At 39.4% G+C, this 72,089-nt stretch overlaps 3 protein-coding genes and 1 pseudogene across 5 annotated transcripts; 2 read left to right on the top strand and 2 right to left on the bottom strand.

Annotated features, from left to right (window-relative positions):
• The first annotated feature begins 38,239 nt into the window (after positions 1-38,239).
• On the top strand, positions 38,240-41,664 carry LOC113298448 (protein MICROTUBULE BINDING PROTEIN 2C-like). Its single transcript, XM_026547197.1, has 6 exons — positions 38,240-38,257; positions 38,576-38,790; positions 38,892-38,975; positions 39,487-39,843; positions 40,616-40,831; positions 41,180-41,664. Exons 2-6 carry the CDS (start codon positions 38,587-38,589, stop codon positions 41,399-41,401), a joined length of 1,083 nt encoding a protein of 360 aa, XP_026402982.1. The 5' UTR covers positions 38,240-38,257; positions 38,576-38,586; the 3' UTR covers positions 41,402-41,664.
• Positions 41,665-42,966: 1,302 nt separating this feature from the next.
• LOC113293829 (protein MICROTUBULE BINDING PROTEIN 2C-like) lies at positions 42,967-43,500 on the top strand. The gene is made up of 2 exons (XM_026542319.1): positions 42,967-43,123; positions 43,259-43,500. The coding sequence occupies exons 1-2, from the start codon at positions 43,007-43,009 to the stop codon at positions 43,478-43,480; spliced, it is 339 nt and encodes a 112-aa protein (XP_026398104.1). The 5' UTR covers positions 42,967-43,006; the 3' UTR covers positions 43,481-43,500.
• Positions 43,501-44,806: 1,306 nt separating this feature from the next.
• LOC113292990 (protein BREAKING OF ASYMMETRY IN THE STOMATAL LINEAGE-like) lies at positions 44,807-46,902 on the bottom strand. Of its 3 annotated transcripts, none has more exons than XM_026541780.1 (5): positions 46,785-46,902; positions 46,052-46,596; positions 45,725-45,949; positions 45,188-45,360; positions 44,807-45,071 (listed from the first exon to the last, which is right to left on the bottom strand). In XM_026541780.1, the coding sequence occupies exons 1-5, from the start codon at positions 46,873-46,875 to the stop codon at positions 44,951-44,953; spliced, it is 1,155 nt and encodes a 384-aa protein (XP_026397565.1). In that variant the 5' UTR covers positions 46,876-46,902; the 3' UTR covers positions 44,807-44,950. The 3 variants fall into 3 exon arrangements, with proteins under 3 accessions (XP_026397565.1, XP_026397566.1, XP_026397567.1); XM_026541781.1 differs by having other exon boundaries at positions 46,055-46,596; XM_026541782.1 differs by having other exon boundaries at positions 45,725-45,943; positions 46,055-46,596.
• A 405-nt stretch (positions 46,903-47,307) lies between these two features.
• LOC113292980 lies at positions 47,308-49,624 on the bottom strand (annotated as a pseudogene).
• Between the last annotated feature and the right edge of the window lie 22,465 nt (positions 49,625-72,089).

The following is a 72,089-nucleotide window of genomic DNA, read 5'->3' as shown; positions in this document are numbered from 1 at the left end:
AAACCAAGAAATGGTCGTTCCAGGCTTGCTTCGGTCACAAAGTGAAGGAGAAGGGTTGGTCTTATGGAGGGAAGTGAAGAGAGTGTTGAGACCAGAATGGTTAATTCTGAAGGTGTGGTTGTTTTATGACTTGTATCAGAAAGTGAATCTGGCTTGCCGAGTGAAAAAGCTTATCAGTTTTTAGTGATTTCTGGATACTATGTTGTTTCCGACCAAAACTTGTTGTTTGGTGGAAATAGGTGAAGCCTATTTATACAAGTCATATTGAAACGTACCCTGGTCTCGTAGGAAGTGGGAACGATTGGGTGATGGAAGAGTGGAGTAACGCATAACTGTCAGAAACCCATGCTTCCATGATGAAGGAATGGGATCCGTTTACATTCATTACTTCTTGCCGCCACTAATTGTCCCGCTTCATGATACTTTCTTATAACGGGTGTATTGCACGCCGCACGCTGTAAACCGCCATACCAATACCCTGATGAGTATCCCCCAGTTTGTGACATGTTTGATGTCTCGAGTGTTTTCGTGGGAAACGTGTAGCAGGTTGCTATGTGCGGAAAGTCAATAGTCTTGCCACAGGAAAGTAGCATGTGATGTTATTAGGCACGTCTTGGTTGGTCGCCTAAAACTTGCCACAGGTTTGTCAGTTTGGTGGCGAACTTGGATGGCTGAGATTGCATCTCGTGAGGAAGGGTAGCCGTTGATCATGGCTACCTTCTGTTGGCGCCTGGTAATGGCACAGTGGCGTTTTTGGTGTATGCCAGTGGCACTGCGGCATGACAGGTATAGCTCGTGCATGCCAGCGGCACAATGGTATAAGTGGCGCCTGGCGTAGCCATGGCCACGAGATTTAAGCGGCTTGTCGCCTGAAACTTGCCACAAGTCTGCCAGTTCGGTGGCGAACTTGGATGGTTGAGATTGCATCTCATGAGGAAGGATGGCCATTGATTATGGCCCTATCTTGTTGTATAGCAAAGTGGCGCCATTGGCATAGTGGCGCCTGGCGTAGCCATGGCATAGCAGCATGCCAGTGGCGTAGCCGTGGCAACTGTTTTGGCATATTGGTGTTAGACTCAAATATGTCTCCGGCAACATTGGCCATGTTGCCACATCAATCCCAATTCTTTGGGAAACGTTACTTGGCTTGTTTGGCGTAGCAACTTTGCATCAATTAGGGTTTGGCGTGCCAAAGCCCTAATTAGTGCATGCGGCATGTGGCCGCGGCGTATCGGCGTTTTGTGCAAATGGTGCCATAGCCATGCCAAAGGAACCATAGCCAGGTCATCATGTGGAAACGTCAACAGGAGTAAGGATTACCATGGGCGGCTATAATATGACGTCTTTTTTAGGGTTTCATGGGTCTCACACGGCTCGTGGCATGTTGTGGGCCCGAAGTGGCATAATTTGCACCACGACTGGAAATTAGGGTTTCGACCATGCGGGGTTGTGTTTCTGGTTAGGATAATCACATTGAAGTCTGTTATGGCGTTGTCCACGGACAGAAGATGGGTTGGCACGTAAGCGCACTATTTATGGTATGTTGCCACGTTCGGCATGCTTTTGTGGCAAAGTGGCACGTCTGGCATGTTGGGCAGGAAAGTTTGGCATGTTAGTTAGCGCATTTGCGCAACTTTTGGGAAGCCAATTTTTACATCTTTTTTTTAATATTGTGGCAGGTTTTGAGCAACCTGATTGGTCGAAAGAGAGGGTCGACCAAAACACGGGCGTAGCCACACTTCTGGTGTAAGTGTGGCAAGTTTAAAGCGACCTGATTGGTCGATGGGAAATAGGGCCGGCAAGTATGTGCCCAAACACAACTTATGTGCGTGTGACTAGTTTAAGGCGACATGATTGGTCAGAAAAGAGGGTCGTCCAAGAATGGGAGTGCCTACACTTCTAGTGTGAGTGTGGCGGCTTTAGAGCGACCTTATTGGTCGATGGGAAATGGTGCCGGAAAGTATGGGCCCAGCCACAACTTATGTGCGTGTGGCGAGTTTAAGGCGACCTGATTGGTCGAGGGAAACATGGCCGGTTTAGGATGGGGCGTGGCCAATGGAAAATGGCACTGGCTAGCTTAAGGCATGGCCACGTCTCCCTTTGCTGCTGTTCCTATCCTGCGGCTCCTTGTTTTCTGATTCTGGACAAGATTTTGCACCTACTAATCCATGGCGGATTAATTACCTAGTTTGCCTAGGTTTATTTTCGACAAGCGAGGTCTGATATACTGCGCAAGGCGCAAAACCCTAACTTTTGCAAATTTGTCAGGATAATTGATTGAATTCTATGTGTTGACACAGAGTTTTTTTAAGTTCATTGTCAGAGAGCAGCATGCTTTTTTGATTGAATACCTTATGCAAATACCTTATCCTTGATACTTGGAAATTCGTGCTACTTTGCTGAAAGTGAACACAAATTGTCATGCCATATCAACATTAAGGGTTCAGACGGGGAACATAGCACAGAAAGCATTCAAAAAAACTCATATTAATTGAGTGTAGGCAAGGCGCCGAAATTTACAGAGCATCTGGGATCGTTGCTACATGCGCCAGTCCGGATAAATGTCATATAAATATATTGAACGGCTCAATAAATGTGCCAGTGGAGAGATTCACACTCATGGATTCGTTTCCTCGCAGAGTGACGTCACATCAGATGCAAGGTTTTACAGATTTAACCCTGAGCTAAAAACCACCATCAACACTCGTGTATCACGATGTTTCTTACAAGCTCACAGCATAGTGGATAATTTTGATGAACTAAGATTAAACTTTTTCAAGTTTTCTTCCAGCATAATTACTTTGTTTCGAGCAGCAGAAAGCTCATCCTCCAACTGTTTTTCTCGGCAGAGAAAAACGTTCTCTCTGTCTTTAAAACAACTTTGTTGAGAGTTACATCTAGCTTCAAATTCAACAAGTTCTTCTTTTAACATAAAAATATTTCGACGAAGATTTTCACATTCAGAATTTTTCGAACTCACATCTTCTTCTCGATCTTTAAGAAGAGATTGTAGGATATTATTACCATAATCGTAGCCTTTAAAGAGCTTTCTCATTTTCCTGTTTTCTAGATAAAGAGGAGTCAGAAACTCAGCCAAGCAAGATGTTGACTTCTTTTTCTTCATGAGATGGTCAAAAGCTTGATGTATTGAGATACTTCCTCATCAACATCCTATCCATCGTATGAATCACTTTCATCTGAAAGATCATCCAACTGTTCATCTAGGCGTGTTTCCCAGTTATACACAGTTTCCGACCATGGAGAGGATGAGGAAGATTTCTTATGATAATAAGAGCTTTGAACCAAGTCAAAAAATTTCTAAACTGGTGATGGCGTTGTTTGAGATAACACTATTGTCCATAGAGTCAGATTGCTACAAACACTGACTTAAGAGGTCTTAAACGTGTTTGCTTGCTCTGATACCAATTGAAAAAGCGGGGGTCTAACAAACACACCCAATATTTCGTTTAGGCAACTTGTATGCACTAACTCCAATATATTTCCAAGAGAATCAACTAGACAGTCAGACTCAATCAAGGAAAATACATCCAAGAGTTATATCTCAATTTCTCAAATCAATCTGCAATCGAACAGATAGAAATCTGTGAGACGGATTAATATAAGAAATAACTTGGATGGTACCAAAGACCAATATCCAAGCGTCAGTCAATTTCAATCATCAACCAAAGGTTGAATTCACCAATTGATTGAACTACGCACAACCTGTGATATTTCAATTATATAGAAAATATAATGCGAAAAAGAAATAACACAGACACCAGAAATTTTGTTAACGAGGAAACCACAAATGCAAAAAAAAAAACCCGGGACCTAGTCCAGATTTGAGCACCACACTGTATTAAGCCGCTACAGACTCTAGCCTACTACAAGTTAACTTCAGATTGGAATGTAATTGAGCCCTAAACAATATCACACTGATTAAGGTACGGTCACGTTCCTTACACCTCTGAATCCCAGCAGGACTCTACGCACTTGATTCCCTTAGCTGATCTCACCCACAACTAAGAGTTGCTACGACCCAAAGTCGAAGACTTGATAAACAAAGTTGTCTCATACAGAAAAGTCTATTGAATAGATAAATCTGTCTCCCACAAAAATACCTACGAGTTTTTGTTCCGTCTTTTGATAAATCAAGGTGTACAGGAACCAATTGATACACATGACTTATATTCTAGAAGAACATCCTAGTAATATCAATCACCTCACAATGATCTTAACCATATGGTATCGGAACAAGATATTGTGGAATCACAAACGATGAGATGAAGATGTTTGTGACTACTTTTTATCTTACCTATCGGAGATTGAATCTTGAGCAAATCTTATAGAAGATAGTACTCAATACGATAGAAGAAAGTAAGATCAGAATACGCAACTACAGAAAAAATAGTTGGGTTTGGCTTCAGAATCCCAGTGAAGTCTTTAAGTCGTTAACCTATAATGGTTTTAGAAAACCTAGGTTAAAGGAGAATCGACTCTTGTCGAAACTAGTATCACACATGAGGTGTGGGGATTAAGTTTCCCAGTTGCTAGAGTTCTCCCTTATATAGTCTTCAAATCAGGGTTTGCAATCAATTCTACCTTGGTAACAAAGCATTCAATATTCACCGTTAGATGAAAACATGATTAGATTCAAGCTAATATCTTGCAACCGTTATATTGAATTTATCTTGTTACACACAAATGAAATGTGCCTTCATTTAGATATGGGTAACCGTACCTAAACGTGTACACTTGGTTGGCTCAACAATAGTTAAATGAAGTCAGCCATATGAACATTTTCATATCAACCTTATTCATCTTTATCACAACTAGTTCAAATGACTCAAATCAAACTAGTTATAGAGTTTTTCAATTTTTTATACTCTCATAGAAGTATACAAGACACAATTGAAGTAAAATTGATTTTGATTCACTCGAATCAATTCATGAACATTATAGCCACGGTTTGCAAAAGATTGCATTCCTTATTATATAAATCTATTTATTTATTAAAAAACCGACTTTAGAACTTAACCCACTCAAGGATGAAAACGGGTACGCATACTTAGAGTTCCAGACTTGGTTTGTCCGCCAGTATGCGAAAGGGTATGCATACTGTCGTTCACGGCCAAACTCAGTTGAATTAGTATGCAATACTGAGTTCCCGAACTTGAACTGTTAAGCCAGTACGCATACGGGGATGCATATTAAGTTCTCGGACTTCAATTGTTAAACCAGTACACATACGGGTATGCATACTATAGTTCCCGGACTTGGAATAACTTGCAACAGTACGCTTAATGTATTATATCCAATCAATGGTTAATTTTTCTAAACTCTATTTTAGTCATTGAAACATTCTTAGAAGACGGGAATAGCTGTCTCACACAAACTATTAACTTCAAAGCAATTTTCAAGTGATCAATAGATCAATACGAAATATTCCGAGTCTACATCAAATGACTGTCTCACACAAATCATGTAAGATGTTACCACGCGATTTTCACATGATAATCTTTTGAATTTCGTCAAGAATAAAAGATGAACTTGGCTAAAGTGAAAGCTTACCAACATATATTTCGATAAATATGTAAGCGAGTTAAAATCAGCTCGAAATATCAAATGTGTATAAAGTAAAGTCTACATAGCTATACGACTTTTGTCTCAATAAGATATAAAATAGAAACATACTTCTGAGTGATATATGAGTTCAAGTCTCCATATACCTTTTGTTGATGAAGTTCCACAAGCTCCCCTTAGTACTTCTTCATCTTCAGTCGATGAACACCGTGAAGTCTAAAGCTCAACTATACATTCTCTCCTAATTCGATCCATAGCTATAAGCAGGCTAGAAATCAAGACATATAGTTTTGGCAACTAAACTTGACAAACAAGCTTGAGATAGCAATGCTTGCGAGTTCGATCAAGTAGTTCTCTAATAAATTCCTTACATTTTTCCAACCCTAGCGAGTTTTGTTTCAATTGTGGATAAACTGGACATGTCAAAAAAATTGGATATTTCCTAAAAGGAAGACTGCAAAGATGGTGACACCTTCTACTCTTCAAGAAACCAAACTAGTTGATCAATTCAGTAAACGGGGAACTGAACTGAAAAACAATTGTGTGATCAATCCTAAGCCTTTTGATTATATGCCTCGGGTACAAGAGAAGACAACTATCGTTCTGAGATGATTCGTGAGCATCTTCTTGCTCACCCAACTTCTTTTTAACATGAAGTAGGATGACCCCATCATGTACAATATATAGCCTGAGGTAGGGCAAGCATCAAATAATTAATTTCTTGGGTTTGTGTTTTTGATGGATTTACTTGTGATCCTCTCTAATTTATGTCTCTTCAAATGCTCTATGTAACCCATTGATATCCTATATATAATTTTAAAAGGATTTTTATTATTATGTTGAGCTTAGCTCCATAATGATGAAATTGTCTATACGTGAGTAAAGCCGTTAGGGTTATCATGATTTGTCTCAATAAGATATTTTTTGGTAATACATCTTTTATTTGATGAGACATTGGAGTATGTATCAGTTAACCAATCTATCACAAATTTTTGGAATATTACTTGTCAATAAATCTCAATTATAGTATCTAATTACTAGATAACTATTCATAGTGGTTCGGGAAGGGTCCAAGCCCATCTAAACTTTTATAAGGTCTGGATTTACGAACTTCCTTATCTTCTCCAACTGTTCACAAACTGTAAGAGATAAAAATCTAGGGTTACAGAACCAACTTCCTTTCGTGTGCTCTTGGGTGTAGTTTTTCTCCTCTATATATTTTAGATTCAAGGGCATTCCGTGAATAAGAGCTTCAATCGAGGAAAGGGTTATGACACAAGGGCGTTTTCAAGTAAGTTCTATCCCCCGTCTTCTTCAATTTTACTATTTTTAGTAATACATGGGTGGAGTAAGTGGTAATGGATTATCTAAGAAAAACTTTAATGAATCAAGTAGAACATCATCATAAGGAGAATGATAAATCTAGTAATCAATCTTCTTGTAGAATAGTATTTGTGAATGTGATTGTTCTAACGCTTATGACAAAATTCTTTCAAGAGGATTTCTTATTGAAAAGAAGTTGGTCAAGGATCAATTGCATGCTAGTGAACTATGTTGTTTTGGAAAGTATAATCTTGGTCACATCTTTCATGGTCATGGTGAAGAAATTGACATTCTAACAAGGAATGATAAGCTGATAGACGCATTTATGTGTCTAATTGGAAAAGAAACATTTTTGGAGAAATCGGCGTGAAAATTGCTAAAGGCACTCAGAAAAGTGTTAAGGGCACCCCCATAAATGCGTTAAAGGCACCCGGAGGAGTCTCTACTGGCACCTAAGAGTTTTTCACTATTTACAGCCCAAACTTATTTCTTATACCCCACAAATTGCTTTTCACACCCCCATAATTGCTAAATACACCCCATATGCTAAAGACACCCACAGACTGGATAAGGGGCGGTCATCTTCAACAATTTGAAAACTGAAATTTGGCGGGAAAATGAGTTTTTCAAAGAACAAAATTAGGGTTCGATATTTGGTAAAGTTCTACTGAGACTAAAGGGCTAAAATTGATTGGGGTTGTTAAACCGGGATAAAAAGGGTTGGTAATGGCTTTTTATTTGTCTAGAATTGGCTAGATGCTCGGGAAAAATTGTTGCAGCCACTGGCAGAGTTGAGTTCGAATTGTGGGAAGGATTGGAAGGGATTCAATCACGGGTTTGGACTGACTTGGGCTTATTTGGACCAAACAGGGTTGTTAATGTCCTTGGATTCGATTATATTTGGCTGGATAAAGAGATTCGATGAAACAGAGAAGGGTAGTTACATGGAAATCTATATTCGGGATATTTGGTATTTGTGGAAGGATTGCGTGTGTTCTGAGAGTAATTGAAATTAGCTGGAATATGCAGAGACGTGTATAGATGGAGTTGAAATGCTATTGACGCGTGAAGGAGATTAAGATAGAAATTATCACCTAAAATAGGCAGAGAATAATCCTCGAGTAAAAGAAAATAGTTATGTGTTAATACATAGGTTTCATGCGCATGTTGAGTATAAGGGCATGTTGGGAGGTGAAGAAGAGGACGGAGATTCTGGGATAGAAAATAGTGCTTAAAATCGAGAGAAATAAAAGTTCCTAAAAGTTCTTCTGCTGCTGCAAACTCAAGAACACGAAAAACATCTACCCTCATAAACAGTCGCAGAAAGGAGTCTTATTCAACAACAATAAATAGTTATCGTATACAGTTCCACTTGCAAAAACTTTTGGTAACTATACTGCTTTGTCACCGGAGGTCTTTAGCACTGAAAATCGTTGTACGCAAATTCTATTATTCTTAATACAATGGTTAATGAGATTTCTTCCAATTTTCTTCTCATGAGCAACTAATTAAATTTCTAGGGTTGAGGAGGAAACTACTTCTAGCATGTAATTTTTAGTATTTATTTTTTTTAATTATTACTCTCTAATAAGTTTAAATTGATTAGAATTTTTCTCTTCTTTATATGCTTCGGAATAACTGTTATGGGTAGTTTTAATCTACCGATATTTAATAAGCGAAGGAAAAATAGGCTTTAGAATATCGACGAAAGTCATAAAAAAAGATTTTCAACCATTTATCCTATGAGTCATGATATTGGGTTCGAAATTTCCTTGAGTAGCTTTGAGAGTAAATTAGAGAAATTAATTATTGAATTTACAAACATCAAAAGTAGTGGAATCCGACACCCTAGTTCTCCCTCTCTGTAAATGGTGGATTTTCGACAAAGGCTAAAATCGTAAACCCATAATTATACGAACTCCTGATCCAGCAATCAGATGTGAGTATTGAGACACGTGTCTCTCATCGAATCCTCTGACTGAGAATACTTTCTCTCGGAGTACATGGAGATATGTAGTCTCTCGGCTGGACAACGACATATATCATGAACACTGAACATTTCAGTAATTATTTCTATATAGAATCACGAGATTGACGGCTCCTAGACAACTTGCTCTGCTAGTATAGAGCGATAACGTCTTCAGGATACAAACAACAAGTTTTCCCTGACTATATAAAGGATATGAAGCTCCAGCAAGATCATGTCAGAATAATTAATGCTCCTAGACAGCTTGCTCTGCTAGTATAGAGCCATAAGTTAATTATTCCTAAATTCTTGGATTCATCCACTGAATTTCCGAAAATATTCAAATATTTTCGCATTATTTCGTTACTTCAATCTATGGTTCTTCCCAGTAGAATTCCATGGGTTAGTAATAAATATTCAACGCACGGGCGTCTGAGTTACCTCTGAGTAAGCCCCATCTCAAAAGGTGCAAGTGTACTCAATGATGATGCACTAACAATCACCGCACGAACGAGTATTTCAAAATACGACGAAACGATGAACCTATACAAAATAGGAAGAAAAATAATAAATAATTAAAATATTGACCAAGGCGCTGGGACTATGGGCCCACTGACTTGTCGGCCGTGCCGTGGTCAATCCCACGCCAGTTTTATATTTTTGTCATATTTTTTATTATTTTCCTTGATCTTATAAAAATCCTTTAATTTGAACAAATATCCTTCGTTTTGAGGAAACTCCTCAGTTTCATGGTGTTTCCTTCACACCAAGAAAATAATATAAAATTGGGAAAAATGTTGTGGGGCCGTGATCATTGGCCAACCAGCCATGCCATGATTTCGGTCGTCCTCACACCTCATGGTTCCTCATTATTTTATTATTATTTCCCTAAACTCATGAAAAACTCCTTAATCTCATGGTATTTTCACAAAACCGTGAAAAATATAATATAAAATTAGGGAAACTCGTGGGACCGGGCCCCAGCCGTCCGACCATGCCTCAGACGGTCCCACACGCCCCATTATTTTATTATTATTATTTTAAGGTTTCCTTGATCCCATGAAACTCCTTGATTTCATGGTATTTCTCCCAAATTATGAAAATTCCTTCAAATCATGGAAAAATACACATAAAATACATAAAATTAAGGAAATTCGTGGACCGGGCCCAAGCCGGACGGCCATGCCCTAGCCGGCCCCACACACTCTTATTTTTATTATTTTAATATTATTTGCTTCCTTGATCCCATGGAAACTCTTTCACTTCAAGGAAACTCCTTAATTTCAACAAATTCCTTTATTTCATGATATTTTCATAAATTCATGAAAAATAATATAAAATTAGGAAAAGCACCAAGGGACCGTGGTCACTGGCCGGCCAGCCATGCCTTGGCCTCAGCGGGTCCCACGCTTCAACATTCCTTCATTTTATAATTATTTTCCTTCATCTCATGAAGTTTCCTCAGTTTCAGCAAAACCCTGATTTTGTCATATTTTCTCGAATGGTTGCTCAAACGCACGCCAGAAAATATCAAAATTCTCAGGACTGAGACACGGACGTGTTGGCGACGTGAGCATGTTACCTTGACCGACCAAGGTTGTCTCTTTGTCTTGTAAGAATCCGGTCCCACGTATTTTCACGATTTTACCTAATTTGCGCCATTGCACGTATTAGGTCTAAAACTCTTCCAAATAATTTTGGAATTTCATGGAGTGATTGTCAGTCGATCCCGTGACCACCCAAGGCCGGTTTCATGACCCCTTGGTCGGTCCCTCACCTCTTCATAATTAATTAGGTTTTATCACCTAAGGCTCAAGTCTCAGACGAGCATTTTTCGAATAAATGATTAAACCAGCATTTAATCATTCTTTCATCAACAAATCACCAACTCTTCAAGAGACCTTGGTATTTTGCTCACATGAGCATATGGGAGCTACATGGTCGATCCATGATCCCATGTAGCCGATCCCTTCTTCATTCCATGGTTGATTTTGAAATAAACCATCAATTGGTCATCAATTGATAAAATTAGGGTTTCTGAGTCCAAGGATCATAATTCCATATTCGAACACTAATAACTTTACGATGATCTCATGATCAGTATTCTTATTAATTATGCTCGGTTCAACTACCAGTATTCTAATTAATATTTTATTTTGGTCACGCTATCAATAATTCATCAGACGAGCGACACTTGCTCAGATAAGCAATATTTGCTCAAATCAAGGAATATTGGTTCAACTATCAATATTCAACAATTCAGAGCAGTACTTGCTCGCCTCAACTATCAACGTGAGAATTATACTTATGTCTCAACAGACACGTTCAATTCATGAGTTTCATAACATTTTGCAAAATCATGTTCAACTCAGCAAATACATGGACTCATCTTCCCATAAAGTCATGAAGTCAACAACTGACTAATTAACCACGAGACGTCAATCGTATCACATTGGGGATATTAACTAGGGTTTTGGTCTGGCGGTCTATGGCACGTGTGTTCATACACACGATGGAATGTGAGCAAGTCGTGCAATCAGTTGAAGGAGTTAACAAAGTAGTAGATGGAAAATCGACCAAGTCTCTGCACGATGAGAAACTGGTTTCAAACACGATTTTCATTTCACCACTCTTTGATTCCATCAACTGTCACACTTCATGGGATCATGGTGTCTACAATTACAGCAATATAAATAAGTCTCTGAAATCATGATTGGATATACAAGAATCTCACGTCTCACAGACAACACGAGATCAACACCTCGTCAATTGAGCAATTACTCTCAACTGAGCAACTTCAATCATTCAGAACTTATCTTATTCAGAATTCACAACACACCCACAGTCTTTGATTACCATTGATTCCACACATTTCTCAGCTTCCCTCCTACAGATCAACCCATCCTCTCTTGTGACCGAATTTACTCTGGAATGACCATTGTCTTGGTTTAGGCCGGAGTACTACAGATTGATCTCTCGAATTCAAAGCACTCCCTTCTTGCAGTGCATCTGTGTGAGGTTAAACGTTTCGCTCGGTTCAAGGAGTCTCCTCCGTACAATCGTCTCCTCAATCCCGTGAAAACCAGTAAATCGTTTTTCCCCATCTACAGATTAGAGACCACGGTGGGAGATCATTCTCTCGGTTGCAATCTCAAGCTTTCACAAGATGGTTGATCTTAGGTCAAGTACGATCGCAGATCCTAACACAAACGATGGTAGCACCAGCAACAACAATAATGAGGATATCCCAGAAACCATTCCGACCTCTAATACTGGCGGTGATGATATCACTCCTCCTCATGCTAACACGGAAGGTCATCCTCTATTCGGCCGATACCTTGAGGAAGTCAGAGGAAACCCACCACCTACCATTGCTGATCTCATCAAAGTGCAAGAGACCCTAGCACAAAATCAAACCGATATGACTGCTACACAGAAAGAGCTGTTTAATTATTTGAAGACTCTCGCTGACAAGATGTCAGAGAAAACTCAAGAAAAGGGTAAAGAGAAGGAAAAATCCTCAGATGCTGATCTTGAGGTAATCCCAATTCATAAAGTGGATGATGAAGAAGTCCGCAAAGCTGCAGATGATCCGTCAGCGAAGTAGTCGTCAAACTTCATCACTCGGGAGGATTTGGAACGCCTTATGGAGAATCGTGGAAAAGACAAGACCCCTCATGTCCATCGTCACCAACCTCCATACCCTGCCGCTACTCAAAGGATTCCTCTTCCCAAAGGTTACATCTCTCCAACTTTTACTTTGTACGATGGACCGGCAATGCTCGAGAACATTTTTCTCGGTTCCTGGAAGCTTTGGGTGAACATGAGCATAACCATGTTGTTCGCCTCAAAGAATTTTCAAAATCCTTGAAAGGCAGAGCATACACCTGGTACAACAACATCGCACCAAGAACTATCAACAGTTGGGGAGAAATGGTTAATGCTTTCTATAGGAAGTACTTCTTCGTCTCAGAGCAAGTCACTCTCTCTGATCTCGGAAGGATGTTTCAAAAGAGCACTGAACATCCTAACGACTACGTGAAGAAGTTCAGAGTTTAAGCGTAGGATTGCCATGATCCGAATGTCACAGAATAGCAACTTGTGGACCTATGCATCAATGGAATGATTCCAGTCTACAGAGCCTTATTGTAGAATCTCAGGTTCCAGACTTTCTCAGAACTCCATGAAGCAGCCAAGAGGTCGGCAGCTACTGCACCTGCTCTACTAGAAAGGACTAAGACTGCAAAATCTGAAGAACCACGAGAGGCCAGGGGCAGCAGTAGACGTTTGATCAACAAACAATACAACCTTCAAACTTCCACCAATGTTGTTGCGGAAGGGAGCAAACGGAAAGCTGAACCACAACGTAAGCATACTTACCCAACCCCTTCAAAGGCGCAAAAGAAGGATAATGTGCAAGTTCCTCCTCAACACATGGAAGATACGGAAGCACCTGATTTCCCCTGCTCCATTGAAGAAATTATCGAATTGCTGGACGCCTGGATTCAAGACGGTGCAATCAAGTTTCCATATGTGAAGAAAGAACCAACTGAAGAGGCCATGAAAAATCCTCGATATTCTCGCTTTCATAGATTTGCCAGCCATCCCACAAGTGATTGCAAAACTTTGAAGCGTATATTTAAGGAAAAGGTCGAATCAGGAGAACTCAACTTGGGGACTGAAGGAGTACACAGAGATCCCCTTCCCGTCAGAACCTTCACTCTTTCTGAACCTCCTGTCAAGGAGGCAGTTATATCCTTAATTGAGCACATCTGTGAAGTGCTATACTTATCAAAAGCTTAAAGGAAAGACATGTTTGCTGCATTAAACCACATCATGTCAGGCAAGCGTCTACTAATTCAAGAGACATTCACGGAGCCTCCAACAACGGACAAAGAAATGTATGACTGGGGACTTCTCACCACAGTGCACATCAAAGAAAACGAGTTCAAGAGAGCATTTGTTGATGTCGACACTGCCGTCAACATCATCCCTATGAAAACTCTCAGAGCCGCCGGCATTACTCGACAAGAAGCTACTCATGCCCCCATGGAAATCAGAGATCACGAAGGAATTTCCAGAGACGCGTACGTCTACCTCGTACTCAAAGTCAAAGAAAATTTGGTCTGCACTGAGACCAAGTTTTACATAATCCGAGAAGATCCAGGATATGACATGATTCTTGGACGCACATGGATTCATGATGGGAAGGTGACACTGACACCTTCAATCACACATCTCTCCGCTGAAGGAACCTCTGACTCAGAGGAAGAAAAAGAAGATATCTCACCGTTCGAGTATCTGGAGGAGGTCAAAGCCTTGACAGAACTTACACAAAGGCTTGAGGAACATCCAAACACCTTCGTCAAGAGATTTCACACTCAGGAAAGTCTTATTCCTTCTCATGTGCCCATATCGTCAGTTTTCAAATATGCTTATTTGGTTCAAGGGCTTCACTCCGCAAACAATTTAATAATTGCAAGATGCTATGAGTGGATAATTTCGCCTCAGCAATATTACACCCAATGGTTGGATTCTGAATTCTTCAGATTGATCATCCAATCAAGAGATTCATTGTGGAGGATGTGGCTAAGCATAACAGACATTATGAAGGATACTCCTTTCTGCACGAATGTCCATATGTGCCACAACCATGGAATTTCGTCACACAACGAGTTCTGAATCAACAGAAGATATTCAAAGCGCGGTCGACCAAACCTAACAAATTTCATGAAGGGAACCTGGTTCTCAAAGCATCTCAACGTGGTCTTCATTCTACAAGGAACTCTAATTGAGAAGGACCATTTATGGTTGCTAAGTCCATAACCGGAGGATACTACAAACTGATAAACACAGATATCAGAACCCTACCAGTAATTCATGAGAATTGGCTTAAGGCGTTTGTCTGAAATCATCAAACATTTGAGGTACTGGGCGTTTGAAGCATTCATGAAATCTGGATTTGGCATTTAGGATTTTCTTTCATTGTATTTCAATTCCTCCAAAACGTTTGCAATACTTGCAATCAGTATTTGAATTCAGCAATTTATCAAAATTCCGTTCATATTTCTCAAAAGAAAATCTCTAACATATCCAAAAGAAAATCCTTAACCATCTATCAATCCAAAACCAGCTAATATCAAAACCCAAACAAAAACCTCACATCTCTCAGAAGTTCAGAAGTTCAAGAGATCATGAAAAGGGAAATCAAAGAAAATCAGCAAAAAAAGATTTTCGCTCCTCTACATCCTTCAAGGCCTGCAAAGCCGCCTTCTCCTTTTTCAACTCTTCGGTCAGCCTAGCAATCTTGTCTTCTTTCTCCATCACAGCATCATTGGGAAAGGGTATGTTGTTCTTACATGAGTCCTTGATAGTGTTCATTTGCTTACGAAGCCACTTTACATTGAAGCCAAGTATTTCTGAATTCTCCAAATTAAACTCCCAATCAAAGAGTATATCTGGAGTCACAGTATATCACTCACGACACGCAAGATAATACCTACTTGCATTGTTAAGGCATAAGAACGTCCAGGGTTCTTATCAACAATCATGTGACCAAACTTCTTCCATATTTTCTCATACAAACCTGCATATCCAATGGGAACGCTGAATCCACCAACTAGTTCATGATACGGGAGTGAAGTATCAAATGGAGGATCAAAATAAACTCCTGCACTTGGATATTCATGCACCACTTACAGTTCTTAATTACTGGGGCAGCTTCTACAATCAGGGCAACAATATTCTCTACCGGTGTTTCAGTTTCTTCTATCACTGAAGCAACAACAATCTGAATTTCCACAACTTTAGTGACAACTTTATCATGGACTTGAAGTTCAGGGATGGTTTTTTTTTCATCAATAACTCCAGGACAGTTCGAGTTATCCTCGTTGGATTCAATATCCTCAACTTCGGTATTTGACACCTAATACGAAGATTACATGAGGTTAGAGTCATTTAAGCATGAAACCAAGTGAGATTATAAAATATAGTATACAAGAAATGCAGCATCATAAAAGTTCATCATTATGCACCCAAGACACGGGCAAATAGCATGAAAGTCATGAAGATATGTTTCACGGTAACATCGTCTGAAGAAACTGTACTCTGCCCTGCACTAGAAGACAAACTGGGAGCAATCTTCACGGAATCTGAAGATGGGTTATATACCATTCTCTTTGTATGGCTGTCCTACACAACATGTAAAAATTTCATAACAATCCTATGAACGAGCAAGGATATGTGGCCAAAACATTGAGCAACATACCATCTGAAAAAGTTCTGAAAGTCTCATGAAAGTTTACTATTTCGCCTTTCTCAGGCCCTGAACGTGCTCAGCTACAACCTGTAAATTTTCCGGTCTTGAATATGCATATGCAGATCATGAAAATCCGACTCCAGATAAGGGTTTTACGGCGTTTTTGCTAAAACACTGAGTTCTGAATTTTCTGACGACGAATTTCGACTAAGTTTTTCGTGTATACACATGGATTCTCATTCATTCATTCACAAATCAGCACTTTCATACTTCTATGAAGAGGATTCAAGACATGTACTTACTTAGGGAGTCTCCGAAGTGTTCGAGGAATTGGGATTATCCGTGTTAACGACAAGGGGCTCACTACTTCTATTCGGCTCCGATTCTTTGGAAGTGCCTTCGTCTCTATTCTCAGAGGATGGTCGAGCATCAACACTCTCCATCTCCATGACAACATCCTCCTGGACACATCCTCAACAATCAACATTTTATCTAAAAAGCATCATAATTGAATATGCGAAGGGATACTTACGGCTTCTTCTTCATCGCTCAGATCAGGAATTGTTGCAGGAAATCGAAGACCATCGATACTTAACGGAGTAAAATTCTGCAACAGAATAACAACATTGGTTTCATGATCCTAATAATGTGGGCGAGAAAAAAGTCACAACAAGGAGAATACCGAGAACTCACCAAAGAACCAACTGGGGACTTTATGGTATTAGGTAACAGCTTATAACTTTTGTTCCTTCCTTCTCCACCGTGAACAATCGCTTCAGTTTATGAGAAATCTACACGGATTCGAGGTCTTACATTACGACCGTCCTGTGGTAAAATTCAGTAACATAATGAGAATACGGTTCTCATAAATTCATGAAGATTATACGAAGAAACATACCTGAGAAGACCCTGGAGACGATTTTCGTTTATCACCAGAGAGATACTTCAATCTTGGTCGTCCAGAAATCATCTCAGTAGAAGGAGGATCCTTCACTAGAGGCTGACCAGCCATCACGTAATCACGCAATCGCTGAAGTTGTTGATCCCAAAGTCTATATAACCTGGAGTTACATATGCAAATCTCTCGGAGCAAGGGAACCAGTAATTACTTCCTTCCACATGAGTATGGTCTAAATGGGTTCTAAGCTGTTCAACTGATGGCTTCCTCCTTCGAAAAGTTGGAATACACTGATCCATACCCATTTGTCGAGCTGCTCTGTCAATATTATATTCCTCCACTGAGAGTCCTCCGTATATAGCCGATATCAAATGACCAGGGGTGCAACTCAACATGAAAGATCTTTCGCCATCACTCAGATTTGCACCAGACATCAGCATCACACTCTCTCCAGTATTGAAAGTTGTTGGCTGGGAAACATAAGCAGGAACTGACACCCACGGGCGGAAGTTGAACTCAGATTCATCATCAACACATCAATGAGCGTGCTTTAGACCGAGGCTGCTTTGTAGACCAACGCATGATCCTGGCATTATCTTTTTCAGAAAATGTGACGAGCATCAGCATTCGGTCCTTGCAAAATATTACGTGGAATAGGCGCATAATTCTTGAAGCTCCCACATCAAAGCTTGAAGAAACATCGTATTGGCATAGCACTCAATCTTCATAAAGCCATTCGATACACTGGAGTCTATAACCAAGGAGTCTAAGTTAGAATACAAAGAACCCAGGAACAGGCTGCCTATTGGGAGTTGCTCACCTTGAGCCATCTTGATAGCAAAGGGGATCACGAAGGGCTTCAACAAGTTTCCACTGTCTTCAAATATGTCTCTCGACAGCCATAAACATAAAAAGCAGCAATGGGTAACATACCGTCGATGGGTTTATCAGAAATCTCGTCCTTTGGCCACCAGCGTGTCAACCAATGAGCATAGCACCCTTTACTGCCAGATGCCTTATTCACTTCCTCCATTGCAGCTGCCAAAATGTTAGAAACGCCTCCTCATCTGAAAGATCCCCAGGGAGATTGCCCGTGATTGGGAGATGCATCAAAGCAGCCACGTCCTCTAAGGTAACGGTAAACTCTCCCATCTGCATATAAAGGTGTGAGTGGGAATACACCAACGAGCAAGTAGAGCCACAATACCTCTCGCATCATGGAAAATGAATAAGTCTCCAGAAGCCTGGATAGCTCTCGTCACTTGCGCCTAATCGAGCATGGCCCTGACATGAGGGAAACCCAGCATATGTCTCGCCCATCCAGAGAACTTTTCCAAAGGTCGTCGAGAAAGCTTAAACTATATGATTGATGCAAGGAAGATCCCTCGTTCAAGACAAAACCGCATCATTGTCTTAGGAGTCACCAATTTCTTCTGAGTAACATTTTTGGGATTTATCAAAAGACGATACACTGGAGATTTGAGATGATTCTCAGTTTCCTGCTCAACCTCCGCAAAAAATGCATCATCTATATTCGGAACATTCTTAATTCCAGAGGCTTCATCCTCTTCTTCGCCAACGGAAGTCTCATCCATGCATGTCTCATCTCTGGAGGTATCATCATCAATACACATTTCGTTCCTTGGAATGTCGTTAGCTTGGGAGTTGGACATCTTTGCTGAGTAGCTGTAAAGTTCACACTACATTCTACTTCAGTTTGTCTCCCAGATATAAATCAAGGAAGTACAAGCATCTAATGGTAATTCTTAACTCTTACCTCTTTACGATTCCACTAACGACAGTGATAGTAGTAATCCAAGAGTTAAACACCTCAAAACTCGTTTGTTTCTTCCTGCAAAAGACGAACGAAACTTAGATTTTCATAAAATCATGAACATTTATACTGCGTGAACATTCACCATGGAATTTTGAAAAACTAAAATAATATCTCATCATAAATAATTGTTTACTTTGAACATTATCCAAAAATCAGTTTTGAAAATATATGTTTGCAAAACATGAAATAAAAACTCATGTGTTTATTTTTAGTGAGTAACAACTCACGCAAAAAAAAGGACACTCTTTTCCGTGAAAGCATGTCACGGTTTTTTATGCAAATATATTTTTCATGGACAGAACATGATTTTATAAAAAAAAAACTTTTTCCTTCGTACTATCGTCATTCTTTAAAACGAGGGTTTATTTCGATTTTTTGTGAAAATTCACTCCTTTTATGATAAAACCTTGGTTCAAATGAAAGCTCATAAACTAAGTTTATCACTGGACCTAGGTCTATACATAAAAAATCTCTCCTAAATCAGGGATTATTATTAGTTTTCAAAACTAACGATCAAACGAACATACGTTTTCAAAAAACAAGGGTTTTTCGACAAAAAATCCTACTCACATACATGCACATGTGTATATAACTCAAACATGATCAATTTATGAAACTCATAACATCAGCAAAAAAAATAATTACCTGGTCGGCGCCGGGCGGAAACTGGCCGGACGATGGCGGCGGCGGTCGGTGCTCCGGCGACCGGCGTGAAAATTTTCTCCTCCTGTTGCTGGCGTGAAGGTGGTGGAGAGGTGATGAGGGTGCTGGTCGTGGAAAATATAAAAAGAAAGAAAGGGATTAATTCCCTTTTATATCAAATTTTATTTCCCAAAACCTAATTCCACAAGGATTTCCTTATTGGGCCCGGCCCGCGAATCCTAAACGACCAAGGTCCCGTCGTCCAAATCAGCGGTTCGACACCAATTTATGCTCATCAAACAATGTTCTATCATGCCAATGGGATCTTCATTCAAGTCATGGTTTGCTCGTACTATCAAAATCCTTCCTAACTTACGATTAAGTTCAATTACTTGTACTGTTTATGACCGGAAAATCACCATTCAATGCTGACTGAGGAACACGGCTTTCCTCACTAAGCAGGGGACTTAATGTAGATGGTGGATTTTCGACAAAGGCTAAAATCGTAAACCCATAATTATACGAACTCCTGATCCAGCAATCAGATGTGAGTATTGAGACACGGGTCTCTCATCGAATCCTCTGACTGAGAATACTTTCTCTCGGAGTACATGCAGATATGTAGTCTCTCGGATGGACAACGACATATCTCATGAATACTGAACATTTCAGTAATTATTTCTATATAGAATCACGAGATTGACGGCTCCTAGACAGCTTGCTCTGCTAGTATAGAGCGATAACGTCTTCAGGATACAAACAACAAGTTTTCCCTGACTATATAAAGGATCTGAAGCTCCAGCAAGCTCATGTCAGAATAATTAATGCTCCTAGACAGCTTGCTCTGCTAGTATAGAACCATAAGTTAATTATTCCTAAATTCTTCGATTCATCCACTGAATTTCCGAAAATATTCAAATATTTTTGCATCATTTTGTTACTTCAATCTATGGTTTTTCCCAGCAGAATTCCATGGGTTAGTAATAAATATTCAATACACGGGCGTCTGAGTTACCTCTGAGTAAGCCCCGGCTCAAAAGGTGCAAGTGTACTCAATGATGATGCACTAACAATCACCGCGCGAACGAGTATTTCAAAATACGACGAAACGATGAACCTATACAAAATAGGAAGGAAAATAATAAATAATGAAAATATTGACCAAGGCGCTGGGAGCATGGCCCACTGACTAGCCGTCCGTGCCGTGGTCCATCCCACGCCAGTTTTATATTTTTGTCATATTTTTTATTATTTTCCTTGATCTTATGAAAATCCTTTCATTTGAACAAATATCCTTCGTTTTGAGGAAACTCCTCAGTTTCATGGTGTTTCCTTCACACCAAGGAAATAATATAAAATTGGAAAAAATGTTGTGGGGCCGTGATCATTGGCCAACCGGCCATGCCTTGATCCCGGCCGGCCCCACACCTCATGGTTCCTCATTATTTTATTATTACTTCCCTAAACTCATGAAAAACTCCTTAATCTCATGGTATTTTCACAAAACCGTGAAAAATATAATATAAAATTAGGGAAACTCGTGGGACCGGGCCCCAGCCATCCGGCCATGCCTCAGCCGGTCCCACACCCCCCATTATTTTATTATTATTATTTTAAGGTTTCCTTGATCCCATGAAACTCCTTGATTTCATGGTATTTCTCTCAAATTATGAAAATTCCTTCAAATCATGGAAAAATACACATAAAATACATAAAATTAAGGAAATTCGTGGGACCGGGCCCAAGCCGGCCGACCATGCCCTAGCCGGCCCCACACGCCCTTATTTTTATGATTTTAAGATTATTTGTTTCCTTGATTCCATGGAAACTCTTTCACTTCAAGGAAACTCCTTAATTTCAACAAATTCCTTTATTTCATGATATTTTTCATAAATTCATGAAAAATAATATAAAATTAGGAAAAGCACCACGGGACCGTGGTCACTGGACGACCGATCATGCCTTGGCCTCATCGGTCCCACGCTTCAATATTCCTTCATTTTATAATTATTTTCCTTCATCTCATGAAGTTTCCTCAGTTTCAGCAAAACCCTGATTTTGTCATATTTTCTCGAATGGTTGCTCAAACGCACGCCAGAAAATATCAAAATTCTCAGGACTGAGACACGGACGTGTTGGCAACGTGAGCATGTTACCTTGACCGACCAAGGTTGGCTCTTTGGCTTGTAAGAATCCGGTCCCACGTATTTTCACGATTTGACCTAATTTGCGCAATTGCACGTATTAGGTCTAAAACTCTTCCAAATAATTTTGGAATTTCATGGAGTGATCGTTAGTCGATCCCGTGACCACCCAGGCACGGTTTCATGACCCCTTAGTCGGTCCCTCACCTCTTCATAATTAATTAGGTTTTATCACCTAAGGCTCAAGGCTCAGACGAGCATTTTTCGAATAAATGATTAAACCAGCATTTAATCATTCTTTCATCAACAAATCACCAACTCTTCAAGAGACCTTGGTATTTTTCTCACATGAGCATATGGGCGCTACATGGTCGATCCATGATCCCATGTAGCCGATCCCTCCTTCATTCCATGGTTGATTTTGAAATAAACCATCAATTGGTCATCAATTGATAATATTAGGGTTTCCGAGTCCAAGGATCATAATTCCAGATTCGAACACTAATAACTTTACGATGATCTCATGATCAGTATTCTTATTAATTATGCTCGGTTCAACTACCAGTATTCTAATTAATTTTTTATTTTGGTCACGCTACCAATAATTCATCAGACGAGCGACACTTGCTCAGATAAGCAATATTTGCTCAAATCAAGGAATATTGGTTCAACTATCAATATTCAACAGTTCAGAGCAATACTTGCTCGCATCAACTATCAACGTGAGAATTATACTTCTGTCTCAACAGACACGTTCAATTCATGAGTTTCATAACATTTTGCAAAATCATGTTCAACTCAGCAAATACATGGACTCTTCGTCCCATAAAGTCATGAAGTCAACAACTGACTAATTAACCATGAGACGTCAATCGTGTCACATGGGGGATATTAACTAGGGTTTTGGTCCGGCGGTCTACGACACGTATGTTCATACACACGATGGAATGTGAGCAAGTCGTGAAATCAGTTGAAGGAGTTAACAAAGTAGTGGATGGAAAATCGACCAAGTCTCCGCACGATGAGCAACTGGTTTCAAACACGATTTTCATTCCACCACTCTTTGATTTCATCAACTGTCACACTTCATGGGATCATGGTGTCTACAATTCAAGCAATATAAATAAGTCTCTTAAATCATGATTGGATATACAAGAGTCTCATGTATCACAGACAACACGAGATCAACACCTCATCAATTGAGCAATTACTCTCAACTGAGCAACTTCAATCATTCATAACTTATCTTATTCAGAATTCACTACACACCCACAATCTTTGATTACCATTGATTCCACACATTTCTCAGCTTCCCTCCTACAGATCAACCCATCTTTTCTTGTGACCGAATTTACTCTGGAACGGCCATTGTCTTGGTTTAGGCCGGAGTACTACAGATTAATCTCTCGAATTCAAAGCACTCCCTTCTTGCAGTGCATCTGTGTGAGGTTGAACATTTCGCTCGGTTCAAGGAGTCTCCTCCGTACGGTCGTCTCCTCAATCTCGTGAAAACCAGCACATCGTTTTGCCCCATCTACACTCTCTTTGGCCAATACAACTAGTATTTCTCTAGTATTTCCTTAATTAATCTAGAACCAAATCTTTTCAAAAGTCCGAGTAACGAATCTTTTCTTACCACTTGTAAAAACTACATCAGTTTTTGGCTCCGCCGAAGCGGACTTGCCTTTTGGTTAGGTTTTAGATTTTTAGTTTTTTTTTTAAAAATTTATAGTTTAATTAAAATTTATTTTCTTTCATTTTTTTTATTTTACTTGGGTATATTCTTGTTTTTTGTTGTGCACGTATTTTTCTACATTTATTGTGGAATTGCCTACCAAAAGAGGTAAGTAATAAAACCCAAATCTTTGTATTAATTACTTAATTATTTTTTTTAGATTTTAGAATCAATTTGTTTAGATTATATTTCCTTTTGTATACATTTCTCTCTTTATTTTTTTAAAAAAATAAAAAATTCACGTGCACACACCAATTGTATTATTCGTCTGGCACCGATTATAGGAAAACACGTGGTTTAGTACGGTGAACCCTCCGGGCGTTATAATCCAAAACACCACAAACCTCAGCTCAGTACCTGTGACCAGTCTTTGACTGTAGGTATAATTTGATGTGGGTAACCCAAGCATACCTAAATTAGTGAGCCCCAACATTTGCATGTGCACGATTTTCTTGCTTCACTAGTATTCTTGCTTGTGTATGCGACATTGGAAACGGGTAGGAGACAGACTTGTGGAAAACGACCTTTTTAATTTGAGTCCGACTCGTTACACGGATTTCGGCAGTACTTCTATTTTTACAGAAATAGTTAATGAAAATGATGAGGGTGAAGTCCCGCCAACCAAAACCTTTAGGAACCGTTTGAACCCATCTAGAGTGATACGTGAACCCAGGGTAGTTTTAACGGTCACTACCGTTAAGTTTGATATTAAACCTGGGACATTTAGCATGCTTCGAAAATTTAGGGGAATAGAGAATGAAACCCGTATACCCACGTAAGATACTTTGAAATGATCTGTGACACAATGAGTTACCCAAATGTCCCTAAAGATGTGCTTAGGTTGCGTTTGTTTCCTTTTTCCCTATAAGAGAGAGCCAATGAGTGGTAGCATTTGATTCCCTCGAAAACAATCACCACCTGGGATGGCCTTATAGAGGCCTTTGTTAAGAAGTTTTACCCACATCACAAGACTGCTACTGTAAGACAGTCTATCCAAACCTTTAAGCAGGAAATAGGTGAGAGCCTACATGATTACATAAAAAGGTTTACTGGAATTGTTATACGAATGACCGCTCCATGGCTTTGAGAAAGCCCACTTTTCCCAAATCTTATATGAGGGCCTTGATAGTGAAACCCGAATGCAGGTAGAAACAATGAGTGGTGGAGAATTTACCCATCAAGACCCAGATGAATGTTTTGACGAGTTCATCGAGTTAGCTGAAAAAACTCGTCAATGGGCTTCAATGAGGGAGCCCGAAATAACTAGGAATCCTATCCATAGGGTCAATAGAGTCGACAATGGGTCAGATATCCATAGGCGTCTAGAGGCCTTAGAGATGAACCAAAGGTCTACCCAAACTATGAGTTATAACAGTGAGCCCAAAACCTATCCATGTACCATTTGTGGTGACTAGAGTCATATTGGACCTCAGTGTCCCCTGTTTTACCCTAGTGAAACTACCCGTGACCAGGTCAATATCCTACATGGTGGTATGAACTCCAAATACGAGGGTCGACCCAAGTTTGACCCATACTATAATACCTATAACCCGGGTTGGAGATATAACCCTAATTTCTCTTGGTCTAAAGGTACCCATCATGGTGGCCCATCTAGCAACCCACCACCAGGTTTTCATATGAACCAAACATAAGTACAATAACCGAGCCCAGTTGAGCAAAAAGTGTTGTTTCTAAAGGAAATTCTAAGAAAATCTATGGAAATTAGTACCCGTAATTCTAACCAAAGTAGCCAAAAGTTCGATGACTTTGTCCTGACGAGTCAACTTTACCAACAAAACACTAGTCAAGCTATTATCAATTTAGAGACTCAGATAAGTCAACTTTCGAACCGGTTAAATGATAAGGAGAATGAGACATTTCCTAGCCAACCGACTCCAAATCCGAGAGGAGTTAACCAGGTTAATGGATCAGGTAGTTCTAACCATAATGAACATATCAAAGCAGTTATCACCCTTAGGAGCGGTAAAACTTTAGAGAATTCGGTAGAACCACCTAAGGATAGTAATCCAGCTGAAAAGGAGACTGAAGTTGACCAAACTTTGTCTAAAGATCCTAATGGGCCTGAGAGTGCTAAGAGTCCAGGTGAGGAAGATACACTTGAGAGAGTGTACATACCACCTGCACCATTTCCTCAAAAACTCGCTAAGAAAAAGCCTAGTACATATGCTGAAATCCTAGACATCTTTAAGCAAGTTAAGGTCAACCTGCCCTTGTTAAATGCAATTAAACATGTATCGGCTATGGCCAAGTTCCTAAAAGATATGTGCACCGTCAAAAGAGACGTGAGTGTCCATAAGAAGGCATTTTTGACCCAACAAGTTAGTTCCATAATCTCACAAAAGTACCCAGTCAAATTTAAAGATCATGGTTGTCCTACTGTCACATGTGTCATAGGTAAACAAACGATAGACAATGCTCTATTAGATCTTGAGGATAGTGTGAATCTTTTACCGTTCTCTGTATATGAACAACTTGGACTAGGTGAGATGAAACCAACTAGGATAACATTATAGTTAGACGATAGGTTAGTCAAAATCCCACGTAGAATTATTGAAGACGTTTTGGTTCAGGTAGAAAACTTTATTTATCCAGTTGACTTTGTGATTTTAGACACTCAACCCGTCTCTAGTCAAGATATCAATATCCCAATCATCTTAGGTCGTCCGTTTCTAGACACTGCAAATGCAGTCATATATTGTCAAACTGGCCTAGTAGAATTTTCCTTTGGGAATCATAAAATCTCGGTGAACGTTTTTAAGGCGTTACAAGCCCCACCGGACCCTGAACACTATGAGTCTATATGCATGATTGATTTTTTAGTTGAGAATACCTTTACCACTAATAGTGTTAGGGATCCTTTAGAAGCGTGTTTGGCTCATTTTGGAGCATACTATGATGAGATAGTTATTTTGAAGAAGTTAATGCGTTGTTAGACTCTGCACCAATAATGAATTATGGAAAATGGAAGGGTAAACCAGAACCTCTTCCGCCGACCATAGATAAACCCCTCCCATCATCATTTAAGGCACACCCTTAAACTAAAGTCGCTACCAGATACACTGAAATATGTATTTCTCGGTAGTGAAAATACTCTTCCTGCCATAATTGCCTCTGACTTAGAGCTCAATTAGGAAAGTAGACTAGTTAGTGTTCTCCGAAAGAAAAGAACTTAGCCCTTAATTGAGAAAAGTGTCATTTTATGGTTAAATCTGGAATAGTGTTGGGACATATGGTGTCCTCTAAGGGAATAGAAGTTGATAAAGCCAAGGTTGACCTAATTTCAAAATTAAGACCACCTAAGAATGTAATAAATGTTAGATATTTCCTTGGCCATGCTGGATTTTATCGTCTTTTCATCAAAGACTTTAGTAAGATTTCCTTACCTCTGTCGAACCTACTTGCTAAAGATACTGCCTTTGTATTTTATGAAGTCTGTGTTGAGGCTTTTGAGAAGCTTAAATCATTGTTAACTTCTGCCCCTATTATCCAAACACCCGATTGGAACCTCCCATTTGAACTCATGTGTGATGCGTCCGACTATGCGGTTGGTGATGTCCTTGGCCAACGACGTCATAAAGCACCTAGTGTGATTTATTATGCTAGTAGGGCCCTAAATGATGCCCAGTTGAACTACACAATCACTGAGAAAGAAATGTTAGCCATCTTTTTTGCTTTGGAGAAATTTATATCATATCTCCTGGGGTCTAAGGTCATAGTTTTCTGATCATGCCACACTCAAATATCTTCTTTCCAAGAAGGACTCTAAACCTCAACTGATCAGATGGGTATTATTGTTCCAAGAATTTACTCTAGATATTCGTGATAAGAAAGGGTATGAAAATGTAGTGGTTGACCATTTATCCCGTATCCTTGATGAGACTAGAGATGATGAGAGACCGATCCTTGACACGTTCCTTGATGAAAAATTATTTTCCATCTCTTTGTTACCCTGGTTTGCAGACATTGTCAATTATTTGGTAACTGGCCAAATGCCCGACCATTGGTCTAAACAGGATAGAGTTAAATTCTTGTCTGAGATTAAATACTTTTTCTGGGATGATCCGTATTTATTCAAATATTGCCCTGATCAGATCATCCGTCGTTGTATTCCTGACAACGAAATCTCCAGTGTTCTGACTTTTTGTCATTCTGGAGCTTGTGGGGGTCACTTTAGTTCTAAGAAAACAGTTGCAAAGGTTTTGCAATCTGGTCTTTATTGGCCAACTCTGTTTAAGGACTCTCACCTATTTTGTCAAAGTTGTGAGACATGTCAAAATTTAGGAAAGATGGCCCGACGTGCTATGATGCCACTTAGTCCTTACTAATAATAGAAATGTTTGATGTGTGGGGTATAGATTTTATGGGTCCTTTTGTCAATTCTTATGGCAACTTTTACATCTTATTAGCTGTTGACTACATGTCTAAGTGGGTTGAAGCAACATCCACCAAGACAAACGATCGCCACGTTGTGATCAAGTTTGTTAGAGACAATATTTTCTCTCGATTTTGTATGCCTAGATCAATCATTAGTGATGGAGGTTCCCATTTTTGTAACCGGTCTTTTGAGACGTTCATGAAGAAATACTCCATTACCCATAAGGTTTCTACACCTTACCACCCACAAACTTGTGGCAAAGTTGAAGTGTCTAATAGGCAGATTAAACAGATTTTAGAAAAGACCGTAAACCCTACCCGAAAGGATTGGTCTTTGCGCTTAGTAGAAGCATTGTGGTCTTACCGAACCGCTTTTAAGACTCCACTTGGGATGTCTCCGTATAGACTTGTCTTCGGTAAAGCCTGCCACTTGCCTGTAGAATTAGAACACCGATCTTATTGGGCCATTAAACGGCTAAAATTTAACCTATATACTGCTGGTGATCACCGTAGACTGCGACTCAATGATTTAGAAGAAATTCGTAATGATGCTTACCAGAGTGCGAAAATTTACAAGGAGAAAACTAAGATTTTTCATGATCAATCGATTATTCAAAAGACATTTGAGCCAGGTCAAAAAGTTCTCCTTTACAATTCTCGTCTACATCTTTTCCCTGGTAAATTGAGGTCTCGGTGGTCCGGACCATACTTTGTCAAAGTTGTTTTTCCTCATGGTGCAGTTGAAGTTGAAAATCCTAAGAACGGAGAAACTTGCAAGGTTAACGGTCAACGGTTGAAACCATTCTTGGAGTTACCCAATCATGCAATAGAAAAACCGGAGCTGAAAGATCCTGTCTACCAAGATTAATTTTAACGGGTAACGAAGTCTGGGTGAAGACACTAAACTTAGCGCTCATTCGGAGGCGACCCATACATGTTGATTTTAAGGTCCCTCTGGAGGACCCTGTTGTTGTTGTACATTGGTTTTATTTTTGTTTTTATTTTTTCTTGCCCCATGGAAGGATTGCTACGCTTCATCCATGTACTATCTTTCTGATGTACCTCTTTATTCCTCTTGTTACTTATATTTTTGGTACTGCACTTTAATTTGAAACATTGAAGACAATGTCAGGTTTAAGTTTGGGGGTGAGGGAAAAACTTTTAGTTAGTTTTTAATAAAATATAAAAATTAACAAATAATAAAAATAAGAATTAAACTCTAGAGCCTAGAATTTGTGCCAATTCAAGATGACACTAGCCGGTCTAAGTGAATGGAAACATCTTGATTATAGGAGTTAAGGAACCCAATAACAGAGTCTATTCATAAAAAGACAGAGTTCAGGTGTTAGAATGGAATCATCACACTACGTTATGTTTTTATTTTATTTTTTTTGAATTATATGTTTCTCTAAGTGATTTGGTGGGGAACAAAACATCGAATTGTTACCACTGCCGGGATGAAATAGAATGATTGAGTTACTAAAATAATAAAGAGACCAGGACAATCAGACCAAACGGAATAAATAAATAATAATAAAAAATTTAACACTTGAATAGCAATATGTGTGTATTTTCCATGTCTCCGTCGCCTAAACAAGCGTGGAATACAGGATCCATGGGAACTATCATGTAATCTGCTGACAAGAAGCATGCGCTTAGATCCAAAAGATCAAATCATGCAGTTAAAAAAAAGGAAAATGAAAATGAAAAGTTTATTATTGTGCAATGAAATCGACCGCTGGTTCCCTTGTATATGCCAAGCTGTGTTGTAGTCCAGACCAGTATCTCAATCCATTAGAATCATAGGTTCATCTTGGCGGAGGCCTTCAGACATATATGGAAAACACCCTTGACCTTAGAAAACATTGTTTTGAACCATCTATCTCTACAATCCATCTTCTTAATCTATTCATTTGTGTGATTCCAATTTTTTATGTCCATAGTGTGACTATCTGAGTAGAACTCTGTCACTTATATATGAATATGATTCGCATCAGGCTACTTTCTCTTGTGATCAATGACAGTATGGCAACCAAGGAGATTCTTTAGTGTCGCTCCTTAATTCTGCACAGGTAGCTAGGGTCTGGAGTAAAAGGTTTTGTGGGTACACCTCTTGTAAACCCTCGCGAGACTATAACTCGGCCACTAGGGCCACATAGGGGTTTAAAGGCTTGTTACACACGCTAAGTGCAACCGCGATGCCTGCGACAGTGAGTTAGGATTTTATTTTGTATATTAGATTTGCTCGAGGACTAGCAAATAATAAGTTTGGGGGTATTTTATAGACGCATTTATGTATCTAATTTGTCTCAATTTTATATATTGTTAGTGCTTGTTTTTGTATTTATTATGGCTTTTTATGTCCTTGTAGGTGCTTTTGGAAAAGAAACATTTTTGGAGAAATCGGCGCGAAAAATTTCTAAAGGCACTCAGAAAAGTGTTAAGGGCACCCCCCAGAACTGCGTTAAAGGCACCCGGAGAAGTCGCTAATGGCACCTAAGAGTTTTTTACTATTTACAGGCCAAAATTATTTTGTATACCCCACAAATTACTATTCACACCCCCAAAATTGCTAAAGACACCCTCGGACTGGATAAGGGGCGGTCATCTTCAACAATTTGAAAACTGAAAATTGGCGGGAATATGAGTTTTTCAAAGAACATAATTAAGGTTTGATATTTGGTCAAGTTCTACTGAGACTAAAGGGATGAAATTGATTGGGGTTGTTAAACTGGGATAAAAAGGGTTGGTAATGGCTTTTTATTTGTCTAGAATTGGCTGGATGCTCGGGAAAAATTGTTGCAGTCACTGGTAGAGTTGAGTTCGAATTGTGGGAAGGATTGGAAGGGATTCAATCACGGGTTTGGACTGATTTGGGTCTGTTTAGATCAAACAGGGTTGTTAATGTCCTGGGATTCGATTATATTTGGCTGGATAAAGAGATTCGATGAAACAGGGAAGGGTAGTTACGTGGAAAGCTATTTTCGGGATTTTTGGTGTTTTTAGAAGGATTGCGTGTGTTCTGAGAGTAATTGACATTAGCTGGAATATGTAGAGACGTGTATAGATGGTGTTGAAATGTTATTGACGCGTGAAGGAGATTAAGATGGAAATTATCACCTAAAATAGGCAGAGAATAATATCCGAGTAAAAGAAAATAGTTTTGAGTTAATACAGAGATTTCATGCGCATGTTGAGTATATAAGGGCCTGTTGGGAGGTGAAGAAGAGGACATAGAGTCTGGGATAGAAAATATTGCTTAAAATCGAGAGAAATAAAAGTTCCAGGAAGTTCTTCTGCTGTTGCAAACTCAAGAACACGAAAAACATCTACCCTCAGAAACAGTCGCAGAAAGCAGTCTTATTCAACAACAATATTTAGTTATCGTATACAGTTCCACTTGCAAAAAATTTTGGTAACTGTACTACTTTGTCACCGGAGGTCTTTAGCACTGAAAATCGTTGTACGCAATTTCTATTATTTTTAATACAATGGTTAATGAGATTTATTCCAATTTTCTTCTCATGAGCAACTAATTAAATTTCTAGGGTTCAGAAGGAAACTATTTCTAGCATGTAATTTTTAGTATTTATTTTCTTTAATTATTACTCTCTGATAAGTTTAAATTGATTAGAATGTTTCTCTTCTTTATATACTTCGGAATAACTGTTTTGGGTAGTTTTAATCTACCGATATTTTATAAGCGAAGGAAAAATAGGCTTTAGAATATCGACGAAAGTCATAAAAAAAGAATTTCAACGATTTATCCTCCGAGGCATGAGATTGGGTTCGAAATTTCCTTGAGTAGTTTTGAGAGTAAATTAGAGAAATTAATTATTGAATTTACAAACATCAAAAGTAGTGGAATCCGACACCCTAGTTCTCCCTCTCTTTGTCCAATACAACTAGTATTTCTCTAGTATTTCCTTAATTAATCTAGAACCAAATCTTTTCAAAAGTCCGAGTAACGAATCTTTTCTTACCACTTGTAAAAACTACATCAAAAGCCATCTTGTAAAACAATCTCTCATCAGTTTAGTGGAGGAAGTCTTAGTTGGAATAATTAGAACTTTCCAACCAAGGATCTTTCCAAGGCATTGAGAGTTTTTGGAAAACTTGGTATTCCAAATCTTTGTCATTCCACTATTGAAAATGATAGATGGGGAGGGATTTCGCGGAATTGGTTTATTTTCTTGATATGGGAGCTCAAGTTGTTGATGTTTGTGGGTGGATGATATTGAGAATCCATGAAGCACTATGACAAGAAGTTAGGGTTTCCTTGTCTTGTGCATAGAATTTGTCAACACTTTGACATTGCTCCGATTGGATTCTCAATTGGATCTCCCACTCCCGTTCTCAAGACCTCGGACAATCGTATGAGAAGTAACAACCTCAAAAGAATAAGAAGTTCATCTCCTCGGCACTTTTGATCCTACTTCCTTGGAAATTTTAAACAATTTTTAAAAGGATTGAAAAGGTAGACAACAAGGTAAAATGTATACGCGAACAGATTTGTTTACTTGGCACAAAATTTCCCGAAATTAAGGATGATATGGAGAAAATTCAAGCTTCTTGGAGTGAATCGGAGAATGAAAATGAAGATGATTCTTAGCTCCTTCATATGATATTACTAGTTAACTCCTTTTAGGAATTTTATTCTTATTGTTTAAGGAGGAAAACTAGCTTTTGGAGTAGTTCTTATGTGTTACATTAGTTATTCCAAATACTATCATCTTGCATGTTTAAAGTTTATTTAATTAAATTTTATTTTGGAAGATAACTTGTAATATATATATATATATATATATATATATATATATATTGTCCATTTTGTGAGATTTGTTCTTTGTTATCATATTCTGGTGATTAGAACATATATCTCATATTTTCTCATAGTTTAAGCTCTTAACTCTTGCAAAAGAGGAGTAAACTATTCCAGTTTTGATCTCTCCACGATTACACTTTTGTGAATAAACCGCTACAGGTTCTTTAAGATGTTCTCTATGTATCGAATTACTTCCTTGATTGCGCCATCGACGGGGAATAAGTGGTGAACTTTAATCTCTATGTTCGTACATGGTTAGATAAGGTATAATTCTTATGTTGAGTCACATCACAGTAATTTTTCTCTTGGTCGTAATTGGCGTAGAGAATAGTTTTTGTCGATTATTATTTTTTTCACGAAAATCTTGTATCTTAGTGCCTCTAATATTAAGATCGCTATTTTTAACTTCTTTGTTTGTAACTGGCGAGAAGAGAGAAAAATATTGGGATACTTATTTACTTTGTTCGTAACTGGCGAGTAAATTTGTATGTACAAGGAAAATCCTTCTCTTGTGATTAGAGTTAAGTCTCTCATATTGTTATTTCGGAAATGATATTTGAACTTGTGCTTAATGGTAATATCTTTGTGGGGAGAGCGGATGTGAAATTATATGAGGTTCTTGTACCTTTATATCTCATTGACGCCAGGGACGGCCCTGACGCAAAGTAGTCCTTCATGCAACAAATTTTTCTGGGCATCAAAAATAGTCGAATTACTTGATTATAAGCATATTATTAGAAACTTTGCTTCGGAAAATACCGGAAGAGCAGTTTTTACACCTAATCAGTAAATTTTATTTTTCTTCTTAGTTTATCTCTTTATTCTACTACGCTTATAATCATAATTTAATAAAATACATAGTTGCTTAATTTTTTTATGGTGTAAAGAAAATAAGAAAAATTACGGTTATAATCATAATTTACCAACCAAAAGCTTTGTATAATCTAATAATAAAAACTATTTCGTTTTTAAAGAAAATGATCTAATAATTTATTTTTTTCGTATATAGCCTGTATAGGGGCATCATTTCGTAGTTTTACTTCGGGGCATCAATACCTTAGGGCCAGCCCTGCTTGACGCGAACTGAGTTTACTTGGTGAAATTGTCTAAACTAAATGTTGTTATGTGTTCTCTAGTCTTGAATACTCTTTTGATTAACTCATCTTGATCCGGATTTTCGCCTTTGCCAATTTTGTTGAGAAAAAGGGGGAGAAGTGGAGAACTATTAAGTAGTATCTTACAACATTACTTATGCATTTTCGGAGCATCATGTAAGCGGGAGTGGATTATTATCTATAGGTTTTACCTATTTTGCAAAAGGAGTAAGTATTGACTAAGGGGACGAACATCATCACCGTAATATTGCTTCGAAGTTGTGGTGCAGTTGAACTTCGAGGAAGGTAACAGTACTATGTCTTTGTATAACAACTGATGAGTAGAGTGTGATTATCGCATTCTAGCAAAGATCTTTTTGAGTATTCTCATAAGTTTTTATCGTTACGGATCTTCAACAACAAAGGTGATGAACGAACACATGCAGAACCATAGAAGAACTTGAAGTACGAAAAATTCAAGACGATTGTAGAAGAACCAAGGAAATCAAGCATAGTGGATTGAGCTGAAAAGTTTATTTATTTGAATCCATATGTATTGAATATTTTTGTCACTAAAATTGACAAAGGAAGAGATTGTTTGAGCAACACTCGGTTGAACCCACAAGTTTTGTTATCTTGAGCTTGTTGTCAATATTAGATGATCAAAATTATGTATTGATTTCTAGTCTACTAAGTCAAGTCTCAGACTAGGTTAGAATTTGGTAGTTGAGTATCAGACATTACACTTGAAGACTGAAGATCGACGAAGACATTTGGACAACTTCTGTGTCAAGTATGTGAAAACTAAACCATTCTATTTTAATCACTATCTTACCATTTTATCTTTATAAGACGATGTCGTATAACTTCTAGTATATTTACAAAGAAGAAATATTGAGTCGAGCTTATCTTGTTAAAAATCTCGAAATATGATTCTAAGCAAAGATGTTAGACGAGTCTTAACAATATTCATTCTAAAATAATATATTGTGTGAATTAATTTATGGATCAATTAAAAATTTCCTAAGCATCACGCATGAATGTTTCTAACATCATAAGAGAGAAATATTGAACTTTCTGGTATTTCTACTCTGGTTTGCTAACCATAGATATCTGAATTTGAGAAATACAGGAGGGTTGGTGAACTAGTTCACAAACCGCAAGTTCAGTTGGGGACTCTTCACAAATCCGGTTCACGAACCGTTGTGAACTGAAATTTGAAAGTTGGTATTAAAGGCTAGCAGTTGAAGAACCCGGTTCACGAACTATGGGCAACTGAGTTTGGTAGTCTTGTAGGGTTTGCGAACCCAGTTCACGAACCGTTGCACCCAGATTTGTGAACAAGGCCAACTGTTCACGAACCGTTGTACCAACTTTCCAAGTTTAAGATTTTAGCATATGCTTAAAACTTATGTTTTAAATATTTTTAGCATTACTAGAACTCTCCCAAACACTTCTAAGACTTCATTGATCACTCAAACACTTATGTGTGTGCATCATGATTAATTTTTAGGAGTTTAAATAAACATCAAATTGCGTTATTTCTTTTGCATACTTTCCAAACCGAACAATCATTATACAGGGTTCCAAAACAGGTTCCTAGTGTATATTACTATATTGTATTTTGAAGACCTAAAAGTGTTTGCTTGATTCTCAAGTTATCTTAGAATGAATTCTAAGCAAACCCTAGTCCTTGAAAATCTATAAATACGGATGCTCTTTCAACTGGGAAATTCTTTCCCCGATACTTTGTGTCCTAGTTGATTATAGTGTCGTCCTCTATAGACCTAGGTTTTCTCTGAGAAACATAATTATGGTCTATGACTAAAGACTCCGCTTTGGGGATTCATGAATCCAGGTCCGACTATCTTTACCTTGATAGTTTGTGTATCCTGATCTTGCTTTTGTGTTATCGAGGTTTTCATAATCTCTTTTAGGCAAGATACATAGTAATCACAAAGTTTTGTTATTCTCAGACTTTGTGATTCCTCAAGATAGATATCTGAAAACTGATCTTAATTGATCTTTTGAAGATTGTTATTGAGATGTGGTTAAGAATCTAGGATGCTCTTCGGGAGTCGTAAGTTTCGGGTTTGTGAGGTTTGCTAGCTTTGTCTATTGTAAACAAATTTCCTCACCTTGATCTTTGATCTAAACGAAAATCAAATAGGCTTATCTGTTAGAGGCAGATTGGTATCAAAAGTTTTCACTTACGTTTGAGCAACTCTTAGGATGTAAATGACGTTAGCTAAGGGAATCAATTGTGTATAGCCTTGCTAGGTTCAAGAAACGCAAGTAGCGCGACTGTAACTGAATCTCTTGGAGGGTAAACTCGGTCTCAATTAAGTCTAGTCTGAAATATTATAGTAGGCAAGTGTCTGTAGCGGCCCTGGACGAGGTTCGGAGGTTTTTCTGCTATTGTGGTTTCCTCGTTAACAAAACTTCTGGTGTCTTGTGTTTTTCCTTTTCCACATTATATTGTTTATCTTTATAATTGGATTTACACATGTATGTACGTATTCAATCTAAGTAGATACGTCCGCTTAATTATGTTCGATTACGAGACTTGTTCTTGTAGAATTCATATGTTGAAAAATATATAACAAGTTTAATTACTTTGCAGAATTCTGATTAGATTATTTGTATACGACTAGATTGATTTTGGATATTGATTTTTGAGATCGTACAATACTCTAACAAGTTATTGTTTATTGTGAACAGACTTGATTTCATATCCCCACAAATAAAGTTCAAATTAAATATCAGTTATTATTAGATGTAAACATTGCAATGAAATTTTGCTTGTGCTTTATGTTTGGAACAAACCTAATAACTAGTAGCTTTAAAACAATAGGTGAACTACCAGATGAAGTAGTCAAATAACTAGTCATTGTTAAAGAAATATGTAGTAGCTTACTACCACCAATAATATGTACCATTGAGCTCTTTAAAATAAGTTAAAATTATTGAGTCATAAGTCATATATGACCAATAGCTTCGGAATCTGGAATCCAAACAGGACCAGAACCCAATTGTACATCATGAAAAGACTCACTAGGTCCAGAAATTCAATTGACAAAATTTTCTAGCTGCAGAAGGAAGCTATGTTGTGAAAGATGTAAAAGGCACACGAGTCGTAAAGGAGGCGCCTCGCCAATTAAGCGAATAAGGTGCAAAAGGCGGAAACCACTGCGTGAAAATAATAAAACAAACAAACAAATCTGGTCGCCTTGGGAGCCTTAGGTGCGCCTAGACGCAAAAGATTGGGGCGACGAGCTTGGCGTCTTGCCTCGCGACTCAGACAATATGAGACTAAAGATTAAATTGTGGAAAAGATATTTTTCATCATGAAAAAGCCTTATGAAGAGAGTAGAACTATACTTGGAAGGTGCATATCTGAACTTGCGTATGTTAGCAAAATATACAAGTTTGTCGCAGATATGACATATAATAGCGTCTTAATCTACAACTTGTTTATGCATTGGATTAAATTCACCTTTCCAATAAGAACTAGCAGAAGAACGCGAAGGTCCCGAACTATATTAAGGAAACGTTCTTGAATCATAAGAAAGTTTTGGAGTAACAAGGTTTTTGAATTAGAAATTATAAGAAGAATGATTAGCAGGAGTATGATATTTCTTCACAAGAAAATCTGAATTATTAGGACCTATGACTAATGAAGTTTTTCCTCTTGAGTTATTATTTATTGTTCAAGATTTAGAAATAGATCTTTAATCAAAGAATGCAAGTGGTGTCTCCTTATTTTGAATTGTGATTACAAAATTAGTGCATTCTCTATGAAGACCAGTTAAGGCATACATGGCAAGGTAAATATCTTTAACACCTGGTGTAGAAAAATGATAATGTATGAGTTACGTCTCTTGTTAGAATGAAATTGAAGTCGAAGGATTGATGTAAGAGCAAAGACATGTCAATGAATATCAGGGAAAAATGATTCATATATCTCCAACTAAAGATTTTCCTAGTGACCCAGTAGTAGTTAAAGGAAGAACGGTTGCGTTAATTAATGCAAGATCCAACAAAATGATCCGTCAACCTCCATTATATGAGCAAAGGATTTATAGGTTGCACATTATTCACCATCAAAAAAGGAGATCTGGATAATTAATGTAACCAAACAAGTTAGTACTTATCAAAATTGAGGAAAGTTGATCTTTTCAAATTAAGGTAACCGAGTAAAACAAAAATTATGATAAATTTGGTTGTAGCTCTAGTTATTGTTCATTAGAAGTTGTAATGGTGGTGGTTGTTGTTGATTTGAAGGTTATATTATTATTGGTTGTTGTTGTTGTCGTTTGTAGTGAATTCATTCAATTAATTGATTATGTCGTTCTCACCATTGTCGAAGGTACGCCCTAAGTTGTATGAAGATTATAGATTATAAGTTTTCAATTTTCACAACAAAAAAGAAAAAGACAAAATTCTTAATTTGTTTTATAGGGATTTTATTAGTATCTCCGGTAAACTGGTACCGGAATGTTGCTATCACTTGCTAATCGGGAACGTATTAGGACTTTAGCAGGTGTCATTGGCCAGGTAAAAGTATGGTCAAGATTTCAAATATTTTTGGCTTTTGACTCCAAGTCAAAAGACAGGGATAAGTCCCCCATCTATGCCTAGCAATGCCCATAAACAATAGTAACTCTTCTTAGCTCTTTACCGACATTCTGCTGCGCACATCCCTGACATAACAAAAAGTTTCAAACAGGAATTTGATTTGAATTTGTCGTTTAAGAGTTTATTAATAATAATAATCTAGTCTAGGGTCATTTTTTAGGTGTACATCTTATCTGTGCTCAGTTTATCGAAACGATTATACTCTTGAAACTTGATAATCGTCTTATCAAATTGTAGGATTTTCAAAAATGTATAAGCATCAGCACTGTGATGATGTACAAGATAATGGCAAATCAAAAGCATGGCTTTCGGTTTCATCAGGAGGTAAAGGAGAAGATGAATCATCACAAACTTCTCTCTCTAGTGAAATTGGAAGAACCAGCGGTAGTAATGTTGACGGAGTACTTCTTCAGAATCTTGTTGAGATTGTTCCACTCGTCGAGTCTCTCATGGTCATTTCTTTATCTACTTTCTTCTTCGAAATCTTGATTTTTAATCTAGTGATTTCATGATCTAATATTATTATCATTATCATTTTTTGAAAATTGATCAGGATCAAAGACCCAAATCTTCGTTTAATCGTCGAGCCTCTGTGATCTATACAAAGACACCGTCAAAGGAGGTCGATTCCAAGAAGGTGATAAATCATCCAACATTGCGTATACTCTTTCCAAATTTTGTATTTATTAGCTGTTTTAGAATGAGATCTGCTCTGTTTGGGACTCTTTAATGTGATTCTCAGGACCTACTTCCTTTATTTTTTCAATGATTGATTGTTTTGCTTTTAGATTCACATAGCTATTGTTTCTCCCCAAAACTTTGAAACTTTTGAAATGGTGAGCAAATATTCTCAAAAGTGACTTCTTTTTTGCTGTATAAAAATGAAAAATGGATAACCTTCTAATAGGATGCAGCAGACTCAAATGAAGCAGATTGGTGCATTTAAGGATATTTTGACAGTCTCTAATCTATAATCCTGTTTATATTATCATCACCGAAGACGTAAAACAGTTTGGACCGGCACTATACAAAGGAACAGCCGTGTTATTAAAAAACATACTGGCATGTTTTTATCTTTTCATTTTAACCAAGGTATATTGCATGGATCATCTCAGTAGATTTTGATACTGGTTATTTGGTTGGCGTAGACTACTGACCCAAAAGGTACCAAAAAAGCTGCACAGTCCGTTCCATCTAAAAAGCATAGAGATTGTCTTTGTGACCATGATAAGAACAAAGGTAAAAATGCTAAAAGCTATGAACTCCCAACCTGCAACTCAAGGGCTTCGTCAAAGGTGAGGGATAGCGAAGAGTTCATAAAATTACAAGAAAGAGTAGAGAAACTACAAAGAAAACTGTCGGAGAAAGATGAGCTCTTAAAATCAGCGCAGGTTTCAATGAAGCAGATGGCTGCACTTAACGCTGATGTTTCTAAAATGAAAAAACAGGTCACGGGGAAGGATTCATTGATTGAGGCCGCTCATTTGAAACTCTCTGATACACAGGTATGAATTTAATGCTTCGATTGTATTTCTATTAATATATAGTCTAAATGGTGGAAGTGTATCAAATTTATTCTTACCATCAGCTCAAATTTAACTTTACATTATGTAGAAGAGAAATGAGACTTTACAATACTAACCAGTTGAGAAAACGAAGGACTTCCACCCATCATGATTACATGTTCATACCAAGAACATCTCTTACCACCTTGGTTAAACAAATTTTACCATTAGCACAAGAGGGATGAATTTTATGGTTCATGATGACTATTGATCTGTAGCTTAATCTTAGGTCTAATCATGTTATGCTTGCTGGCCACTACCATAGAATTAATATATGTTCTAATTACATTGTCTTTTACTTAAAAATTTGAGGTTGCGGCCTTGGCTACAAGAGGCAGGTTTCCACAAGTAACAGTCTATAACCCTTCTCTGAGTTTGTGTTCATTACGACATACGTGCTTGCGGAGGGGCTAGTGCGGAAAGCAAAATTCACATGTTTCTCCCTCAACAAACAACATACTTTGATCTATCCTTGTTTACAAAATCTTTTTTGTTTGGCAGTCATTTGTACTAGAATAATTGATCAAGTTTGACGAGAGGCACATTACATATAGACCTAAGAACAGATATTTATTGCATTGGAATTTCATAGTGTCTTCTTATTGTGTGCCTAGTCCTTGTGTTGCTTCCATGAACATTCTTTTTTATGCATCCTTTAAAAACAAAGAACTATCGGTGGCAGCATTGATGAGAATCCCTATTTGCTCCACAGGTTAAGCTTGGAAACAAGCAAGCAACCCTGAAATCCTTAGAGTTGGAAGCAAAAACATCAAACAGAAAAGTTGAGATTTTACAAGAAGATCTTGAGTCCATGCAAAGGGAGATTTCAGCATTTACCCTGTTATTCGAAGTATTGAAAGAGAATAACTGTACTTCCAATGTTGTTGTTTCAGACACCCTTCCTGACTTGGATCAGCTACCATACATAGTAAGTTCGTCTCCCTGACTTTTTTAATTCTGCATAAGCTTGGAAAATGGCTCGATTGTTATGTTTTTGAATTTCGGATTTCATAAGTTTATTTCTAGTGTTAGTTTGCCTGTAATTACTTTTACTTGATGAGATGCATAAGGCTGTTCAGTTTTAGAAAAGTCTCTTTCATCGTATTGTTGTGAATTCTGTATAAATTGTTGGGAATAAACTATAAAAGTGTAAAAGAATGTTTAGAAAAGTGCCTTTCATCAGTATTCTTGTCAATTCTGTGTACGTTTTAATATCAGAGATTTAGGACTGCATAGATGCTTTGTTTTTATATGAACATTTAAGTATTGTGAGCAGGACGGCATTGATGAGAACAAGATGCTACAAATGGAAGAAGTAAGGAAGGCTTATGTTGCAGCTGTTTCGACTGCAAAAGAGAACCAAGATGAAGAATCAGTTGTTCTTGCTGCCAAGATGAGATTACGTCTTCAATCTCTTGTCCTTGGACCACAACATGCAAGTTCAAACGAAAAAGTTCACGGCTTTTCTGCTTTACCTGTGGATATGATTGTATCATAGACTCAACTCGTCAATCATCTTAAAGATCCGTTTTCATTATAAAGGGGGTAAACTTATGTCTTGTCATTATATTGTATTAACAGACATAGAGAGTCTCTAGTTGAACTGATGGGCACCTTTTGAGCTGAAAGAATCATTTGTGCTGTGCAATTGAAGCCTTATAGTGATCCATATTACTTGAGCACACCTGAAAAACATGTATAGCTGCGCTCGTTTGAGCCCCAATTTTATATTTTATGAATCGAGATTCATGTTGTCTTTAATCTTCTTTGGCATCTCACAAAAGTGAAACTAGCCATTGTTGTTTACAAGAACTTTACTCTGCCTTTCACCTTTTCTTTTCTGTTGCAGTATCCCAGGAGTGCCGTTAGACTTTATGAACTTATCTATATTATCAGCACTTTCTGATTCTGATTTTTAAATCGCAAATACGATTTATGGTCTTCAGCATTGGTCTTGCAGACTGGGTTCCTTCTAGTGGAGTTTGTTCTTTTGATCCTACTTACCTGTTTGTTTTTCAATCTTTGGTTGAATTGTCATTTAAACTTTTACCTGTAAGTGAAAACTGAAGTCTGACTTAACTTCAAACTCGAATTTCAGAATGAGCTTTTGTTTGAATTGTCATTTATGTCCTTTTGTGACAGTAAGAGACGGTTGTCCTCAAGAAATAAAGGAACCCTGGTAAAACCAGAAAGCAAGGTCTATCGACCCTAACTGAATCATCATCTGTAAAACAACTATGAAGGGTAACCCATCATACTTTCAAGACTTAGTCTTATGCGCTAGATTGGAGGCGCTAGATTAGCACTTAAGTGTTGCAATTCAAAAAAAAAAGTGTGGCAAAAAAGTTAACACTTGTTTTCTCTCCTACCAGTTGCTAGCATGTGAACTAGCATGCTAGATAGTTTCGCTGAATGATTCAGCGCCAAGAAAAACACTTTTTCGCTGAATGGTTCAGCGCTGGGCGATATATCTTTTAATCTGACGGCTGAGATTTAATGCGCTGAACCATTCATCGCTGGACGCTGAATGGTTCATCGTTGGGCTGACGTGGACTGCTAATCTAGCTGCTAGATTAGCACTCCCATAAGACTTAGGAGGTAGTCCCATCTGACGTGGACTGCTAATCTACCTTCAGGAAAGCAAAATCCACATGTTTCGCCCTCAACAAACAACTTACTTTGATCTACCCTTGTTCACAAAATCTTTTTTGTTTGGCAGTCATTTGTATTAGAATTTTTGATCAGAATGCTTCTGCCTTTGTCCGGAGGGAGTCAGGGGAATGCAACTAATGACTGACTTGTTGAGATCCTATCAAGTTTAACAAGATGCACATTACATATAGACCTGAGTACAGATACTTATTGCATCGGAATTTCATAGTGAAGTCTTCTTATCGTGTGCCTAGTCCTTGTTTTGCTTCCATGAACATTCTTTTTCATGCATTCTTTAAAAACAAAGAACTATGTGTAGCAGCATTGATGAGAATCCGTATTTGCTCCACAGATTAAGCTTGGAAACAAGTAAGCAACCCTGGGATCCTTAGAGTTGGAAGCAAGGACATCAAATAGAAAAGTTGAGATTTTACAAGAAGATCTTGACTCCATGCAAAGGGAGATTTCAGCGTTTACACTGTTATTCGAAGTATTGAAAGAGAATAACCGTACTTCCAATGTTGTTGTTTCAGACACCCTTCCTGACTTGGATCAGCTACCATACATAGTAAGTTCGTCTCCCTGACTTTTTTTAATTCTGCATAAGCTTGAAAAATGGCTCGATTGTTATGTTTTTGAATTTTGGATTTAGGACTGCATAGATGCTTTGTTTTTTATATGAACATTTAAGTATTGTGAGCAGGACGGCATTGATGAGAACAAGATGCTACAAATGGAAGAAGTAAGAAAGGCTTATGTTACAGCTGTTTCGACTGCAAAAGAGAACCAAGATGAAGAATCAGTTGTTCTTGCTGCCAAGATGAGATTACGTCTTCAATCTCTTGTCCTTGGACCACAACATGCAAGTTCAAACGAAAGAGTTCACGGCTTTTCTGCTTTACCTGTGGATATGATTGTATCATAGACTCAACTCGTCAATGATCTTAAAGATCTGTTTTCATTATAAAGGGGGTAAACTTATTTCTTGTCATTATATCGTATTAACAGACATAGAGAGTCTCCTAGGTGAACTGATGGGGACCTTTTGAGCTGAAAGAATCATTTGTGATGTGCAATTGAAGCCTTATAGTGATCCATATTATTTGAGCACACCTGAAAAACATGTATAGTTGCGCTCGTTTGAGCCCCAGTTTTATATTTTATGAATCGAGATTCATACTGTCTTTAATTTTCTTTGGCATCTCACAAAAGTGAAACTAGCCATTGTTATTTACAAGAACTTTACTCTGCCTTCACCTTTTCTTTTCTGTTGTAGTATCCAAGGAGTTTCGTTAGACTTTATGAACTTATCTATATTACCAGCACTTTCTGACTCTGATTTTTAAATGGCACTTACGATTTATGGTCTTCAGCATTGGTCTTGCAGACTGGGTTTCCTCTAGTGGAGTTCGTTCTTTTGATCCTACTTACCTGTTTGTTTTTCAATCTTTGGTTGAATTGTCATTTAAACTTTTACCTGTAAGTGAAAACTGAAGTCTGACTCAACTTCACCTGTAAGTGAAAACTGAAGTCTGACTCAACTTCAAACTCGAGTTTCAAAATGGGCTTTTGTTTGAATTGTCATTTATGTCCTTTTGTGACAGTAAGAGACGGTTCTCCTCAAGAAATAAAGGAACCCCTGGTAAAACCAGAAAGTAAGGTCTATCGACCCTAACGTGAATCATCATCTGTAAAACAAGTTAAACAACTATTGTATGAGGGTAACCCATCATACTTTTAAATCCTGATACATAATAAAAATTCCAAGTCACACAAGATGTGATGCCTTGCAAATATAATTGACTTGGGTATATCTTTCAAGGCATGACAGTGTACAATGTTACCAGAAGTACTGTGATAGGAAAAGTCTTCTTCTCTCTTATTTTATATATATCTATAATCAAGATTTTCTTCCATATAGCCATCTCCTTGGCCAAAGGATTTCCGATGCAACCACCATTTTCATGGTTGATGTGGATTTCCAAGGTACATGTAAAAATTTCAAGTTACCAACTGTTGACACTGCTCGTGGCGCAGCTGAAGTTATGTTATCGATCAGCTTTTTCTTGGTTGCTCCCCCAATCTGATTCTTATTTGTGGAGAGTTGATAACACTTTTGTTAATATATGATCCCCATTATGCACATGTCATGGAATAACAACTGCATCTTTTTTTCTTTTCTCTGGAGGAATTAATTCGCATTCATAGTTTCATACCCATCATTGTTGTTTTGAAATCGACAAATTGCAACAAAAACTAACAGATATTTTATCACAAACTAATGCTTTCAGGATGTACAAAACAAAATGGGACGGGAAATTTTTATGTCCATCTCCTACATTGATAAAGACCATATGGAAAATCAAGAATAGAACGAAAAACCAATTATTTTCTCTTAAAATTTACAGCAATGAATTCCCAATCTTCTATGTCTCCTGAGGCTCATTGCCTGTAGTTTTGGCATTGAATCTAATTTAGGCATTTTTATAGGGCTCCCAGTCCATTCCGTATTCAATCTGCATTGGCAAAGAAATTTCAAATGCACATTAAGGGTAAAGCACAGCTGCACAGGTTTAAAGACTTTAACTTAAGATGTTTTGTATAGAAACTCGTCAGGTTTTTATAAACTTACAGAGGGAAAGCAAAGGAACTTGTGCTGCTATCTGATTGTGACTCATTACCGATGGTATTATCATCTCCATTTGTGGAAGAAGAACGACCTAATTTGATAATGTCCACCGAAGACTCTGGATCAAAATATACGCTCTCTTTATCATCGTCGTCGTAGTCTTCCTTTTCATTACCCTGTTGTTAATCAAACCGTTCATTAGCACCATCTCAAGTTTGTATTACAAAATTTACTATAATGTGAGTATATCGTGACTACCATCAACTCAACTGTTGATAATAAAAATTTACTGCCGTCTCATATAACCATATCACAAGAATGAGTAACAGAGTAATCTACAGCGCATCTATTCTATTATACCGGGTTACACCTAGTCAGTATATACATATATGTATTTGGCGCATGAGTGCACGATCTACGGCGAGTACTAAGTGCCCCCTAAACAAACTAACAATTGGAAATGAATAAATATATAGCAATGATATATACAATACTAAATAAAAAAGAGACAATGGAAATGATATAGAAAAATATACCAACCTTTTCATTCAAGGTATTGGATTGCCACTCATTATTAGTAGTCGTTAGAAGGTCGATCCCATTTCCGTTACCCTTTCCGTTATCTTCTTCTTCCTCCTCCTCTTCTTCCTCATCCTCTTCCTCTTCTTCATCTCTTTGCAACGTGTGATCCTCTTGGGGTAGACATTCTTTGTCAACTACGATGTTATTATCATTGTTGTCCTCCCCATTATAAATAAGCTGTTTCTTTATATCAAACATAAACAAATGCAAATTAAGTTAATTCAAGAACATTTTTAAATAGTTTTGTAATACATAAATTTCACTAGGGACTTGTTAATTACTAACCACCTTACGGTTGACGGATTTGAGTCGAACAATGGTGCCATCCATAGAATCAGCTTCAGGTGAGGAATTTTCATCATCTTTGACGATATCAAATGCACCGCCTTCTTTAAAGCAAAAAACAATATAATCACCATCAGCAAAGTTAGGAGAATTGGGAGAAGGTGAATCCAACTCATTTTCGGCTGAATAACGTGCTATGGATGGATCAATATCATCGCTGCTTGTCGAGAACTTTTCATTGGTAACAGCTGAGTAACGTGGTATTGATTCGCGGTCGCAGCAGTCGTCACTACTTGATAATTTTTCGTCACCTGTTGAAAACTTTTCGTTAATTCCATGACTGTTACTGCTACTACTACTACTGCTGCTGCTGTTAATCCCATATTCTTCTTCTTCATCAGTACGTTCCTGGTGGTAGTCGCAGTCTTCTTCTTCTTCTTCTTCTTGCCGTTCTAATTGTAGTTTGTTAAGTTGGTAAATTCGTGGTTCAGAAAATAAATGAGATACTGATCTTCGCAATGTACTTAGTGGTTGATCACCACCATCTGTGAATGGAGGAATCCAGAAACGATCTGTTATGTATAAATCAATAATAGTAATTACAAACAGATTGAATGCAATTATACATATTCATAGTTTAAGGGTTGGTTGTAAGGGTTTATAGTCATTATTGAGATGAAAAACAAAAAGTTCAAAATGGTATATATTAAAAGTATTAGAGATTGGTTTTTACCCGAATGCTTATGATGATGCTTGCAGCAGAAAACAGTGGATGATGACCTTCTCCACCTTACAATCCTTGATGCTGTCCATGGAGTGCACATATCTTTTTACCCTGACTTCTCTGAGAGAGAGAAGAACTAGCCAAGGAAGAAACGAATACGGCTAGTAATGGAAAATAGATGCTGAGATAATAAGGAAGTAATGTTGAGTTTCAAATTTAAAAGAAAAGCAAAAAGGAGAGAAACTAGGGGGTAACGGTTATGATTCCCCAAAGGTCAGCTATTATTCCTTCCTTGGAAATCTTAATTATAATCTTAAGTATGGAATGTCATTGTCTAAATGTCAATAGATGGGAAGTAGAAATTGTCATACCAAATTATTAAGTTCAAAATGCGATAATAAATTCTCCTTCATCATAACCGAACATCATTCTTTAAGCACCAACCCAAGTATAAAAGATCCATAGGCCATAGAACAAGGAATAAATAACCAAATTCAAAGATATGTGATCAAACCATGGCAAGTCACTGCAATTAAAAGATAAATTTTATACCTTAAACAACAAAATATTCGTAAAGATCTCATGGTGGGTGTCAAAAAAATCTAAGAAAATCAAAGATTGTTACTAATGCCAAAACTTCCGCAGAAAACCAAAACAAAATTTCTCTCCTTAACACAACAAAAGGCTAATGACTTGGGAACTTAAGAACTTTGTATAACGAAGTTTACAATTTTTAGTTTTCTCACGGCTAAATCTTAGTTAAGCCTTTGAGCTGCTTCTTTAGCTAGCACTCTTTCTTTTGCCTTGGTCTTGGCCTGTGACTTGGATCCCATAATTCCACCTCCCCATTTCTTCCGGTGTTCATCAAACTTATCGTTGAAGTTAGCCTGGACAAAAGATGTAATGCAAGTTAGTTAAAAAAAAAGAACAGGAATGTGTTGCAACCTAAATTGAAGGACAGCGTAAGTATCAGTCTTTCCGCACCTTAACTGCCTCTACAATCTTGCTGAAGTCCATCTTGTCCTCGTTCTTAACTGATGTTAGGCACAAAGCACTGGCTGTTTTCTTATGGACAATCTGTTCATGGTACGGGGAACCAATTAAAGTGTTAAATGTTTTGATGAGTACGCAATATATAGTGTGGTAAAATGTGATCATGCTGATAAAACGTTAAAAAGTGGAAAAGAAACCAACCGCTCCAAGACGAGCCTTGCCCTTCACAATAGCATATGGGATCTCCATTTTTCGGCACAAAGCAGGTAGCCAGACAACAAGCTCAATAGGATCCACATCATGAGCAATGACAACCAACTGGGCCTTGTTCTGAACGGCTCAATAGCAGAAAAGAAAGAAGAAAATGTTATCATTATAACTTAGTAGCACTATACACATCCAGCATGTAAACAAATTAGTAGTTTAGGAAAACAAAACAAGGACCAGAACAGTATCTCCATATTCAGCCTGTAACACATATTTTACCCAGAAAAAAGCTTCAAAAGAAGAAAGACCGTTAGACCGACATGCAAGAGCTTTTTTTATCTTCCTAATTTACTACCTTAATGTGTTCAATGCCGTTTTCATCACTAAATTTGAAGATTTGATTAGGGGCACATCTGACTTCCGACTTCCAAGTTCCACCAAAGGAAATCCCACTAACTAGTTGCTGTTTTTAGTAAAAAATAGTTCATCTAATGATAGTCCTGTACTCCTATTTCCTAACACTACAATATCAAGATAGTGGCAATGAGAGGTGATAAATGGTAAAGCACCTGCTCAATAAGGTAAGTGATGTGGTTAAGCCCATATTTCACCACAATTGGCTTCTTTGCCTCAACAGTCTTTCCCTCTGTTTCGGCCTGAGCTCTTTTCAGTAGCCTTTCCTTCTTTGCAGCCTTGTCTTCTGACGGTATTTGAGCAACATTTTGAAAAGGTTTGTAGCTGCAAAATTATGCAATCACAGTCAGAAGACCAGAAATACTCCCGCACACTAGCCCTAAAGGGAACAAAAATCAGGAACCAATAAGACAGCCCATACCGAGGTTTTTGTCTAGGGTTTTGGTGAACTGGTTCAATGCAGGTGGAACCTTCAAACGTTGCTTAAGAATCCTCCTTCGGCGTTGAATACGAACAACCTTTGGCCATTTCACGAATCTATGCAAATCCTTTTTTGGAGGTAATGCACCACCTATGCCAAACTGTTTTGGCCTTTTCTCAAATAAAGGATTTACTACCTTTTCCTGCAAGAAGAAAGACCTGTCTTCAGTTCATTCCATGCAATGGGGAGCTACATTTTAGTACTATTTTCACAAAATGTATACAAGAAACTCAATCTTACAGTCTATTTCTTTGCTGCCACTGGGGCCTTTACACCTCTTTTGGGAGCCTGCAGAAATGATAGATTGCAGAAAACAATGTCAAATTAACTGAAGAATCCGCATCCTGTAATTTGCAGTTATAAAGATACTTCAATTTCACACACAGGAGTTTACTCTCTGGATTAATAGATTATACTACATCCGTAGAAACTGCAGATATACTAAGCTAAGAAGTGCATCTTGTTATAGTTATCGTTTGGTCTTCAACTATAAGCAGCTTTAAATTAACGAAACCAAACTTTGAGGCATAATCCTAAAGGTTTAGATCAATTACACCCTTGATTCTAGTGTGAAACATCAAACTCTATATAAAATCCGTTTTAGAAAATTGCATTTCAAAGATTTGAAGAAACATAAGAGAGTAAATTCTTTATCCTTTTGATCTTCATACAGAGAACGCAAGAAGGATTTACTTACCATAGGTTTAAGGGCACTGATGAGACTCTAATCCTTCCTGAGTCGCGAAGAGAGATGGTGTTCGACGGAACAAATTAGGGTTATTTAACTTATTTTAGAGTCTTTCATATTTTCAGTGCGTCACAGATTTATATAGTCTAGGGTTTTCAGGGGTAACTTTGAGAATCATTACCATTTTACTCCCTATATTTTAGTTTCTTAAGCTTTACTCCCCTTAACCTCGTTTAACGTTATAACGGCAATCACGACGGGCAATTTTACTTTCGATGCGAATAGGACACTACCATTTCCCAAATCCGAAGATTTCATACACTATCCAAGTTCGGTTGGATATTCGAACGAATATAGTATTTTTCTTTTCGAATTTGTATGCGGACATTTATCCGGATATTAGATAATAGTTCGATAAAATCATAAAAAATAAAGAAAAATTGTACCAAATATACACCCCAAATTTTTTTGATAGGAAGATGATATAGATAAATGTATTAAAAGGAGGTGGCAGGGAGCCTAGCATAATAACTAATATTACATAAAAAAATTAATTAGGATGAAAATATTTGCACGCTTGGTATCTAGACGATGAAACCTTAGTTGGTAATACAATGGAAGTGGCTAAGGCTTTAGAGATTATACAATCTGAGGGTCCGCAAAGATGCTTGTTTCGGAGCATTAAGAAGACAAAGCTATTTTGGCCCTTTGTTGATATGAGAGGTCTTGAAAGTTATGTTCTTCCAAGTAACATTAACCGGCCCTCAATGGATGTTAAGTTACTTGGAGGACCGGTGAGTTTGGACCTCGGTTACTGTAGTGAAATTGTCCTAAAAAGGGTAAACAATCAGTCAAGCTAATGAACATCATCAAGAAACTTCAAGATCCTCAGAGTGAACTCTTTTTATTGCGCAACTGTGTTGGGGTATCACGCTTATACTTCACCATGTGTACCACCAAACCACAGGCACTTCAACATGACAAAATTGTTTATGATCAACATCTCTTTCAGTTCCTTCAACACATTGTTAATGGTGAAGGTGCTGGTTTTGGACCTGTTCAGCAAAGATTGGCAACCTTCCCCATGAAATATGGTGGGTTGGGTACATATACGATGTCGGATACGAGCCATTAATGTTACTTGGCTTCATCCATACAGACACGACAGCTGCAAAGTATTATTCTGCAACAACCACCTGCGTTAGAGGACAGTCACAACTTCCAGCATGTCGTGCTTCAGTTCAAGCAGGTATGTGGTTTGCCTCCTAGTTTCAGTTTTGAAGACACTGCCCCTCGTCATATGCACTCATTGGCAGTCATCTACTTCAATTCTGTGAAGAAGGTGATACCCACTACCTTCCCTTTGACTGAACGAGACTTATTCCTCTGGCAAAGCAATAGAATTGTACACGCACATGACTACCTGAAGGCGATCCCAATTGATGGGCTCAACCAGTCCAATGGACCTCGTCAGTTTAGGTCAGTATTATGTTACAGGTTAGGGATTCCACTATTTCCAGCAGGTAGTCGTTGTCCAAGTTGTAATAGAAAAATGGATGTTTATGGCGATCACGTGTTACATTGTGCAAACAATATGGGGAAGAAGTTCAGACATGACTCAGTAAGGGATGTTTTTGCGGATATCTGTTTAAAAGCGGGTGTTTAGGCTAGAAAAGAAGCAGTTCTGGGGTGTCTACCAGACAATGACAATACTCTGAAGCTGGCAGATTTCCTTGTATATAATTGGGAAAATGGCAAGGATGTTTGCTTCGACGTTACGGGTGTTTCACCATTTACAGGGAGTATGAGCCGGAATTTCACCCCGGGACATGCTATTTATGGTGCAATTTCGCGCAAACTTACTAAGTAGTTAGATAAGTGCTCTTATCTCAGATTTGGTTTCGGAGTTCTAGCTTTCACAACTCTTGGTGAATTGGGAGACGACACAGTGGCCTTTTTAAAGAGATTGACAAGTTGAAATTGTTTGAAGTGTTGAAGGAGATGCGAAAGGAGATTCAACAAGAGACGACACAGTAGCCATATGAAATTGCTCATATGGCTAACCATTTGGTTAACTATTGTTGAACCAACAAATGTTCATGTTTGGGTACGGTTACATAAACCCGAAATAGTACATTTCATTTGTGTGTAACAAGTTAAGTTTTTGATCTAACGGTTGAGAAATATTAGCTTGAATCTAATCAGGTCTTCATCTAACTGTGAATATTGATTGCTTTGTTACCAAGCTAACGTTGATTGCAAACCCTGATTTGAAAGGCTATATAAGGGAGAACTCTAGCAACTGGGAAACCTAATCCCCACACCTCATGCGTGATACTAGTTGTATTAGATAGAGTTGATTCTCCTTTAACCTTTGGTTTTATTCTCTAAACCAGGTTAACGACTTAAAGACTTCATTGGGATTGTGAAGCCAGACCGATACTACTTTCTTGTAGTTGTATGATCTGATCTTGTTGATTCTATTGTTTTGAGTACAATCGTAACGATTGGATTGAGATTTATATCTCCAATAGGCAAGATAGAAAAGTAATCACAAACATCTTCGTCTCATCGTTTGTGATTCCGCAATATCTTTTTTCGCCGCGTCGATTAAGATTATTGTGAGATGATTGATAATACTAGGTTGTTCTTTGAGAATATAAGTCCGGGTTATCAATTGGTTTCTGTTCACCTTGATTTATCAAAAGACGGAACAAAACTTGTAGGTATATTCGTGGGAGACGGATTTATCTATTATCGTAGACTTTTCTGTGTGATACAGATTTGTTTATTAAAGTCTTCGACTTTGGGTTGTAGCAACTCTTAGTTGTGGGTGAGATCAGCTAAGGGAATCAAGTACGTAGCATCCTGCTGGGATCAGAGACGTAGGAGCATAATTGTACCTTGGATCAGTGTGAGATTGATTGGGGTTCAACTACAGTCCAGACCGAAGTTAGTTTGAAGTAGGCTAGTGTCTATAGCGGCTTAATACAGTGTGTATTCAATCTAGACTAGGTCCCGGTGTTTTTCTGCATTTGCGGTTTCCTCGTTAACAAAATTCTGGTGTCTGTGTTATTTCTATTCCGCATTATATTTTGTTATATAATTGAAATATCACAGGTTGTGCGTTGTTCAATAAATTAGAATATATGACCTTTTGATTGTTGATTTAAATTGATTGACACTTGGATATTGGTCTTTGGTACCATCCAAGTTATCTCTCTAGTATTTGATAAAGACTCGCAAATTCTATTTGCTTGAGTATATATCAAATTGAGAGATTGAGATATAAACTCTTTGATATACTTTTTATCTAGATTGAGTCTGACTGTCTAGTTGATTCTCTATAAAGTATATTGGAGTTTGTCCATACAGATTGCTAAGCGAAATATTGGGTATGGTTGTTGTACCCCCGCTTTTTCAATTGGTATCAGAGCAGACAAACACGTTCAAGACCTTACAAGTCTGTGTATTAACGTACCACCAGTCTTCGATGGCTCTAATTACTTATGGTGGAAAATTGCTATACGAGCTTTTCTTCAAGCACGTGATTTTCAATCATGGGTATATGTTGTTAATGGCTATAATGCTCTCGTCGTGGCATTTGGAGATGTAAACGTTCCCAAGGTCATTGGTGAATACACCATTGCCGAGATACTTGCTGCAAAGCAAAATTCCGACGGTTTGAATGCCATTATACATGTCATTACTCCAAATCTTCAACACCATGTGTCAAATTGCACTAAGTTTAAAGAAGCTTGGGATATCTTAGAAACCGTATTCGAAGGAAACTCCAGTGAAAAGGAAGCTAGGCTTCAAAACCTTAATTCCGATTGGGAAAACCTTCGTATGGCAGATGAAGATACATTTGATGAGTTTAATCACAGAGTGTCTGAAATTGTTTATGCATCCTTTGCATTGGGTAAGACTATTCCTGAAAAGGACATTGTGATGAAAATTCTCAGATCGCTGCCATCTAGATACGACTCTAAGAAGCATGCCATCGTTGAGGGAAATAACCTTGATAATCTTTCCAGAAATACGCTGGTTGGAAATCTTAATATCTTTGATCACGAACATTCATCCAAATCTAAGGATGTTACGTTCAAAGCACTAAATGACACTAAATTACTTGATAAAAGTAAAAAAAAAAGTGTATATCTCTGAAGATGATCACTCTGAGACAGATTCATCAGACGAAGATCTTGACAAGTCGGTCTCGATGATCACAAGACAGTTTAGGGATTTTCTATTGAAGAGAAGTAAACGGTTATCCAGAGATAAGCCTAATGCATCAGTTAAACCTCATAATCATATTCATCCTAAAAACAGGGAAACAGATGAAACTGATGACGAGGATATGCCTCAGTGCTTTAAGTGTAAGGGATTTGGTCATTTTGCAAACGAGTGCCCAAATCGTAGAAAATACACTGGGAACAAAGGTCTTGCTGCAACTCTTGATGAAATGTCTGACAACTATGATTCTAATGAAGATGAGAAATCAAGTGTTGCACTTCTTGGTCAAAATATTGATTTTGATAATTGTAGCAATACATACATCAATCTTGATATTCTTTCAGAAGAAAATCCAACTAATCTGGAAGAAAAAATTGACCCATTCTTTGGAAACTCTGTTTGTAATGTTTCAGGTTCCACTATGTGTCTAGCTGCGTGCACATCTCAGAAGCCTGACTTTTATCCTAAATTGACGTGCTCGTATTGTTCTCTAAGGGGCCATGAACTTTCAAAGTGTTACAAGTACAAATACCAATTGAGGCACGTCAACAAACTTCAACGAAGAGCAAATCAATTAGCAAATAAGCTTAAACTTGCTCAGAAGACCGCTGAGGTATGTAGGATTGTATCTTCGTCTAAGAAGTTAGTTTCCAAGGATAAACCAAGACCATTAGAAAATAAAGTATGGTCAAGTCGTTTTGATAGACATAGGTCTGTGGATTCCTCTCAAGAGGAAAATGGTGGACAAATTGTTGTTCACAGCAACGCACTTAATTGTGTTGTTGATGAAAATCTTGTCTCATGTGACTGATCAAAAGAGACAATGATTTTGTACCTCTCAGGCTTTAGGAAAAGTTTTTTTTTCTTTTCTTTTTCTTAGTCTTTGCTCTTTCATGTATATCAACAAAAGAGAGGGTTATCATCGTCAATTCTACTCTTTATAGGGTTGAGAGTTGGACGTGTACGAACCTGTTTAAAGGTTTCAAAACCCTACATTCTTTTTTTTCCTTCCTTGAAACTCCTTGTTATCTCAAGACTACTTGATGAGATTGTGATTTCCTCTCACAAACCCATACGCCTATGGATGCTCCAAGTACCGTGTCTTCTTATGGAAATGATGTTAATATGATTGTCAAGCCATCAATCATGAAGGAAAAAGAGAAATCTCCGTTAGCTCCTACATTGAAAAGAAAAAGAAGGAATGTGAGGAAGCCAAGAGTCGTTCCTTCAAACTCTCAGAAGTTTTCTGATGTTTTTGAAGTGTTGAAGGAGATGCGAAAGGAGATTCAAAAAATAAAGGCTTTTGTGATTAAGACTCGTGAAATTCAGAAGGCCCTGGTTCGACATCATCAGCCAAGAAGGTTTATTGATATAAACTCCTATCTTAATGAACCTTATGTCCCAATGACTGTTGACGACAAGGAGTTCAGGGACGATAAAGAATTTTTCAAAGGTCTTATTGCCTAGTAAATCTTCTATTTTTCTTGTTTTGTTTAGAAGAATAACTATAGTTTGGAGTAGCCATTATTGTGATTACACATAGCTATGTCCAACGTTTTCATCTTCATGTTTTTAGATTTATTGGTTTAAATTCTAAAATTGTTTGGAAGATGATTTTTGCAGTATTAATCTTTATGGTTTTATATATTGCAAATTGTTTATGGGATATGTGTGTTTGCGTCCGTGAACTATGATTTTCCCATACCTTGTCAAAGTAAAGTCTTTCGTAAGTCGATATTCACGTATTGATAAAAGAATGAATGGACTTTTGACAATTATAAAAGTTAAGCCTATTATGTCAATTATTGATAGAAGATAGGTTAAAATCTTTTGTTTTTCAAGGATCATGTCTATTGTATGTCATTGTGCAAATGGTGATGAAAATAGAATGAGTCCTTTCTTATTCCACGGTATTAGGTCGATCTCCGATCCATAATTTTTGTGTATATATTGTGTTATTCCATAAGGTGCCTTATGTTAAGCTTTATCAATTGAGTTATTGTTTTGGCTTAGTTTGTTGCTTCGTGAGGTACTTTATGTCGAGCATATTCAACTAAATTAATCATCTTGTTTGGTTATTTAGTTGTTGCTCCGTAAGTTTTCTTATGTCGAGCATGACCAATTAAATTGATTACTTTTGTGGTTAATTTGGTTGTGTATTCCGATTAGATTAATTATGGGTTCTCTTGTGATTAATCTAATTGTGTATTTTTTGAGTCTCCATAAGTTCACTTATGTTGAGCATTTCCGGTTAAATTAATCATGAATTCTCTTGTGGTTAATTTAATTGAGTATTTTGGATTCAAATTCATACTTGTATGTGATTTGTTATGTCCAAAGAAATCCTTCTTTTCTTTCGAAATTAAGGTCGCTCTTGTTGTTCTTTCGGGAATGACATATTCAAGGTAGTAAATATCGGTTGTATCGGCCGATATTATAGGTTTTTATCGTATATCAGAAAAAACCTTTACGGTATCTAAAATATCGGCGATACAAGGAGTGAACGATAAAAACGCTCATATCGGCCGGTACAAGCCGATATATTCGGTTCAAAGATACACTGATAATATAGGTAAGGGTACTTTGGTAGAATAAATTATATTGATAGTAAAATATGTAAACAATACCCTTCTTCCTGATAATCTTCTTCTTATGTATCATTGAGAACTCAATCCATTCAGTACGGAAATTTCCAACCATTTCATTCTTTTAACGAGTTTCTTATCCTTGAAAAAACTATGGTTCTTTATTGCTCATTCTCTTTCTTCTGAAGATTTATTAAAAAAGAATTCATTATTATTGACGCTTTTATCTTCCACATCATTAATTCAGGTTAGTAGCAAAGACATGGTCATCTGAAATAGAAGTAGTAAATATGGGATAGAAAGTGGGATGTGATTAAATTTGTATTGTGAGTCTTTTGATCATGAGAATTAATACATCGCACGAAACCAATTTTTTTAAATTGAAACATTTATGAATATTTAAAAACTTTAATCTTGATGATGTATCACCGATAAAAACCGGTATTATATTTCGTATTGGTGTATCGGACCCGACCGATACGATTACGATACACGATACTAACTACTTTGGACATATTATGGGGGAGAATTCTTAATTGAACTTGTGATTAATTTCCAAATCTTTGTGGGGAGTGCGGCTGTGGAATATTATATGAGTTATCTTGTATCTTTAAACTCCTTGATGAATGCATTTATCTTCGGCTTTATGATTGCATCTAAATAAGCTGATATTTTGCTTTCTTTTGGTCATGAAATATCTCTTTCGGAAATTTCATTAGGATACCGTTCTTGTACCTTTGCCAATTTTATTGACAAAAAGGGGGAGAATTAATATGTAGTTCACACTACAAATACATATGGTTTTCGGAACATTATGTAAGGGGGAGTGGTTTCCATGTGAGATGGAGTATTGACTAAGGGGGAGTGATACATATCACCATAGTATTGTTGTTGAAGTTGTGATACAATTGAACTTTGACGTTGTATAATGATACTATCAAGCTGTATAACGATGATTGAGAACTCTTGTTTTCTCGCTATTATAGCTACGAATTTTCAACAACGATGATGCTGAACTTACAACCTTTGGGATCATTGGAGTACTTGGAAGTGACGAAGATTTCGAGTAATGTTGAAGATTAGACATGTGGAATAGAAGCTACAAAAGTTAATTTATTTATTTTTTGCATTCCATATGTATTAATAGTTTTGTCACTAAAATTGACAAAGGGGAAGATTGTTAGAGAATTGCTCGGTCAAACTCGCATGCGTTGCTATCTCAAGCATGTTTGTCAATGTTAATGATCAAAACTATAAGTCTTGATTTCTAGCCTATTATAGCTAAGGTCTCTGACTAGGATAGAAAGTGTAGTTGAGCTCAAGAACTCCATGGCAATCATCATACAAGACGAATGACTACTCAAGGAACTGGTGGAACTTCATCGACTAAAAGGTATGTGGAGACTTGAACTTATCTATCACTCAAAAGTCTATTTATCTCCTATCTTGAGACAAAAGTCGTTTAGCTATATAGACTTTGATTATACACATTTGGTATTTCTAGCCGAGATTATCTCGCCTATATATTTCTCGAAATATGTGTTGGTAAGCTTTCGCTTTAGCCAAATTCATCTTTACCTAGCGATGAAAGTCATGTTATGTTTCAATCACTTTGAAAATTTCTTTGACGAGAAATGGTTTGTGAATAACAACTATATAACGTCCTCTAAGAATGTTTCAATAATTGAAATGAGAGTTTAGATTATATAACCATTGGTGGATAAAAGCATTGTTGTGTATAAGTCCTTGTTCTTTGGACCAAAGTTTGCGAACTTTGTTGATCAAGAGAACCGGAATAGTGGCGTGACTTAAGTCCGCGAACTCAGTCAGCGAACCCATTCCGCGAACTGGCGAAAGTTCTCGACCCGAGAAAATCTGCTGGAGTTTGTGAACTCCTTCCGGGAACTTAAGTCAGTGAACCCAGTCCGCGAACTTGAGTTGGTTATATCTAAAAATGGTTGTTCTTGAACTCATGTTTATATAAACTAAGGAATGCTTTTGCAAACCGTGGATATAAAGTTCATGAACCGATTCGAGTGAATCAAACCGTTTTTGCTTCGATTGTGTCTTGTGTAGTTACATAAGATCTAAGCAATTGAACAACTCTCTAACTAGTTCATTTGAGTCATTTGAACTAGTTATAGTGAAGAAGAATATGGTTGATATGAAATTGCTCATATGGCTAACCATTTGGTTAACATTGTTGAACCAACAAATGTTCATGTTTGGGTACGGTTACATAAACCCATAATAGTACATTTCATTTGTGTGTAACAAGCTAAGTTTTCGATCTAACGGTTGAGAAATATTAACTTGAATCTAATCAGGTTTTTATCTAACGGTGAATATTGAATGCTTTGTTACCAAGCTAACATTGATTGCAAAAACCCTGATTTGAAAGGCTATATAAGGGAGAACTCTAGCAACTGGGAAACCTAATCCCCACACCTCCTGTGTGATACTAGTTGCATTATCTAGAGTCGATTCTCCTTTAACCTTTGGTTTTCTTCTCTAAACCAGGTTAACGACTTAAAGACTTCAATGGGATTGTGAAGCCAGACTGATACTACTTTCTTTTAGTTGTGTGATCTAATCTTGCTGATTCTATCATTTTGAGTACAATCGTAATGATTGGCTTGAGATTTATATCTCCGATAGAAAAGTAATCACAAACATCTTCGTCTCATCCTTTGTGATTCCGCAATATCTTTTTTCACCACGTCGATTAAGATTATTGTGAGGTGATTGATAATACCAGGTTGTTCTTCGGGAATATAAGTCATGGTTATCAATTGGTTCATGTTCACCTTGATTTATCAAAAGACGGAACAAAACTTCTAGGTATATTCGTGGGATACGGATTTATCTATTGCCGTAGACTTTTCTGTGTGATACAGATTTGTTTATTAAAGTCTTCGACTTTGGGTCGTAGCAACTATTTGTTGTGAGTGAGATCAGCTAAGGGAATCAAGTACGTAGCATCCTGCTGGGATCAGAGACGAAGGAGCATAACTGTACCTTGGATCAGTGTGAGATTGATTGGGGTTCAACTACAGTCCCGACCGAAGTTAGTTTGAAGTAGGCTAGTGTCTGTAGCGGCCTAATATAGTGTGTGTTAAATCTGGACTAGGTCCGGGGTTTTTCTGCATTTGCGTTTCCTCATTAACAAAATTCTGGTGTCTGTGTTATTTCTATTCCGCACTATATTTTGTTATATAATTGAAATATCACAGATTGTGCGTTGTTCAATCAATTAGAATATCCGACCTTTTGGTTGTTGATTTAAATTGATTGACACTTGGATATTGGCCTTTGGTACTGTTTGAGGGTGAAAACAGTTTCTGCTGGTTTCGGTAATTTCGTGTGTTGTGGGTGAGAAACGAGTTTAAACCCTAAACAATGTACTGCAAGGGAGTACTTTAGATTCGAGAGATCCATCTGTACGAATACGGCCTAAACCAAAAAATTGCAGTTCCAGACTTGCTTCGGTCACAAAGTGAAGGAGAAGGGTTGGTTTTGGGGAGGGAAGCGAAGAGAGTGTTGAGACCAGAATGGTTGATTCTGGAAGAGTAGTTGTTTGACTTGTATCAGAAAGTGAAAGCTAACAGATGGGAAAGCTAACAAGTGATTTCTGAGTGTTGTATGCTCCTGAATCGAACTTGTTTTTCCCTGTTGAGGGTGGTGTGATTTGAACCCAGCACGTTGTGTGCGTTAGGTGAATGCTCCACCATTGAGACATGGATGATGTCTCGAGTGTTTTCGTGGAAAACGTGTAGCATGTTGTTGTTGTTTGGCAAGTTGAGCTTGAGAGACTTGCCGTCTCGGTGGTGACCCTCGACGGTCGAGATTTTGCATCTTGAGAGGAAGGGTAGCCGTTGATTATTGCAACCTTTCGTTTGGTAGCCAGCGACATGAAAGTATGGCCGGCGTGGCTTTGATACAGTTTAGGCGTGGCCAAGCTAGGATTTTGGCATAGTTTAGGCACGACCAAAAAGTAGGGCTTGGCGTTGGGCCAAAGGTTGCCACGCGTTAGCTGGAGACCTTGGACGGCTAAGATCTGTATCTCAGATGGAAGGATGGCCGTTGATTGTTGCAACCCTTCGTTTTGGCAGCCAACGGCACGAAGGAAAGGGTGGCATGGTTTTGGCACAACGGTGCGGCTGACATGGTTGGCATGCCTTCGTGTGGAGATGTGGCTGGCACGACATGCCATTGGCACATGTGGCATGGTTGACATGCCTTGACGTGGAGATGTGGCTGGCACGGCATGCCATTGGCACATGCGACATGGTTGGCATGCCTTGGCGCGGAGATGTGGCTGGCATGGCATACCATTGGCACATGCAACATGGTTGGCATGCCTTGGCATCGAAGGTTGCACGACATGCCATTGGCACATGTGGTGCGGCTGGCATGGTTGGCATGCCTTGGGTGGCGAACTTGGACGGCTGAGATCCGCATCTCAGATGGAAGGGTGGTCGTTGATTGTTGCAACCCCTCGTTTGGAAGCCGGTGGCATGGTTTATGGACGACATGGCTTTGGCATAGTGTAGGCGCGGCCAAATTAGGTTTTTGGTGCAAACCGTGATGTTTGGCCTTGGTCCGCAAGTTTCCATGCATTTGGTGGCGAACTTGGACGGCTGAGATCTGCATTTCAGATGGAAGGATGACCGTTGATTGTTCCAACCCTTCGTTTGGCAGCCGGCAGCATGGTTTAGGGCCGGCATGGCTTTGGCATAGTGTAGGCGCGGCCAAAATTAGGGTTTGGTGCAAACCGTGATGTTTGTCTTGGGCCGCAAGTTTCCATGCGTTTGGTAGAGAACTTGGACGGCTGAGATATGCATCTCAGTTGGAAGGGTGGTCGTTGATTGTTGCAACCCTTCGTTTGGCAGCCAACGACATGGTTTAGGGCCGACTTGGCTTTGGCATAGTGTAGGCGCGGCCAAAATTAGGGTTTGGTGCAAACTGTGATGTTTGGCCTTGGGTCGCAAGTTGCCATGCATTTGGTGGCGAACTTGGACGGATGAGATCTGCATCTCAGATGGAAGGGCGGCCGTTGATGGTTGCAACCCTTCGTTTGGAAGCCAATGACATGGTTTAGGGCCGGCTTGGCTTTGGCATAGTGTAGGCGCGACCAAAATTAGGGTTTGGTGCAAACCGTGATGTTTGGCCTTGGGCCGCAAGTTGCCATGCATTTGGTGGCGAACTTGGACGGCTGAGATCTGCGCCTCAGATGGAAAGGTGGCCGTTGATGGTTGCAACCCTTTGTTTGGCAGCCAGCGCATGGTTTAGGGCCGGCCTGGCTTTGGCATAGTGTAGGCGCGACCAAAATTAGGGTTTGGTGCAAACCGTGATGTTTGGCCTTGGGCCGCAAGTTTCCATACATTTGGTGGCGAACTTGGACGGCTGAGATCTGCGCCTCAGATGGAAAGGTGGCCGTTGATGGTTGCAACCCTTCGTTTGGCAGCCAGCGCATGGTTTAGGGCCGGCCTGGCTTTGGCATAGTGTAGGCGCGGCCAAAATTAGGGTTTGGTGGAAACTGTGATGTTTGGCCTTGGTCCGCAAGTTTCCATGCGTTTGGTAGCGAACTTGGACGGCTGAGATCTGCATCTCAGATGGAAGGGTGGCCGTTGATTGTTGCAACCCTTCGTTTGGCAGCCATCGGCATGGTTTAGGGTCGGCTTGGCTTTGGCATGGAGGCGTGGCTGGCATGGTTTTCCATTGGCACGGTGGTGCGGCTGGCATGCTGGCATGCCTTGGCCCGGAGACATGGCTGGCATGGCTTTCCATTGGCACGGTGGTGCGGCTGGCATGCCTTGGCGCGGAGACGTGGTTGGCATGGCTTGCTATTGGCACGGTGGTGCGGCTGGCATGGTTGGCATGCCTTGGCGCGGAGACATGGATGGCATGGTTTGCCATTGGCATGGTGGTGCGGCTGGCATGGTTTGCCATCGGCACGGTGGTGCAGCTGGCATGCTGGCATGCCTTGGTGCGGAGACGTGGCTGGCATGGTTTGCCATTGGTACGGTGGTGCGGCTGGCATGCCTTGGCGCGGAGTCGTGGCTGGCATGGTTTGCTATTGGCACGGTGGTGTGGATGGCATGGTTGGCATGCCTTGACACGGAGACGTGGCTGGCATGGTTTTTCATTGGCACGGCGGCGTGAGAATTAGGGTTTGGTATGAAGGTGATGTCGGTCAATACTAAGAGTTCTGTCGTGGAACATGACACATGCATAAAAAAAAGGTACCCTGGTAATTCTTACATAGGCATGTTGGATGATTCAATAAATGCGCTAGTGACGTCATGTCAGATGTAAGGTTTTACGATTTTAACCCTAAGCTAAAAACCACCATCAACATTAAGTCCCCTGCTTTACTCGGAACAAGGTCATTGTTGCGATGTAAGCATAAGATGGTGACAGACAAGGACAAAATCGAAATGACAAGGCATGAAAAGATGGTCAGGAAGATCTGTCTAACCTTTTCGAGAGGTAAGGAGAATTTGTGATTCTTGTGTTGGTGGCTTTGTGTAGATGCTGCTTGTGGTGCTGCTAGCTAAGATGCAAAGTGGTAGAGGTGTTTGTTGGCGGTGATGCAAACAGTTAGCGTTGACTTGGCTTGGCCGTGCGACATCTTGGCTAGGCTAGGAAACACGGAGTTGTTGGCTTAGTGAGCCGTTGGCGTTGCTGGCTTGTCTTGGCAAGCCGTTGGTATTGGCCTTGCTTGGAATGGAGCCGTCAGTGTTGGATTGGCTTGGAATGGAGCAGCGGACATTGTATTGGTTAGGAATGGAGCCCCAGACGTTGTACTGGCTAGGAATGGAGCCGTAGGCGTTGGATTGGCTTGGAATGGAGCCATAGACGCTGTATTGGCTAGGAATGGAGCCGCAGGCGTTGGATTGTCTTAGAACGAGCCGTCAGTATTGGTCGGCTTGGAATGGAGCAGCAGGCGTTGCGCGGCTTGGAGTGGAGCTAGCTTGAGTTCCTTGGAAGGATGACAACCGGCTTCAGTTCCGTGGAATGATGGCAACTTTGTCTAAATTAGGGTTTGGCATGCCGAAACCCTAATTAGCGCCCTTTACTAGAATTGTTGTAGAATTATGGTACGAACTCAGATTTTGACGGCCAACGCCTCCATTTCTATCGGAAAATAATTTCCTATCTCCCGCGCGGGAATATTTAGGTTCTGAGCTCGTTTAGGAGGTGAAAACACCCCGACAGTAAAATTCAGGAAGAATTCGGGAGGGATGTTGCGGGCCCGAGGTAGCATAGTCGCGCCCAGTCATCTATTCATGGAGCAAGAAGGAATCTTCACTCTGTTCAAACTCTAGAAACACCGTCCGCATGAAAAGAGGTATCGACCCTCTTCTGTTGCTCGTCTGGATCTGTGCTTTCGTCTGCAGTGTCTCTCCAGTGGATTCCAAAATTTACCAAAACTCCACTGCATTCTTGGGATGGATGGATGAAATATATGCTCGACAATGATCATTTCAGGGCTAATCTTGGAGAGTGCGGTTGCGTTGTCGGTCCATCCTTGATTTTAGGTTGTTCAGTGTCTGGGCCTTCTGATCGCGATGATGATATGTCGTGGATGATTGCATGGTAGAAATCTTCCGAAGCCACAAGATCAAATAGATGAGTTGGGAGACATTCTGTTGCCGATGTGCTTCTATCAAGTCTTCAAGGACTTTGCCCCAGGAGACACCCTTGGAACCAACTTCTGAATCTTGGACTATCGTATGGAATGGGATGCGGTGAGAAGTCCCCAGTTATATTTCTGTTAGATCCAATGGCATGGCCGAATATGTGAATGTATCTTTGCGGCGTGCTTTTGGAGTCTTCAATGCACATGTACGGCTTCATGTCGAGAAATTCCTGCGGCTCGTAAAACTTCGGCAGTGATGATGTTGAAATCAGAAATAACCAGGTTGAGGGGAGTGAAAGCGTCCCGTGCTGGTAGTCCCCTTGTGTATCCTACTTTCATTGCATCGCCTTGAATCCATGTCCACAGGATTTGATACAAGATTATTGTACTCTTCTGGATGTGTTGCTGGGATGCACATGGACGAAATATTCTGGATAGCGAAGAGGTAAGAATGAGAGAATTATGTTGTTTATCGTGGATCCCTCTGTTTCTTAAAGAAAATGTTTCAGCCGCGTCTCTGGAGTCATCTCATGAGTCTTTGATGGTCGTCGGGATGGACTACGATGAACAGTCCCCGGTCGCATTTTCTTTAGTTTCTGAAGTTGTTTTTCTCTGAGCAGGCTTGGGATCCGCCGCGACCTCGTAAAGTGTTGAAGTCGTCTTCTAGACAGAGAGGTGATGATATTTTTGCGCTACACCCTTGAAGAGTAGATGACCTTGTTGTGGCTATGGCTTTTTGGTTGACTGTGTCTTCTGAGCCTTGACAGTGAAGGGATTTCGTGTAGATCTTTGTAGTGATTTTTGCTACGGTGAATCTCTTGCTGGTATCAACAAATGAGCGGCAACAGTTCTTGGTAGCAGATGTAATCAGAAGAGACTACATTGTCGTGGGAACAATGTAGGTTGGTTAGAATTGTATGGGCATCCATGGAAGTAAAAGGATTTGTTGGATGCGAAGCGAGCAAACTGTCCATGGTCACGAGTTTTGGCGGAATGGGTCAAAAGGTGGCCATGACTACGAAGATTGGCTGGCTGCGATCATGATCCTTGACATGCGGAGTGTGGTGGCACGAACCTTTGCAGGAAGGAGTGGTGTTGAAGCGGCTTCGGCTCTTGGAGAGGACGTTGAAACTCAAGGATCCAAACTCTGAAGCTTCGGCTTCGGATCTTGGAGCAGCTTATAGAGAGAACGCTGAAGCGGAGCAGCTGCTGGAGTGAACGTTGAAGCAGAGCGGCTGTTGAAGCGAACGTTGAAGCGGAGCCACTGCTGGAGAACGTTGAAGCGGAGCCGCTTCTGGAGAGAACGTTGAAACGGCGCCTTGAAACTCTCAGAGCCTTGACGGTTACCATGTTGAAGTCAGAGACCGCGTTCTGTCAAACTCGACATCCCTCAAGTGAACAGAGGTTAGGAGTCCCCAGTTCCATCTATCAATCGTGCTTTCCAGGAGAGGTTGGGGTTTGGGAACGGGTTCCCTGGCTGGAAACACCTACTTTCCTGATGCAGTGCGGTTGAGGGATGCAAATATGTCTTGACGTTACGCCTTGGAGAAATATAAAATCTCACATAATTATTTCATCATAGACTGCACGACTTTGTGGGCGAAGTCCCCAGAAATCTGCAGCTCCTGACGGGAAGAGGGTCTCTGTGAACTCAGGAGGGTTGCTGATTTCCTTTGCCTCGATTTTGGAGAAGTCGTTCCTGATGTTTACGTGTGATGAAATTGGATTGCTGATTCCCTTCTACTGGGCGTTCAAGAGCAACGTGAGCCTCTTCATCTATAAACGCACGTCCCGTTGAAGTGCATGCGCCAGATGTTAAAAATATTCTTTGTCAGCTCCCTCTTGGGTTGATGTGACTGTTATGGTGGCCGCTCCGTCAGTGTCTTGAGGAAATAGGTATCTCTTCCCGAGTTATGAATACGTCTGTCTGAGCCTTATGAGAACCTTTTGTCTTTTCATCAAATCAACAATGGTAAAAGGAGGTCGGCTTCTTCCGGCTCTTCTAGTATCTTGCCCTGATGGTGGAGTAGCAGCGTCTCTGGTGACGGTTAGAGCTGTCATACTTGAAGAGACGTTGGGGTGGCGGAAGCGGCTCTGGTTCCGGTGATCGTAGGTGTATCGTGCAGAGATGGCACGGTTTTGATCACAGAGTGCTGGAGCCATGGCGTTGTTTCGAAGGATGAGGATGGCGCTGCTTTGGCTTGTTGTGGAGCGGAGAAGATGGCGCTGGAAGAATGCAAGCTGCTGGCGCTGGAAGAATGCAAGATGCTGGCGCTGGAAAGATACAAGCTGCTGGCGCTGGAAGGATGCAAGCTCCTAGCGATGGAAAGGATGCAAGTTGTTGGCGTCGGAAAGATGCAAGTTGTTAGCGCTGGATCGTCTTGGAATGGGCGTTGGCTTGGCGTGGGCGCTGGATGTTGGCCTGACACGACGCTGGTATGGCAGGGCGCGGACCGTTGGGCACCGTGAGGCTTGTTCTTTCGGGCCCAATTTCCTCTTTCCATACGTAGCTCAAATAAGAAATCCTTTCCTTATTCAAATTCCAAAAGTGTTATGCCTGTAAAAGGGGTCGGCTTTCCTCTTCTTTTTTTTCGAAAGGCAAACAAAGCGCCTGGTTTACGGTTTGATTTGAATTGATAGATAATTGTTATCTATGAGGGTTTTGGATTATTCTTTTGGAATGAATTGTTTTAGAATAATGTTGTTTTGTTTATGACTATAAATAGCATAAGTACCCCAGGAAAGCCATGGAATTGTGAATGTTGTGCGACAGTAGAAAACACGAAATGAAACATGGGAACAATATGGCTATCGGTTTTTATCGTCTCTGTGAATATTTGAAGTAGTAGACCATGTATTTAGTCTAGGCAAGACTTACTCGGTTTTTCGGATCTCCTAACGAAAAATGAATCTTCCGGGTGCAAGTCCGATTTTTGTGGGAAACGTCATCGTGATCGTGGAAAGTCCCCAGTCGTCCCTGAGCCACCTTATAACCGAGTCGTCGATCCCTGGTCGGATTGTTTTCTTCCAACCTCTGGGAAGTCCCCAATCATCACTTGCCGTGTCATGACTGGTAATCGGGTCGTCTGGTAACTGAGTCGTCGATCCCTGAGTGGATCGTTTGCTTCTACCGCCTTGATATCTGGGTCGAAGTATGAGATCGGGAATTGGAAATTGATATTGTAACCGAATGATTAATCTCCCACTGTGTCGCCAATTGTTTAAGGGTGAAAACAGTTTCTGCTGGTTTCGGTAATTTCGTGTGTTGTGGGTGAGAAACGAGTTTAAACCCTAAACAATGTACTGCAAGGGAGTACTTTATATTCGAGAGATCAATCTGTACAAATCCTGCCTAAAACAAGAAATAGCCATTCCAGACTTGCTTCGGTCACAAAATGAAGGAGAAGGATTGGTTTTGGGGAGGGAAGCGAAGAGAGTGTTGAGACCAGAATGGTTGATTCTGGAAGAGTAGTTGTTTGACTTGTATCAGAAAGTGAAAGCTAACAAGCGATTTCTGAGTGTTGTATGCTCCTGTCCCGAACTTGTTTTTCCCTGTTGAGGGTGGTGTGATTCAAAACCAGCACGTTGTACGCGTTAGGTGAATGCTCCACCATTGAGACATGGATGATGTCTCGAGTGTTTTCGTGGAAAACGTGTAGCATGTTGTTGTTGTTTGACAAGTTGAGCTTGGGAGACTTGCCGGCTCGGTAGTGGCCCTCGACGGTCGAGATTTTGCATCTTGAGAGGAAGGGTAGCCGTTGATTATTGCAACCTTTCGTTTGGTAGCCAGCGGCATGAAAGTATGGTCGGCGTGGCTTTGGTACAGTTTAGGCGTGGCCAAGCTAGGATTTTGGCATAGTTTAAGCGTGGCCAAAAAGTAGGGCTTGGCGTTGGGCCAAAGGTTTCCACGCGTTAGCTGGTGACCTTGGACGGCTAAGATCTGTATCTCAGATGGAAGCATGGTCGTTGATTGTTGCAACCCTTCGTTTTGGCAGCCAGCGGCACGAAGGAAAGGCTGGCATGGTTTTGGCACAACGGTGCGGCTGACTTGGTTGGCATGCCTTGGTGTGGAGATGTGGCTGGCAAGGCATGCCATTGGCACATGTGGCATGGTTGGCATGCCTTGACGTGGAGATGTGGCTGGCACGGCATGCCATTGGCACATGCGGCATGGTTGGCATGCCTTAGCGCGGAGATGTAGCTGGCATGGCATGTCATTGGCACCTGCGGCATGGTTGGCATGCCTTGGCGTGGAAGGTTGCACGGCATGCCATTAGCACATGTGGTGCGGTTGGCATGGTTGGCATGCCTTGGGTGGCGAACATGGACGGCTGAGATCCGCATCTCAAAGTTGACTGTTGCAACCCCTCGTTTGGCAGCCGACGACATGGTTTAGAGTCGGCATGGCTTTGTCTTAGTGTAGGCGCGGCCAAAATTAGGGTTTGGTGCAAACCGTGATGTTTGGCTTTGGGCCGCAATTTTCCATGCATTTGGTGGCGAACTTGGACGGCTGAGATTTGCATCTCAGATGGAAGGGTGGACGTTGATTGTTGCAACCCTTCGTTTGGCAGCCGACGACATGGTTTAGGGCCGGCATGGATTTGGCATAGTGTAGTCACGACCAAAATTAGGGTTTGGTGCAAACCGTGATGTTTGGCCTTGGGACGCAAGTTGCCATGCGTTTGGTGGCGAACTTGAACGGTTAAGATCTGCATCTCAGATGGAAGGGTGGACGTTGATTGTTACAACCCTTCGTTTGGCAGCCAGTGGCATGGTTTAGGGCCGGCATGGCTTTGGCATAGTGTAGGCGCAATTAAATTAGGGTTTGGTGCAAACCGTGATGTTTGGCCTTAGGCCGCAAGTTGCCATGTGTTTGGTGGCGAACTTGGACGGCTGATATCTGCATCTCAGATGGAAGAGTGGCCGTTGATGGTTGCAACCCTTCGTTTGGCAGCCAGCGGCATGGTTTAGGGCCGACTTGTCTTTGGCATAGTGTAGGTGCGGCCAAAATTAGGGTTTGGTGCAAACCGTGATGTTTGGCCTTGGGCCGCAAGTTTCCATGCGTTTGGTGGCGAACTTGGACGGCTGAGAGCTGCACCTCAGATGGAAGGGTGGCCGTTGATGGTTGGAACCCTTCGTTTGGAAGCCAACGACATGGTTTAGGCCGACCTGGCTTTGGCATAGTGTAGGCGCGGCCAAAATTAGGGTTTGGTGCAAACCGTGATGTTTGGCCTTGGGACACAAGTTGCAATGCGTTTGATGGCGAACTTAGACGGCTGAGATCTGCATCTCAGATGGAAGGGTGACCGTTCATGGTTGCAACCCTTCGTTTGGCAGCCAACGGCATGGTTTAGGGCCGGCCTGGCTTTGGCATAGTGTAGGCGCGGTCAAAATTAGGGTTTGGTGCAAACTGTGATATTTGGCCTTGGGCCGCAAGTTTCCATGCGTTTGGTGGCGAACTTGGACGGCTGAGATCTGCATCTCAGATGAAAGGGTGGCCGTTGATTGTTGCAACCCTTCGTTTGGAAGCCATCGACATGGTTTAGGGCCAGCTTGGCTTTTGGCATGGAGGCGTGGCTGGCATCGTGGTGCGGCTGACATGGCTTTCCATTGGCACTGTGGTGCGGCTGGCATGGTGGTGCGACTGGCATGCTGGCATGCCTTGGCGCGGAGACGTGGCTGGCATGGTTTTCCATTGGCACGGTGGTGCAGCTGGCATGGTTTTCTATTGGCACGGTGGTGCGGCTGGCATGCTAGCATGCCTTGGCGCGGAGACGTGGATGGCATGGTTCTCCATTGGTACGGTGGTGCGGCTGGCATGCTGGCATGCCTTGGCGCGGAGACGTGGCTGGCATGGTATGCCTTTGGCACGATGGTGTGGCTGGCATGGTTGGCATGCCTTGGCACGGAGGCATGGCTGGCATGGTTTGCCATTGGCACGGCGACATGAGAATTAGGGTTTGGTATGAAGGTGATGTCGGTCAATACTAAGGGTTCTGTCGTGGAACATGACACATGCATAAAAAAGGTACCATGGTAATTCTTACATAGGCATGTTGGATGATTCAATAAATACGCTAGTGACGTCATGTCAGATGTAAGGTTTTACAATTTTAACCCTAAGTTAAAAACCACCATCAACAGGTACCATCCAAGTTATCTCTCTAGTATTTGATAAAGACTCGCAGATTTCTATTTGCTTGAGTATATATCAAATCGAGAGATTGAGATATAAACTCTTTGATATACTTTTTATCTAGATTGAGTCTGACTGTCTAGTTGATTCTCTAGAAAGTATATTGGAGTTTGTCCATACAGATTGCTAAGCGAAATATTGGGTGTGGTTGTTGTACCCCCGCTTTTTCACAATTCATGAACATTATAGCCACGGTTTGAAAAGAATGCATTCTTTAATATGTAAATGTATTAGTTCATGAGCCAACCGGTTTTAGAACTTTAACCTTGCAAGTATGCAAACGGGTACGCATACTTAAGTAGCCGGTCTGAGTTTGGGTTCGCCAGTATGCAAACAGGTACGCATACTCAATACACTTCCAAAACCCAGCAGAAATTCCCGGACCTATACCTTACACAAGTATGCGTACCGGTATGTGTACTTGGTACACGAAATTTCACAACTACAAGTACGCATATTAGTTCCGGTCATGGATCACATACATGCAAGAATGCACACTATGTTTGTAATCCAATGATGGTTAAGTATTCTAAACTCTTATTTCAGTCATTGAAACTTTCTTAGAGGATGACAATAGCAGTTTTTACACACTATTAACATAAAAGAAATTTTCAAGTTATTGAAATAATCATAACGAAACATTCCAAGTCTACACCAAATGATTGTATCACACAAACCATATAATATGCTACTCGGCGATTTTCACATGATCATCTTTTGACTTTCGTCAAGAATATAAGATGAATTTGGTTGAAGCGAAAGCTTACCAACACATATTCCGAGAGATATGTAAGCGAGTTAAACTCAGCTCGAAATCTCAAATGTGTATAATCGACAACTATATAGTAATCCGACTTTTGTCTCAATATAGGAGATATAGTAGAAATAGACTTTCCAAGTGATAGATGAGTTTTACTCTCCACATACCTTTTGTTGATGAAGTTACACAAGCTCTCCTTAGTATTTTTTCGTCTTCAACTGATGAACGTCGTGAAGTCTAATGCTCAACTACACAATCTATCCTAGTCTGAGACATTACTATAAGTAGACTACAAATCAAGACTTATATTTTTGATCACTAACATTGACAAACAAGCTTGAGATAGCAACGCTTGCGATTTCGACCGAGCGGTGCTCTAACAATAATCTAGATTGCTCTTCGAGAGTTATAAGTCCAGATTTTGAGGTTTTCTAGACTTAGTTTACTACAAACGATTTGCTACCTCACCTTGATCTGACGATCAGAATAGAAATACATACATGCCTTTCTGTGGGAGGCACATTGGTTTGAAGTCTTCAGTTAGGTTGAAGCAACTCTTACGCTGTAAAAGAACTCAGCTAACGGAATCAATTGCTCAGAATCATGCGAGATTCAATAGGCGTAAGGAGCGCGACTATAACTGAATTACTGTGACGGTGGATTCGGTCTCAACTACATTCCAGTCCGAAGTTTTGATAGTAGGATGGAGTCCGTAGCGGCTTAATACAGTTTGGTGTTCAAGTCTGGACAAGGTCCCGGGGTTTTTCTGCATTTGCGGTTTACTCGTTAACAAAATTTCTGGTGTATGTGTTATTTCTTTTTCACATTATATTGTTTATTTATACAATTTAAATATCAGAGGTTGTACATAAAATCAATCAAAGTAGATACGTTTATCTTAATTGTTGGATACGTCTGGATTGATCTTGGATATTGATCTTTGGAATCGTCCAAGTACTCTCACGTTATAATCAGGTTCACGGACTTGTCTCGGTTTACATATTGATTGTGAGAGAAATATATATAAACTCTTGATAGAATTCCTGATTGAGATTTATTAAGTTGTAACCAGGGCCGGCCTTGAGATATGCATGCCCCAAAGTTAATCA

The sequence above is a fragment of the Papaver somniferum genome, chromosome 7 (genome assembly GCF_003573695.1).
Source record: "Papaver somniferum cultivar HN1 chromosome 7, ASM357369v1, whole genome shotgun sequence".
Lineage (NCBI taxonomy): Eukaryota > Viridiplantae > Streptophyta > Magnoliopsida > Ranunculales > Papaveraceae > Papaver > Papaver somniferum.
Note: the sequence above shows the minus strand (reverse complement) of the source record. Positions and strands in the feature narration are given on the sequence as shown.

What these genes read in the sequence shown, in the direction of transcription:
- LOC113298448 (XM_026547197.1), top strand. Translation starts at nt 38,587, where the DNA reads ATGTATAAGCATCAGCACTGTGATGATGTACAAGATAATGGCAAATCA. An exon ending in CACTCGTCGAGTCTCTCATG is followed by an intron (nt 38,791 to 38,891) that starts GTCATTTCTTTA and finishes AAAATTGATCAG; the next exon opens with GATCAAAGACCCAAATCTTC. An exon ending in AGGAGGTCGATTCCAAGAAG is followed by an intron (nt 38,976 to 39,486) that starts GTGATAAATCAT and finishes TGGTTGGCGTAG; the next exon opens with ACTACTGACCCAAAAGGTAC.
- LOC113293829 (XM_026542319.1), top strand. Translation starts at nt 43,007, where the DNA reads ATGCAAAGGGAGATTTCAGCGTTTACACTGTTATTCGAAGTATTGAAA. An exon ending in TGGATCAGCTACCATACATA is followed by an intron (nt 43,124 to 43,258) that starts GTAAGTTCGTCT and finishes TATTGTGAGCAG; the next exon opens with GACGGCATTGATGAGAACAA.
- LOC113292990 (XM_026541780.1), bottom strand. Translation starts at nt 46,875, where the DNA reads ATGTGCACTCCATGGACAGCATCAAGGATTGTAAGGTGGAGAAGGTCA. An exon ending in AATCCGTCAACCGTAAGGTG is followed by an intron (nt 45,950 to 46,051) that starts GTTAGTAATTAA and finishes TTTGATATAAAG; the next exon opens with AAACAGCTTATTTATAATGG. An exon ending in CCAATACCTTGAATGAAAAG is followed by an intron (nt 45,361 to 45,724) that starts GTTGGTATATTT and finishes GATTAACAACAG; the next exon opens with GGTAATGAAAAGGAAGACTA.